Source organism: Acipenser ruthenus, chromosome 7 (genome assembly GCF_902713425.1).
Source record: "Acipenser ruthenus chromosome 7, fAciRut3.2 maternal haplotype, whole genome shotgun sequence".
Classification (NCBI taxonomy): Eukaryota; Metazoa; Chordata; class Actinopteri; order Acipenseriformes; family Acipenseridae; genus Acipenser; species Acipenser ruthenus.
Genome location: NC_081195.1, coordinates 36,718,716 through 36,783,134, shown reverse-complemented (window position 1 = coordinate 36,783,134; position 64,419 = coordinate 36,718,716). Strand labels below are relative to the sequence as shown.

General features: G+C 39.7%; 1 protein-coding gene across 5 annotated transcripts; it reads right to left on the bottom strand.

Moving 5' to 3' along the window:
- Positions 1-9,687: 9,687 nt before the first annotated feature.
- LOC117414940 (transcription factor ETV6-like) lies at positions 9,688-52,168 on the bottom strand. 5 transcript variants are annotated; one of them, XM_034024799.3, is made up of 9 exons: positions 51,692-52,161; positions 47,259-47,312; positions 46,248-46,374; positions 25,093-25,257; positions 23,042-23,176; positions 18,135-18,602; positions 14,907-15,049; positions 14,205-14,305; positions 9,688-12,888 (listed from the first exon to the last, which is right to left on the bottom strand). In XM_034024799.3, exons 3-9 carry the CDS (start codon positions 46,282-46,284, stop codon positions 12,786-12,788), a joined length of 1,152 nt encoding a protein of 383 aa, XP_033880690.2. In that variant the 5' UTR covers positions 46,285-46,374; positions 47,259-47,312; positions 51,692-52,161; the 3' UTR covers positions 9,688-12,785. The 5 variants fall into 5 exon arrangements, 4 of the variants coding, with proteins under 4 accessions (XP_033880690.2, XP_033880691.2, XP_058882840.1 ...); XM_034024800.3 differs by having other exon boundaries at positions 46,248-46,371; XR_009329148.1 differs by lacking the exon at positions 47,259-47,312 and having other exon boundaries at positions 14,129-14,305; positions 51,692-52,168.
- Positions 52,169-64,419: the final 12,251 nt, after the last annotated feature.

The window sequence follows — 64,419 nt, the reverse complement described above, 5'->3', positions numbered from 1 at the left end:
TCTGTATTCAACAAACTGCTTTACTTTATCAGAGCTGTTATATATTGTTATTGATACACCATTGTCATATATTTGAGCTTCACAAGTATTGGGATTCCCAAGTAATCTGAGACTACTGGACTCCTTTGGTCATATTTAGGGGATGATGGTTTTAAATAATTGAACAAGTCGAGTCTTCACAGCAAAGCTCTTTAGAAGGTGCAGAGCAGGAGCAAGCTTGCAAAGTTAACAGAAAGACCTCCACACCCTCCATAAGGTACATATGGTTGGATAATTCTGGAATTATTTATTAGACCTGTTGCTTCAAACCATTCTTTAGTCTAGCTAAGCACAGTCACAGTTACGTATTTTAACGCAAAAAAGCATCATGAGTTTGAGGCTATGTGGTCCAGCGGTTAAAGAAAAGGGCTTGTAACCAGAAGGTCATTAATACCCCAGGGAGACCCCGGCCCTCGTAGGTGAGAGTCAGGGAGCTGCCTTCAGGAACGGGGTTACTGTGTGCGGCTGCAGCTGGAGAGTAGAGACAGGAGTTAGAGACAAGTGCGACTCTGAAAGCAAAATGACAGTGACAATGACAGTGCAGATGTACTGGGTTCAACTTTTAAAAGTTCAACATGAAGAAACTCATCAGTGCAAGAGCTGTCATGCTCCTTCCTTCCTTCCTGCAGCTAACACAGGGTGAAATGTGAACTCCGGAGCCCCTGTCCTCGTGGCCTTACTGTAAACTATACTTAATCAGCGCTTAATCACAGCAGCCAGGGTAAACTTTAGGTAGCAGCATGGTTTCTCTCCCTCCTCCACCACACAGCTGTGTTTCTCTTCCCACAGTCCCTGAAATCCCCTCAGTGTCATTAAATGGGAAACACTGTGTGGTGAAGTCAAGCTGGAACAGCGTTCCAGTGTCTCTGGCAGTTCGGTATACAAATAAAATTGGTGTAATAATTCTTCTTTAAGAAAATCTATATTTTCATGGCGTTCCAGTCTCTTCAGACTTAGGATGACACCACTGTATTAAAGAAGAACAAACAGCTGGCATTAGCATGCATTATAGCATTGTGAGCTGCTTGGGTCTGCTACACTCGGGTCATCAGAAAACTTCAAACTATCAGCCAGCGATGAAAAGGGGCGCAGGTTAGCCCCACTAGCACCACACCGGCAGATTGAAATGTGCATTAATGTGGGAGTCACCTCAATTGCTTTCAGATTCAAACTGGGCAGCTGTGTGGAGTAGCGGTTAGGGCTCTGGACTCTTGACCGGAGGGTTGTGGGTTCAATCCCAGGTGGGGGACACTGCTGCTGTACCCTTGAGCAAAGTATTTTACCTAGATTGCTCCAGTAAAAATCCAACTGTATAAATTGGTAATTGTATGTAAAAATAATGTGATATCTTGTAACAATTGTAAGTTGCCCTGGATAAGGGTGTCTGCTAAGAAATAAATAATAATACCCTAAAGTCTGTTTGATCTGAGTTGATGCTGCTAGGATTTTTATATAATAAGAAGGGATGGGAGGATAGCCATAAATGGTTTGCTTGATATTTCATTGCACAGACTTCTGTATATATTTATTCCTTAAGGTTATGGATCACTTGGGAATTAGCGTTAACCCTAACCCTCAAATGTCTTCATGAAACTCAGCAGAGAAGATCAGTGCACATCCTCACCCCCCTGATGGTTGTGGTGAGCCGCAGGATGGACACACTGCCTAGTCATACTGTTCCAGCTTCCTGCTGCAATAGGAAGATGATGTCGGTGCTTTCCAGTCTGAGCATGTATTCCTTCCACTGCCAAGGGGGTGTAAAACACGGTAAGCACCATCAGAAGCTGATGGCATGACTCTCAAACTCACTATATATACCAGTTGCTGTCTGGTTGTCAGAATTCTGGAAATATTGAAATCAGACACCCTGCTAAATCTGGGATACCAACCTTATACCAAGGGATATATGTACACTTGAAGCGTTGATGGGTTCTTAATTCGAGGTGCAAATTATATGATTTTAGATGAACCAGTGTTGTTGTTTCCTTTTTCTTTTGTTGATTCAAAATGTCATTTTAATAATTTTGGTCAGATTAATAATTGTCCTCCCCCCCTATATAATATATAATCACACAGCTGCCCTTCATTTCCAGTTGCCTGCAATAGACATGTTATATCCAATAAGCCAGATCAGCCAAAATGTCTTTATACAGTATCAGTAAACGCCAGCGCTATCTAGTGCTCAGCTCTCTATTGCCAGCAATGCAATAGAAACTTAATGCAATAAAGCACATTGCTAGATGGCTTTGAGTCTTCTAAAAACACACCTTGGCTGATCTAAACCTCTGTCATGAATCGACCAGGATACAGAGATAGCAGCTGCCAGAATCCCTTTGAAAAATGAGATGTGTATCTCCAGGGTTCGATCCTAGTTAATAAATGCACATCACTGCTAAATCCTGTATGAGATGATCAGGACTCTGGAGACACCCAAGAACTCTGCAGAGGAAGTTTATTGTAACACTCAATACGTGTTATTTTGGTTTTTGTATGAAATCCCCCTTTCTCACGCGACTGTTGATTCATTCCCACCACCACCAAAGCTGACAGTAAACCTATTTAGTTTTATTTTCCTGGAAAGTCAGCAATAGATCAAGGAAGTGTATTAGGTTACATGCAAACAAGGTAGGTCTGCACAGCCTGCAGCAATGTCATGAAACAACAATGCTGTTCCAACCACAGCTGTGCCATGCTGGAGCTGACAAGTCCCTTGTAAAAGTTTCCCATAATAAAAGCACAGCAAAGTGGAAACAGTGAAAGCATGGTAAAGCAAGGGAAGTACTGTGAAGCACAGAGAGGTATGGTAAAGCAGATTTAAAAGCATGGCAAGCCAGGGTAAACTATGGTAAATGCAAAGTGAGGAAAGCATGGGGGGAAAGCAGTTAGCATTATCTGACAACTATACTGAGCACCTAGAAATCTTTGGAGTGCAGAGTAACAGGACTATTGAGTCCCTTTAAAGATTCAGAACCAAAGACTGTCAAAGTGTTTAAACTAAGCTCTTGGGTGAGCCGCTTCAGAACCAATGCAAAGGGCAGTGCGGTGCGATGTGCTGCCGTTACGGACCCCGCCGGTGAGATGAGAGGAGGTTAAAAGCTCTCTAACCACGAATGCAGCCCAGCCCGGCTCTTTTGCATAGTTGTTAAAACGCTTGCACACGCGGGGTCGCTGGTTCATAAACTTTCAATGACCGAATCATTTTGAATCAACTTTTTAAAATAAGACCTGGATTAAAACAAAAATATGGCACCGCCATAGCAACGATAAAGTATAGTTCAACTCAAGTACGTTGAGTTTTTCTAGGAACTGAATGACTGAGCAAGTTAGAATAATGCATTTTTAATAAAATACAATAAAAACAAGCACCACGTTTTCCTGGACGTTTAAATCTGTGTTGTTGCTACAGCTACAATTTCAATGGTAACTTAAAAGTAACTTTTTGCATTTATAGTACCGTTTTAAAGCCTTTCAACCCATAACACTATGAGTGTTGCATCACTGTGCTGTATCCTTGTATCATTCACCAGATTGAGGGTGTAGATAGCAGGTGTGCACATTTATCAAAACCATTGCAAACTCATTTTCAAAGTTACATACAGCCTCCATTCCCAAGGGGTTCGTAAGGTTGTACTGTGCTTTGACTGCTGTCAGTCACATCTCCATGTCGGCTTTTCCTGGGAGTAACTCGATTCTGAGGTGTGACTGCTTGAAAGCTGCAAACACGTGATCGCTGTGTATTGCACAATGCGGCAGGGGTTAAGGTGTTACACACACATGCACGTACACACATCCCCCCCCAGCCACACACGTGATCTTCCATTCTAAACAAGTCACATGCTTTCACTGTAATAGCGAAACCTATCTAATAAATAATTGTCGTTGTGACATTATTAAAAGCCCATTACTGCTTTTGATACGAGCCCTTTGTCTATTTTTCTTCCAAACAAACCTTATAGTTTATAATTAACTAAATAATGCCACCAGGAAGAAAAAAGTGTGCGTTTCTATTTTCAAATATTATTTATTTGAGCTGATTTGGGGAATAGGATTTTGTTCTGTGTTGGGATTTACCCCCTTGCCGTCTTTAAAAACAAAGGGCATGAGGGAGACAGCTAGAACGTATTATATATATCACATTACTGGTCAATAATGACAATATGCAGACCGACTTTGCACTGAAATGTTTTTTCTTGTGTGGGTATTATATTCGCTTATCTTAAATTTCTGTGGCTTTTTTTAAATTTATTTGAACTCTAAAAGAGTTTCTTTAAAATAAATTATTTAACTCTTTTCATAATTTACTCCTGTCTGCTTACTTTCATTTAGTTGAAATGGGTCTGCTAGCTGGGGATCCTGGCCTTACACATTTAGAAAGTGATTTAAAAGCTATTTCTTTGGGTGAAACTCCCAAGGTGGCGTAGCCATTAGTTACACCTACCCCGCCACTTTGTCACATTATGGTTGTTATAAATAGGATAACTTGTTGCTGCTTCAGACTGATTTACAGCCATGTTATGCCCCTCACTGCGGATGAATAAGTACATACCTCACACTTCCCATTTTTACACGTATCACATTCCAGAGATATAGGGGAAGTCTGGGGGTGTCTGTCTGTCTGTCTGTCCGTCCTCCTTTTCTTTAATATGCTCCACTTACATTTGTCACCTACCCTTTGAAAATATTCCCGGCATGTGGACATCAGACCACTACCTGTGTTTGCCAGCAGATGGCACCAGAGGCATATCTGCACTTCATGAATTTAAGAAAACAGAAAATCAACAGCAAAATTGAATTCGACGTGAAACAATTTTATTTAAAAAAAATACAGTATCTTAATTATGCCCAAAAAGTAGTCAAGAAAAATACCTCATATGGGGACAGATTAAAAAAAAAATCTCTTCTAGCCTCTATATGGGGACATATGGAAGACACAAATGCATGATAGCCTCATATGAGGATGCAATTTTCCCCAATATAAAGCAATGTGCAGTTTTGAAAGACACACGTTTTATAGCAACCATGTGTTTTCATTTTCAAGTTCTCTGTTTCCATCTTAGTCTCAGGACATCGTGTTACTGGCTGAAAGCGTGTCAGCTGACAGGGGAGGCACCTGATTGGTGAATGACAGGGACAGAAATCGTTGAAATGGGTGGGGACAGTTTTACTGTTCCGGTGAAATGACCTAGTAAGTACAACACTATCTGAGAGTTTTTTTTTTTTTTTTAATCCAGTGCCAGATATTAGGTTTTAAAATAGCAATATGATTACTATAACATGTGGTTCTTTCAAAACTGCACATTTGATACCTTATAAGCAACAGGTATGATGTATGGAACTGTATTGTTCGCTTCAATAACTTAAATGCCTTGCAGGCTAATAACTGCAAATCCTGGCCATCTTTTGCTGGTACTGCATCTTATTGACAATGTTATGGCGGGTGTCTCGTGTTGCCTGTAATCTTAGTTAGTGACGTTATCCTTAATTCTCTTTAAAAGACACAAAGCCACATCCGTCCGTCATGATGTTTTATTGGCTAAGCGTCAAAAAAGCCATTTATTAACTGAGCAATGTGACTTCCTGTACAGACATTTCCACCCAGTGAAAACAGCTTGGGAACTTGCAGTTAATTGACTTTATTTGATCATAAAAATCGAATGAGTTTGATCAAGATTAGACAAGGTGGGTGTGTTTAAAGAACTATGAGGACAGATTGAAATAATGAAACCTCTTCTGCCTAGAACAAAGAAACAGAAGAGGGGACTTGATTGAAGTCTTTAAAATCATAAATGGTACATGGCTAGTCCCTAAGGTTTTAAAATATATATTTTCTCCTAATGACTTTCACTGTTTCCCTTGTTCTGCAGATCAACTTTTCCATTTGGCCTTTATTGTCTTCACTTATCCAGAACCTGGTCTCTGTGGCAGCAACATTCCCAGTGACTATATTAAAATCTCTCTCTCTCTCTCTCTCTCTCTCTCTCTCTCTCTCTCTCTCTCTCTCTCTCTCTCTCTCTCTCTCTCTCTCTCTCTCTCTCTCTCTCTCTCTCTCTCTCTCTCTCTCTCTCTCTCTCTCTCTCTCTCTATCTCTCTCTCTCTCTCTCTCTCAGACTGACTCTCAAAGACAGAACCCACGCTGTAGCCCTGTGACTCAGAGCTCACAATTAGGAGACACTTCCATTAACTGAGGAGTCCTGGAAATACCTGACAGCCCACAATTTCAGATTTGTCTCACTTCGATTATTAGAAAAAGTCAAACACATTTCCAGAATACACAAACAAAGACATGAAAAAACTCTACAACCTACAGATATTTCAGTTTTAGAAAATGTTTTTATGATTGTTTTATGATTGTGTTTTTTTTGTCGTGTCTGAATGATTTGTTGTTGATTTTATAATGTGGTTATTTCTTGCTGTCTTCTCTTGCCAGGAACCCCTTGTAAATGAGATGTGTATCTCAAGGGCGCTATCCTGGTTAAATAAATACATTTGAAATTTGACACCTGGAAGTCTGATTTGAGAGCGGTTTTATTAAAGCCTCATTAGTAGCTTTAAATGATCTGACATTTGGTTTATGGTTACACAATACATGCATTTTATTGAAAGAATACCTTGTAAAAGTTTACCACTGAATTTGTGCACTTCCCAGGCTTTTCACATTATTATACTATGCATTTACCCAAGTTTTAACTATTTGCTATTCTTTACAATGCTTTCCCTGTGCTGTATTACACTTTGCTATGCTTTTCTAAAGGCATTTCAAGAAATTGATCCATTAAGTACAACACTAATTACAATAGTGATGCATTGTTGTACTCAATGTGCAATTACTTCCAGTTTTTTTTGTTTTTTTTTTAAATGGAGCGTTAACAAATGTTGTAAATGTCTCTCTATACTTTAAGTTGTACTTTTAAAGTCTGGATGTCTGCCATTAGTCATGATTAGTCAAGGCAGCAGTGTGGAGTAGTGGTTAGGGCTCTGGACTCTTGACCGGAGGGTTGTGGGTTCAATCCCCAGTGGGGGACACTGCTGTTGTACCCTTGAGCAAGGTACTTTACCTAGATTGCTCCAGTAAAAACCCAACTGTATAAATGGGTAATTGTATGTAAAAATAATGTGATATCTGTATAATGTGAAATAATGTATAATGTGATATCTTGTAACAATTGTAAGTCGCCCTGGATAAGGGCGTCTGCTAAGAAATGAATAATAATAATGATAGGTTCAGCAGGAAATGAAAAAAAAAAAAAAAAAAAAAGTGAGCAAGACCTAACTCCTATCAGCCAATTCTGCTAAGAAAAAACCTCTAAAACCACATACCAATCCTCTTTGGCCGAGTACCTTTGTCTCATAATCATTTACAGACACAGTTTTCTTCTTAACTTTTTGCAGTAAGGTGCACGCAACAGGGTTTAAATTGTACTGACAGGTTGGATCCGGTTTTCTCCTCGTGATCGAGTCCCTCTCAGATGTATTTTAAGAAGTAACCACTTGAACAAGCTCAAGGCACTGTACAGGACATCAGAAGGACTGGAGCTGGTGCAAAATCTCCGGACGGCTGCCTGTTTGGGGGCTTCTATTACCAGTACAAACTCTACTGCCAGCAAGAAGCCCCAAAAAGACTGCTGCCAGCAGTTTAACATCAGGGCCACAGAAGATAAATATTTTACGAAATAAGAATTTGTTTTGTGCAGCTACTGACAGCAGCAGAATCAGCTGCCTTAGTGCCAGTACAAATCCTACTGGTAGTAACGTCTGCCTTGTAGATATTGTATGGGCTAGAACTTGTTGTCCATCCAACTTGGTGTTTGTCCCTGGCTAGTGAACTGCTAGCCCATGACCATGGTGTAACTATTTTTGTGAATGGTCCTGGTCTTCTAGCCGTTAACCTCTCCTGGTTAATTTCTGCTCGACGAGATTTCATTCTTTTAACTTGCCCTCCTGGTATATCTCATAAACCTCATGGTCCATCTCAGCCATTCAGGTTACTCGTCATTATCTCGCAGGTAGATGCCCTCTAAAAGCTAATGGCACTTTAGAATCTTGAAACTCGATTTAAAGGGTGATATAAATGTCAAGGGGACTAAGCGACCCAGTCCAAAATATAACCTCAAAACACATTTTTAAAAAAAAATGTCTTTAGCAGTCAATAACTGACCTTTGTAATAACTTGGAACAGCGAAGTACAAATGATGAAAACTACAGGTAATAATTGCTACCAAGTAACGATGCTACAGGTAACGACGCTACAGATAATTATAACTACAGGTAATGACTGCTACAGGTAACGACGCTACAGAGAATTATAACTACAGGTAATGACTGCTACAGGTAACGACGCTACAGAGAATTATAACTACAGGTAATGATCGCTACAGGTAACGACGCTACAGAGAATTATAACTACAGGTAATGATCGCTACAGGTAACGACGCTACAGAGAATTATAACTACAGGTAATGATCGCTACAGGTAACGACGCTACAGATAATGGCTGCTACTATTTAGTTTAGGGATTAGACTACTGTCCTTTTTGTTTGTAGGGGCTGGTATCCTAATTCTGTTTTAATAACACACATTGGTCTATTCTTTTTTTCCCCATAAACAAAAGGTCCCATACCTCCAGCCCAGAAACTAGTTCATAACTGTTGCCTGTGTGGTCTGTCTAGAAGCCGTTTCATGACATTCTCTTCTTCCTTCAACAAGAGGGAATCTGCAACTCTTCTGGGTCACTTACAGTGTATGATAAATTATTTTTGCATTACATGAGCCTCTTTCACACTGGCACTCGTAACCGGGTTCTGACCCAGGTCCTGGGTCACAATCCCACGTAGTGTGAAACCATGTACCTGGGTCATACCCGGGTTGACACGACCCACCTCAGGATGTGGGTTGACACGCTTTGACCCGGGTCGAGTGAGACAAAATGCATGCTGGCCGTTCGTAAGTGGACGAAGTAACAAACAGCCAAACAGGTCAAAAAGCAGTGTGACATCACAAAGCCGACCTGCATGACACTGGGTTGTGACCTGGGTAAAGTATGCCAGCGTGAAAGGGGCTATAGATGATATCTGGAGTAGGCTTATGCTCACATTTGCCACAGAAAGAAGGTCAAACATGTACCCTCCTGTGTTCACAGCATGTTTACAGGCTATACTGTATTTAAAGCTTTGGGAGACAATGTTAAAAGGTTCAGCTAATGCAACATCCAGCAGAGATTCTTACAACACTTACTGTACTTCTGCTGTATCAGTTGTTGCGTATATTGTAGTATGAATTGGCTGCTGGAAACAAACCCCACATATGAATAAAGATTCTCTGCTGGTGGCTGCGCCAAGCTGTTATTCTTGCGTCGCCTCACATCGCTACAGCGACCCCTGCTGGCTAGGCACCCTAAAGGTGAGCTCAGACACCTGCAGGGCTGGCCTTTGTCCTCCAGGGGGCGGTGGCTCACATCCGCTGTGGAGCTCCTGAGTGTAAAGAGGCGATTGGCTTGGGGATCGGAGGACGCCTGCTGACCACCTGCTCTCCTGAGCTGTGGTGGGGGGTTTCATGCAGTGAGGATAATGGGGGTAAAATAATTAGGCACACTAACCCCACCCCCCAGAAAAACAATTATGAAAAAAACCACAGAAGCCAAGTCTAAATAAATAAATGAAAAATAGGCATTTTATGCTTTTTTATTGTTTTGTATTACTGAGATGATTGAATGACATTTTTACAATTTTTTTATTATTATTTTTGTATAATTTTTTTTACAAATGATTTAGCCCTGAGAAAAGGCACCTTTGTTACATTAACATTCCCTTCACCAGAACGCTCGCACGCACTCACACATTCATACCAAAAACTTTAACAAAATCAACACATTGCTTTTAAAAACAACGCGATTCTGAACCGCAGACTGCTCCCATCTTCACCATGCACGATAGTCTGCAATCAAGTGTGCTTCTCACTGGAAATGAAAAGTAATGCAGTCTAGGCTTCCTGAATATTTGAACCAATTTAATCTCCTACTATGTATGTTTTTGTACAATTTTCTATTGCTGTTTCTACTCATGTATGTCCTTTTTCAACCACAAAGGCTGCTTCTGAAAAGACTCCCAAAAGCTGCATTTCCAAAGTTGTCTTTGAACTGACTGTGAGTGGTCTGTCATTTCCGTCCCCTATGCAACTGTGATTTTGACTCAATGAGCAGAAATTACAGTCTTTTCAGAAGGAACTCCTTGTGGGTGAATTTCAGTTAGTACGCCTTGCAAAATAATGCTCCAAGCTGAAACAGCAACAGAGAATTATATAAAAACATGCATTACAGAACACAGGTACCAAATGAAGTATGTAGCTGGCATGCTCATCCCTTTAAACTGAAGAGTGCTAAACAGAAATAAAAGCCCTTCACCAAAAATAAATCCCGTTTTTGCATTCAAAATGCATTCATTTGGCAGTTTATCTTAGTTTTCTGTTAGTAAAAGCCTCCAGAAATTCAGCAGAGGTTGTCAGACACAAAGTGCCATGGGTCAGTCTCCCATCAGGTCCTGTTACTTCTTGTTGGTTTCTATCCTTGTAGTTTTGTTTGAAAATGAAACTGTGTTTGGTGGATATTTAGTATTGGGTGGTTTCATTGCAGTTTGAGCCAGTCTATGCGCTACATTAGAAATCCTCTACAGGAAATAACCTAATCACCTAAGTCCTGTACATCTTCTCTTATCCTTGGGGCTTCTGTTTTTCGGTTTTTATTAATTACATTTTTTTTTTCAGGGCTTTCGATTTTTATATACTGTATGAAATTATTGTTTTCCACAATTTGTAATTCTGTTTTATAGTCTCCCTATAACTGTAATATAGCTTTAAATCCTGCAAACAAGCCTTCGAATTGTAATCTTGTTTTAAATCTTGTAAGCAGAGTCTCCAATAGAAAGGTAGGAATTTGCTGCCACTCAGTAGTTGGGGGCGGGTTTAAAGTATTCAGAACGAATCAGTGATCGATACAAGTCAGGAAAGAGGGACCTTGCTCAACTGCACGTACTTTTTTTTTTTAAATGGGAAAGTGGTGAAGTCAACATGAATTGAGTAACCATTTCCATTTCCACAGTTTTTCCGGTGTTTATTGGCTATACACCAATTTCATTTTTTTTTTGTATTGGGAGGGAGGGGGCGGGGGGCAGGGGGCGGGGGGCGGGGGAGGGGGGGTATTGTTTTTTTATCAGTTAAAACCGAAAATCAGATGCCCTACTTATCCTTTACAATAAGTCATGTGAAATGTGTTTCTTATTAAACAAATCATTTTGCACAGAGCAATAACCACTCAGCTTTGCAGTGCTCTTGCCCACACAAGAATACCTCGTTTCCGTGAGCAGGGATTGATTGTCAATCTGAGCCAATCCGGGCTCTCCCACATTCCTCCTCAACCCCCATTGCTAGTCTACCCGAGCTGGGTGAAAAGACTCAATTTCCACGCAAAGTGAGTTTCATGGATGTTGGAGGTTCACAATTTGTTTGTTTACAAAACCGAAATGGGCATTATTGCTTTGCTTCTGACAATCCTAACAATTTGTTGAGCTTTTAGTTACTAAAAAAACAACAAAAAAAAAAAAAAATCTGAAAATATTAAAGCACAGAGAAAACTGCTCACCTCTGATGTGGAGTCAGTGTTAACTCCCACAAGTCACTTGATTGCACTTCCACTTTGGGAAGGGGTCAGAAAAGGGGTCAGCTCAGCTTGGCAGCCAATGCGAGTCGGCTGAATGAACATGGACACGCAGGATCAGGTGCAGCAGGGTTTTGAACCCGGGTTGAGGGGTGCATGGAAATGAAGTATATGAGACACTAGTGTACATAAGAGGTATTCCTTTAGATCAGGCTCAGCAGCTGATAAACTGTGGTGCTCTTGTGCAAAAGTGTATCCAAGTCACCTAACACAGTAGTCATGTGTTATTTCCCAACCCTACTACTCAATTCCTAAAAGAAAGTCTTCTACAAACCTTGTACCAGAGCGGTGTTCTTCAATGTTCTATCGAACGCAGTTCTGTGACATCTGTCCCAGGCACTCACAGCAATAGTACCTCAATGAGTGCTTCATAGTTATGGAGAAATTACCTCAGGCTTTAGAATTAGAGTGTTTGAAGTGATAAAAATACAAATTTTATATTACATTTTTTTTAATTCCCTTGCAGTTGCACCCCGATTACAAACTATCCTGTTCTGATTTTTTATTTAACAAAAAAACATTTAATAAAGACTCTCATTTGAGGTGGGTACGGACCCAATGCAGCTGACCAGATGAGGCTGGAACAAGGCACAAGGAGACTTGCCCACAGTTGGACACAGAAACAGTAGACTGTAGCAGATGTGTACCAGTAAACACCTCCAAATCCCAGTGGAAGTATGTTGGGATCTTCAAGAATTCCCAGTTCTCCAAAAAGTAAGTGTTTTTTTTTTTAAACCGAATATAATTCCTCAAATCAATCACAATTCCTGTAATTTTAAAAATGAAATAAAAAACTGAAAATCATGACATTCCTTAAAAAAACCACGTTGACAAAAACATAAAAATGAGGAGCATCCCAAAAGTTTAGCCGGATTGTATCAGGAAATTGAAAGTTGTCACTCTTCTGTATAAAACCCGGACATTGCCCAAGGCAGTCGGTAGACCCTCAGTCTCTTCGGTGCTTGTTTAGGTTCTGCATGGCTAGAGGACAATTGCTGCAGCTGTTTGTGCTTTCTGTAGATTGCTGCCAGTCTCCTGCTCCTCAGCACTCCTCCTCTACATACAACTGGTCATCCAGATCAGACTCCAAGTGCTCCAGCCGGTCAGTCCGGCCACTCATGATCTCATCAGGGGTCTTCATAAACCTGACCAATCAAAAGAGAGAGGAGCATGTTAGAAATCTATACCTAACCTTGCTGAAGCGCTGCACCGTGTCACGCAACTTGTTTAAATTACTGACTCTAAAAGGTTTGCTTGTACTGTACCCACAATCACAGAACAGTGTGCCGAATATGAAGTCAGCATCTCAAATCCAATGCTGTATTTGTGTCGGGGCTTTTCGGGTGAAAGTTAAAAATCTTGTACTATGTTTTGCTCACAAATGCATGTGGTCTGATAATTTTGCATTTTCAGTTATGCAAGGCAAGCCTAGGCAGAGGTGTACGTGTCTTGTAGCTGGAAAATATATCCAGAGGCTAAAAAAGAAACTAAGTTACTGGCACATTTTCCTTTCTTTTTTTTTGTCTAGCTTTTTATTTATTGTTCTGTGCAAGCTGCTACTTGGTATATGATGTGGGATACAGGATTGTAAACATGTAACACTAGTATAGTACTCTTTCAGAGAAACTTGTTATGGATTTTGAATGTGCGGTTCTTAAGAATGCTATGATTGTCACTGCTTGCGCCCTGGCACCTCTCTCTGTACAAATGAAGCAATGCTCACAGTGTTGGAAACTAAACAGTTACGTTAGGTCTAACCCAAAAGAAACAATGGCATTCAACTCACAGGTCACAGGTGAATGGTTAGATTTTAAAAAGGAACTGGAATCAAAATCAGTAATTGACCCCAACCCTGTTGACATTGCTACTGGTGGTTATATATATATAATTTTATGTTACCGATGTGCGATAACAAAATGACTGACAAAGTGAATCTGTTTTTTTTTTATTTTAGAATTATTTTACTCTGGGTTTTCTTCCCAATTTAGAATGTCCAATCAATCATTTTTTCCCCTCATCGCAGCAAATCCCCACACAGCTCAGTAGAATTTTAGGTTCAGTGGGCGTCCTCCGATCCCATGACCGTGCCAGCTTCCTTTTCTACACCCAGGAACTTGAGAGTGGATGTCAGCGACCTAGCGCCCTCTGGAGGACAAGCCCTGCAGGTGTCTGCCTGAGCTCACTAGGCGCCTGTCCTGACTCCTCTCTCATTACCTGAACAGCAGTCTCTGGCTCCTCTCTCATTACCTGAACAGCAGTCTCTGGCTCCTCTCTCATTACCTGAACAGCAGTCTCTGGCTCCTTTCTCATTACCTGAACAGCAGTCTCGGCTCCTCTCTCATTACCTGAACAGCAGCCTCTGTCCTGGCTCCTCTCTCTCATTACCTGAACAGCAGTCTCTGTCCTGGCTCCTCTCTCATTACTTGAACAGCAGTCTCTGTCCTGGCTCCTCTCTCATTACCTGAACAGCAGTCTCTGTCCTGGCTCCTTCCTGATGATGTTCAGCTTGTAGTAGTGCCGCAGTGCTCGGGACATCTTCTCATAGGTCATGTTCGTTCTGTTCTGTAGTTTTAAAGAAACAACATAGAAACAAATGGATCATGAACGCACACATTGAGCAGTGAGTCCAATGCACAGTGCTGGATTCCAGTGGAACACTCACATTGAGCAGTGAGTCGAATGCACAGCGCTGGATTCGGGAGGAACGCACACATTGAGCAGTGAGTCCAATGCACAGTGCTGGATTCCAGTGGAACGCTCACATTGAGCAGCGAGTCCAATGCACAGTGCTGGATTCCAGTGGAATGCTCACATTGAGCAGCGAGTCCAATGCACAGCACTGGATTCCAGTGGAACGCTCACATTAAGCAGTGAGTCCAATGCACAGCACTGGATTCGGGAGGAACGCACACACTGAGCAGTGAGTCCAATGCACAGTGCTGGATTCCAGTGGAATGCTCACATTGAGCAGTGAGTCCAATGCGCAGTGCTGGGTTGCAGCTACGCTCGCATTGCTGCTGAGGACAGTGGACTGAGATGGACCTTGTGAAGCACAGGAACCAACGTCAGATCTTGAACCACTTTCATTTTGACACAACTTGTTGTAAGAAGTAGTTTTTCTACCATTAAAATAATTGTACTCTCCTTGAAATAAATGGGTTACCTTGTGGTTTCCCCAGAGCCGGGCCAGCCCGTTGGGGTCCACTATCCGGAACACCTTGGTCTCTGTGTCTTCCCAGCGGATGTAGTTGTCGTACCGGCTGTCAGAGAGGAGCTGATATACGTAATCCCACAGCAACCGACAGTCTGAGAAGAGGAAACATCATCATTGACAACAGCACCTTTTAGATCCTTCTATACTTCCTCTCTTAAAGGAGGGACAACCGGGGCTACAGGCAATTGGGTTGTAAGGATGAGTGGGCTTTGAATTGTTGCCAAGAGTCACACGTGCAAATTTGATGTACAGTAAGAGGGTCTCCTCAAAAGAACAAAACAGTCCCGGTTTTCTGTGTAGAACCATGCTTGTTGTGCATTTCTGTTAGACATACAGCACAGCAGCACACTGCCCATAGTTAATGTTCCTACAGCAAGTGACTTGGTAAGGGAATCATGAACACATTAATGCTTGAACCAGGGTTCCAAAAAAAAATAATAATGTAAATCAGCAGGCGTGACAAAGATGACGTGTGTGGTAACATCAGGCCAGGAAGTAGACAGGACACATACAGGACTGGTGAGTGACTTGCGCTGGGTTCTTATAAAATCAAAGGTTTAAAACAGAAAACAAAAACACTTTGACAAAAAAAAACGGCGTGTTGGTCAAAATAAATAGACAAACAAAACACTGACCCAAACAAGTACCAGGCTGAGGTGGTTTTGCACCAGTAGCAATTGTTATTATTATTAAACTTCTCTCTCCTTTCACTCTCTCCTCACTGAGCACAACCCTGTGTGCGTGAAAACTGACTCTCTTTATGCAGCTGTACCGAGACTGGATTGCTAATCAATCATTCAATTGGAATCTCAGTACATCTGCACGTGAACTAATTGTGCTCCCCATGCTTCCATCCTCATACCCATTTTAATCTGCACATGAAGTGATTGTGCAATCCCCGTGCCTAAATAAAATTACACACTTTACATCACCTGTGCTACACACTGTGTACCAATACCTACACCAACAATAACATGCCACATACAACACATAACACAAAATACACACAGGGGCGGGGCCACCCTGCCACAGCAGGTCAGTGTCATTCATTCCACATGCAGCTATAACATGAAAAAGTAGATTGCCATGACCTATAGCCACTGTATTAAAAAATGTAAGTTTGACACACAGACAGATGCCTACATTTAACCCCAGATTCTGAAGCTCACAATAGATTGGGCTAAAGTACGTTCGAATCAACTTACTGGGTAGCGCTAGATGTATGTTAAAATACGACTGTGAAATACAGACAGTCTCCATATGCCAAAATATTATGATGCAATAATTTGTGCCAAAGAAGGTCTTTACCAGTATTGCACAGGCAGTTCTCAAGAAAAAGACATTTTTACACCACTAGATTATGAAAGGACAAGGAATATTGTGCCACCGCACATATGGGATGTCTTGTTTATTAAAATCATTTGAATGCATTTCAAGAACCAATGGTTACCTCTCTTCAGGGGGAAACCAAGACATTCAGTCGACAAGCAGTGTAGGGAGGTAGAAGGGGCACCATGAGTTCCATCCCCAAGCACAGCACCTGGGGAGCTGGGTTACTCTGAGTCACTGCACAGCAACGTATTCACTATTCTCTACCGCAGTGCCCGTCTGGCTGAACTTGCCTGTGGTTTTGTTTTACATTCCACCAGCCAGACTGGATCTGCGCCAAGTTGATCGCCCGCGTAATTTCCAGCAAGTCTGTGGGTCTCGACCAATCGCTGCCTATTCGCAAAGGTGGGGGGGGTGGATCTTCTGCTTCTGCCTTCCTGGTACTGTGCAAGAGCTGCCAAGTCAGGAATTTCAAGTGCAGTGGAAGCTGCAATTAGTTTCTTTGTCAATGCCATTGTGTCAGCTTACTCGGGGGATCGCACACAGGAGACATCAGGTTGAAGAACAAGAATGTTTCGTGCCTCTTAACAGGCAGCTTTCCAACAGAAACTGCTTCTGTAGGGGTTTCATTGAAACAGTGTAGATACTTTATTTAGGTATTTAGGTTCACTGTACTGTTTCAATGTAGGAATGTGTGAAAATATGGATCTATCAAGACCACCAAAAAGGATCAAGAAGAATCCTAAAAAGTAGATTTATTTTTTTTTTATTTTTATTTTTTAAAAGGGTTCCCATTTATTTTTCTCTCCGATTTAGACTGTCCAAATACATTCCCACACAGCTGCTCAGGAGAACTGAAGGTTCAGCGGGCATCCTCCGATCCCACGACTGAACCAGCTTCCTCTTTTACATCCAGGAACTCCAGAGCGGATGTCAGCGAGCTACCGGCCTCTGGAAAACAAAGGCTAGCCCTGCAGGTCTCCGCCTGACCTCGCAAGGCGCCTGGCCGGTAGGGTGCGCTGTGGCGAGATTTTTCAAGTACTTCAATCAAATTTCCTCGAACTTTTCATTATTTTGGGTACACAGATTCAGTTGCCTCAACGGTCAGAATTACTTTTAGCTCTGAGACTAGAGAAGTTGCTCTTCACTGGACACCATAACTGAACACAGTATTCGAAGTGCAGCGTCATCAGACAGGATATAACCTCATCAAAACAGGAAGAGCCAGAAGAAGGGGAACCGTTATTACAATAACAAAAACACACGGAACAAGAAGAAGAAGAAGAACACTATATACTAGACAAGGAACAAGAAAACAAAAGGAGGAACAAAAAACAAACACGTTTGGGAAATACAGTTCTGGCCAAAAGTTTTGCATCACCCGACAGAATTAACTCATTTTACTTCACAAAGTCGAATGAAACCTGCTGAATAATGTTACGTTAACATAGTGAATTCCATGTGATATTTTTGAAATCTAACATGAAATACTGTACTACTATTATGGCTTCCGGTAAACTTTCGTGAATTTTGTAGTTTCTTTGATTACATGATGTTAAATATTTTGTTAAATTATGTCTCAATCCTAAAATTCTAGGCGATGCAAAACTCTTGGCCAAAGCGGTATCTGAGTACAGTGCCAGTTGGGGTGGGTATAAAATGACCCCCAACAGCCCACCTGGGGAATGAACTGCTTCATTCCTGTCATAGCCAACCAGCTGCTTCCCATAATGACCGGCATGCTTTGTAGACAGAAAGCAGAAGTTGAACCTACCAGAGCTCTTAACAACCAATTTACATTTTAAACCTGGATCCAGGCGCCTGGGCGGATGGGAAGTGTTCACCTACCTGCTATCCTGCCGATGGGCATCCCCTGCTCCTCCGGAGGGGAGACAGGTAGGATGCCGTGGTTCCTGTACAGCAGCTCCTCTCGCTGGGACAGGTTCCTGGGCCGGCCATCCCGCGGGGGGGCGTTGAGGAGGAGCGGGTGCAGGAGCTGGATGACGCGGGGGCTGCCCTCGGAGGGCGTGGGGCAGCGGTGGTTGTTGTTCTCGACTGGCGGGGAGACCGAGAGGTGGTAGGGCTCCTCGGAGGCTGGGGAGGGGTGGTGGGCGTGGCCGTGGGGGTGCAGTCTCTCCTCCGGGGACATTCTGCGGGTGGCGCCGTTGAGGGAGGGGTGCTGCCTGTGCAGTTCGGGGTCCGGAGAGGGGCCCTGGTTGTTTAGTCGGGGGGAGCGGGGGTGATGCCGGAGCTCGATGGTGGGGGGGTTATGATGGATCTGGCTCTCTGTTGCTCTGGCGGTTCTGCGGACTGTTTCTGTAAGGAGCAGATACAAATAGATACAATAAGGATTGAGTTATGTATGCATGATCTGAGCAGTCCTGGGGACAATTACAATGCTGTTTTGATCAATTACAGTTACAATTATTATTATTATTATTATTATTATTATTATTATTATTATTATTATTATTTATTTCTTAGCAGACGTCCTTATCCAGGGCGACTTACAGTCGTAAACAAAAATACATTTCAAGAATCACAGTACAAGTAATAATACAATTAGGAGCAAGATAAAAATACAATGACTTTGGTTCTAGCAAGTACAAGTATAACAAAATACCATTCAATAACGGAGCAGATAACAGTGTCAGTGATAGTTACATCAGGATATAATTAAATATAAAATACTACAGATTAAATAACACTTGTGACAGATTACAGTACTCTAAAGTACAGGATTAAATGCAGTAAAATAGGGGGCAGATAAGAGCAAGTAAAGCGCATTTAAGGAAGAGTGATATGATAAGTGTACAGAGGGAAAAAAGAGGAGTTCTACAGGTGCTGCCTGAAGAGGTGAGTCTTGAGGAGGCGCCGGAAGGTGGTCAGGGACTGGGCAGTCCTGACATCTGTAGGAATTATGCTGCAGTAATTACACTTATAATTGCAATTATACTAAAAAGTTACATAAACCACTACCCACATTACCATGGTTACTCTATTTGTTCTAAATAACCCAGCATTAATCACAGGTGCAAATACAGAAACATGATATGTAACTTTTTTTTTGTTGTTTTTCAAACAGATGGGGGGTCACCAAAAGTGGTTAAAAATAAAAGAATAATGATCGGAATTGAACTATTATATGGTATAATTGCAATTACAATAACGCAGGCGTGCCAAGATTCCACTGCAATGAATTCCGAACTGCACAATCACAAGTCCTGATCTTTTAACTTTGTTCTTTTTAAATAATAAAGAATGGAAATTTAATCTACAATCTATTATTATGGTGTTGCACGTCTACTTGCATGAAATCGTGAACTACAACTATAAGCATTTTTAAGCACAGCATTCCATTTATGGCTCAGAAAAGGTTAAAAGGAGGCGACAATTGGCACAGATTCAGTGTTTGGGTTAGTAGACATTTTCTTTGTAAACACATTTCTTTAACCTGGGAGTAGGAAAACCTGTCGGCTATAAACTGCCCATCGGAGACCTGGACAGAGAATGGAAATGCCCTGCAGATCAATGCAATGATTCTGTTAACTAGAACCCTGTCAACTTCTACCTCTCCAACTTTTTTGGCAACAGCGCTGGCAGCAACTAAGGGACTCACGTCATAAAAAGAGCCATTTCCTATTGGAAATATGGCAGCCCTCCTCTTACTGTTAGATAAATTATTAACTAGTCAGTTTAGTCTACAGCGCCTTCCGCCCAGAATAAACAAGTGCACTGATCCGCAGTACTTCACCTGACAAGAAAGAAAGAATGAAATAAAAAAAACAAATGAGACGAAAAAAGAAAGAAACAAAAAGAATGAAAAAAGAAATGAAAAGAAAAAAGATTTTGCAAAACAAAAACCGTGACAAGTACTTCAAACTCTATTTAAACAGGCTTTTTTTTTTCGTCCACAATTTGTAATTCTGTTTTAAATTCCACAAGCGTGTAAATCCTCCCTATCGAACTGTGATATAGCTTTAAATCCCTGTCTGTGGAGTCTCCAATAGAAATGTAGAATTTGCTGCCAGTCAGTAGTTGGGGTGGGTTTAAAGTATTCAGAACGAATCAGTGATCGATACAAGTCAGGAAGGAGGGACATTGCATAACTACTGCACGGGGAAAGGGGTAAAGCCAACGTGAATTGATTAACCATTTCCACAGTTTTTCCAGTGTTTTCCAGTGTTTACTGGCTATCCACCGATTTCATTTTTTTTCATCGGGGTGTTTTATTGGTTAAAACTGAAAATCAGAAGCCCTAATTATACCTTAGTTTGTACTGCAGAACACTATAGAAGATTACAGTGCAGGTTTTCCATTAGTTTTAAGGTATTTGGCACTTAGGTAGTAGGGGGCACCAATCTCATAGTGGCGTGTAGGGCCGATTTGAAAAAAGGGATTACAATGGTGCATGTACTTTTGGATCATCAAGGCCCCTGCAACACAAGGCTGGCTGAAAATGTGTGTGGAATTGGTGACCGCACCTTTAATTGTGTCCAGTTGTAAAATGAGAAACCGCATGCTGCAGCTCCCATGCTCAGCATTAGTCAAGTCCTGATTTAAGACGTAACACAGACGTCATGATTACATGTTACCATTTATTTTTCAGTAAAAATACGTTTAAAAATGGCAGCGTGTTCCTTCTGCTATTTTCGATATTAAATACACCACAGCAAGCACATTGTCATATATTTGAGATATTTTCATGATTTAATTCCCTATATATATATATAGATAGATATATAGATATATATATTGTGAGACAGCAGGGAGGGGGTTAAAACCTCCCTGCACAGAAAACATGTGAAAATGCACACTGGTTTTAGTTTAATTGTATTTGTTTATTATTTAACTTAAATTGGTTAATTGTTTTATTGTTAAATTATCCCCTGCACCTGGTGGTTGTTGTTAAATTAGGACCAGGTGCAGGGTATTTAAGGAGTGCAGCCAGTGTGCTCCCGGGCTGCTGAATAGAAGGAAGCAGGAGAGGTGCTCTGCTTCTGAGCAGTCCGGAGAAAAAAAAGGTACAGTTTGAACCTGTTAAGGTTTGGGGCAGGTAAATGGCTTAGCCGTCCTGCGAGTGAGTCAGGTTCCAGTGTGTATAGTAAGCGGAGGTAGGAGTTTGTTTGTGTTTTGTTTGGTTTGTAATTAAAAAGAGCGCAGCCGCGCATTTAAAATCCATTTCTGTTGTGCTGGGTCAGTTATTAAAGGGGCAACGAACCTGAGTGAGTGGCAAGCTCGCTCACAATATATAGATATATATATACATATATATATATTTTAAAATCAGCAGTACCTCTCCTAATTACAGTCCCAAGTATTTCTATGCATTCTGTTTTCACCTTTCTGGTCAGTTTGAGAAATAAACTTCATTTTCCCCGCAACAGCTGACCCTGCTTTAGTACAAAACTCCCACTACATTACTGTTTTTTTTTTTTTTTTTATTGTAACAACATCTTAAATGACTGTCTGTTTCTTTGGCTGAAGTGATATTATCAGCTCATCATCTAACTAGGGAATCTGCTGCGCGATTAAATCATCCTTAGACATCGGACGGTAAACAGCTTGGTACGGTAACCTTTTCACTTCCTTTTTTGTTTAATTACTGAGCTTTATACTGCATTGCAGCCTTTCATTCAAATGATTTACTTTATGTTAAGTTTTCAGGGCATTTTGTTAATGCAAGCGTAGATAGAAGGCACCAGACAGATGCACAGCGCCATCTAGAAACACTGACATGCCAAGAAGCGTCAGCAGTAAGATGTGCAAGGTCATTTTTTTCTTCTGAACCTTCTCATGCCCCCCCCCCCCCCAGGATACATTCTGTGCCCCTGGAAGGGGTGTGCCCCCCACCCCGTTTGAGAACCACTGAGCTAAAGAATACTGAGAAACTATAGGAACTCCCTTAAATACAACATTAAGCTATCAGCAACACGAGAAATTAAAATCACCTACATCCACCACATGCCAAGTAAAAATGCAAGTTTCACACACACAGATACAGTCACCTCCATACACCCCCGTCTTGAGACTCTCGGACTAACTTGTGAAGGAATGTCCTAACCTAAGTTTCATCTCAGCTGGATAAGCACTTCTCTAGACAAAATGTAAAATTCCAAATGTTTTCATGGGCTGTACAGATGGCGATAAAGCAAAATATTTCACCACCCCTTTGCATTTACCTTTTCAACGTTTGTATTAGTCAGACTAGGAAATAGTTCCACAGGAAGATTGTGTAAGCACTGTGCAAAAACTGCTGGTTAATAAAACGATCAAACAAGTTCAATTCCGCAGTTGAGTAACAGCCCAATAACTCACAAAAAACAAACGCCCCCAAAACTACAAAATGTCAAGTCTCTGGAGTCTAATAATAAGTAACGCACTAGGTCACTTATATCATCCTGTGAGCTTTAACCCAGAGCAGCATTTTCCTACTTTGGCTGAGCAGAACAAACCTGTCCCATTATGAGACGATAACCCAGTCAAGTGATCTCACTTCCTGCCAGAACTCAATTTTCCAATAAAAAAGTTCCATAAACAAATGAATACAGGGTGTACTTTTACTGCTACAAAATTCAGATTTTCCTACTAAAAAACAGCATCAAGTTATTGGCAGACTAAAGAATATTCTATGTGCCAGATTAAGTTTTTAATTACAGCTCGACTCTGTGGGCTCTCTTTCCAGGGCAATGGTGAGGTTCCACCCATTACAGCAATATGACTCTCTACCAGTAGAGGGAGCTAGTCGCTCTTACCTTCCAGCTGGTGGTGCTGCAGAGTTACCTCTTGTGGAGGCTGCAGGGAGTTTCCTAGGAAGCAGTTGGACGGGAGCAGGGTGTTTCTGTTCCTCTGCTTCAGGATGTGCTGGAGAAGCTCGTAGAGGACATCCCCTGGATCACGACAGAGAAAGACAGGACAAGTAAGAAGCACGCTCCGCATCTATAAAATCACATGCATCTATTCTGTATTATATGAAATCTCTCTGCCATTGGGAATCCAGATCCTGCTACAACATGGTACAGTTTCCATAAATACAGGTGATACCCGTCTCCTCACTATTACAAAAACCTTGACTTCATCTCACATTTAATCCACTTGACTTTCATCTCCCTGTACACTCCATGTGCCCAGTAGTTATTGCTCAATATTGATTTTGATTAAATAACAGGGATGGCAAGAAGACTCCTATTGCATCACAGTTTCACCCATTCCACATTTTACTATGAGCTTGATTAGCCATAGTGTATAGGTCACAAGCTCAGGTGTGCCTTTTAAAACTCATAGTAAACCATGAATGGATGACATCGCTATGCAATAGGAGTCTTACTTCCATCTCTGATTAAATATGTACTGGAAAACCTTGAGGTTCTTTGTTCGTAGCCCAGCCCACATCTTTTATTACTGTTCACTTTTATTTTGGTCTCATGGTAGTTGGGTATTTAACAATAGCAATCAGACAGCGTGATAACTGATTTGTAGTAGTACCACTATATACAAGATGCATCTCCCTGGTGAGTCAAATCACAATTGGCCAGACAGCAGATCTGACAGACTGCAATACAGGGCTGGTAGCAGGTGCTCAGTTGGCAGATGTTTCCTGCCCCCAGAGGCACGCATATCATTGAGGAACAGACACTTATTCCTCAAGAAAAACAGTTTTGTCACATGCTGTGTGGTGGAACAACTTGAAAATGCATCCCATTATTCTGGACACACCCAGACCAACTTCCCTTTCGAACAGTCTTGCCACATGAGAAGATATTTTTGGCCCTCACTCTAAAGGATTGGCCACTCTGGGGCTGGATTTAACCCTATTTTAAAGGTTGTGCCGTGTCTAATAGAATCCCAGACACAAAACTGAACTAATCTTTTAGGACTTGGTAAGAATTTTCATAAACTATATTTTATTTCAAATAAAACCATTGATGTCCAACTTCTAAACTGTGAACCTGGCTCTGTTTCTATCTATCTATCTTTTTTTTTTTTTAACAAGACTAGCACTCGCGTCCTCCGAAACGAGTGCCGTCATCCGTCCGCTTTTTTTCACTCTGCAAGCCCGCTGTGCAGCCATCTCCAGAACTTGCAGTGTTGGAGGACCACACAGTTCTGAACTGCGTACAGGCTGGCCTGCCACAGGGGTCGCTGGTGTGCGGTGAGCCAAGGACTCCCCAGCCGACCTAACCCCTACCCCGTCCTTTACAGGAGGCGCCACTCAGGAGTCCTCACTCTGTTTCTATCGTACAATTGCTTCTTACTTAGTCGTTTTACTGATTAAAAACAATTCTGAAACATCACAGGTATCTTAACTACTGTATTCTTCTTGTTGTTTAGATTCCCTCTGTAGATCAGTTTCATTCATCAGATTCTGGTGACTGTTTACCCCCTCAAACATGTCTTCTCTGCAAGTGCAGCTGGTACACCAGAGTGTAACCATTAACCTGTCCCCCCTGCCTCCAGTGGGGTGCAGTAAGTGTTCTTTTTTTTTTACTTAGGTAATTGTGTTGCAGGGGGGGACAGGCTAATGGTAACACTCTGGTGTACCAGCTGTATTAAATAAGACATGTTTCAGAGCTGTATTGAGGCCACTGGGGTAAACTTAGTCACCAGGATGCATTGAATGAAACAGAAAATGCTACGCATCAGTAATCAGCGTACAATGCAGTTGAGTGTGCATGTCTGTGTCTTTTATGAGAGAATTCCACCAGTATGCGACTGCACGTACTGCAAAGCAGACTATTCAGTTCGTATGGATTTCATATTCTAATTGGGAGTTTAAATGTCGTGCCGTGGTCCTGCCAGCGCTTACCGGAATGAGGGCACCGGTAACGGAAGTCTTCCTTGGTGAGGAGCAGGAGAGCTTTGCCGTTCATTTCGAAGGTGTTGCTGTCGATGGGGTGTAGGGAGAATTCCTTCTCAGCCCATTGCAGCCACTGTGCCACATCCTCCCGCCTCCAGTATAGCGGCTGCAAGCCTGTGGAGGAGAGATGGAGCCCACAGTCAAAACACACCAGCCAGGGAGGGAGGAGGAGAGGACCCCCAGACAACCAGGGCCCACACACGGTTTCATCCAGGTTTGCACATACTCTCGTTACCATATGTTGTACTTCCTAGAGAAATAAAACACTGCTGTGGTCAATTTACTGAAGAGGATGACTCTCAACTCCTCGCGAGTGGATTAACTACAGTACTCCACTAATGTTGAGAATGCATTTGTGTTTAACTTTGTATATAGCTTTCTTTTTCAAATCATGATATCCAGCTGTAAAATCATCCCTGTGCACTCTATAGAGCTCTCAAACACTGCTACACTTACCGGAGTTCAGCTGGCACACCAGAGTGTAACCAATAACCTGCCCCCCTACAACACCTGGATGCAAAAAATGCCCCATTTGCTGTTCTTTCTTACTCCTGTAATTGTGTTGCAGGGGGACAGGTTAATGGTTACACTCTGGTGTACCAGCTGTAGTCAGATTGAAGACATTTCTGAGAGCCGTTTGTATTTGAGTTGCGAACCTTTAATGTAAAATACTTTAGTAAGAGGATAAAACAAATGTGGTGTTTCTTAAATCCACTGAGGCAGAGTGTGGCACCACCGGCATTATGACGTGTCTGTTTATGATCCAGCTCATACCAATCCTTTTAAAAGCACACTTGCTGATTCGGTCCCTCGTTTATCAGTAGAGGGGAGATGCAGAAGGCATTGCAGACTGAGACTCTGTATTGCTACTGTCTGGATGCAAAGTGATATTTAAGAAATGGTTGGATTGCATAGGGCTGCAAGGAAGAAGCTGTCCTATCACAAGCGAAACCCAAGCAATGCTGATAAAGAGCTCCCCGTTTTGAACCACTCTTCTATTAGAAAACTGACAGCCATCGATTAGGACCCCATTAACGCAATACAATGAGCAGTCACTCGGTCTATTGCAAATAACTGCATTTTCCGTCTTCCATCAGTTCTGTATACTCTCGGAATTTGCATTGTATATTTGCATGTTTTATTATCCCATCATTTTTTTTTTAAACCACATTTAATAAAGTCACCAGTAGATTTGATATCTTTGAGGCTCAGAAAACCTGAGGAAGGTTAAGATCTGTTTAATGAGACCTGGATAAAAATGAACACTGTTTATTACTATCCGTTAATATGTACAGTCGAGTCTCTTATGGTAGAAGACTGCCTTTGTGAGTAAGCAAGAGGACTGTGAAGCAAGGCTGAGCGAAAGGAGAAGGCGCTTCTCGCTTTGAAGCTTCTCTATTCCCTTCCCTGCACTATAAACCACTGCAGTCTGGCAACTGTTTTGCAATAACAACAAAGTCAGGACGGGAATCCCCTGCTCTTAATGGGAGTGTGAAGCAGTTCCTTTAATTGTAGCGACTCCAGCCAGCTTGGAAGAAAACAAACATCCAAAACTACAGTGACTGCACAGGAGAAAGCTCAGGCAAACTCAGGGTACTGGAACAGCTGATCCTAACGTTGGAACAACGTTCTTATATTTCAGAACACAGTGGAAACACAAGAAAGTAACATACGTACCCCAAGAGGTTCTCCAAATATTATTATTATTATTATTTATTAGCAGATGCTAATAAATAACAATTGTTAAAAGATATCACATTATACATTATTTCACATTATACATTATACAGATAACACATTATTTATTTATTTTTTTATATAATTACCCATTTATACAGGGGTTTTTACTGGAGCAATCTAGGTAAAGTACCTTGCTCAAGGGTACTGCAGCAGTGTCCCCCATCCTGGGATTGAACCCCCAACCCTCCGGTTAAGAGTCCAGAGCCCTAACCACTACTCCACATTGCTGCCCTGTGGAGGAAATATATGGAGGAACCCATGTACCGACGCCTACCTCCACTACAATCCCAGTCGAAAGGGATTTTACCCCCAGCGGGGTAGAAGAGGAATGGAAATAAGACACCCACTGCACAGAAGTTTGGTCCAGTCCTGGTTTTACTATGAATTTGACACACCTGAGCTTGTTACCTATACACTGGGGTTAATCAAGCTTATAGTAAAACCTTGAATGGATGAAACTGCTCTGTAATAGGAGTCTGATTTCCATGCCTGTATAATAAGGAAAAGTATATTTTTCTTGTTCATTTCATCCAGCATGAAGTTTGCAGCAATTTTTTGTATAAGGAAAAACAGAACCATCAACAACAACAAAAAAAGCTAAGATGCATGTCAAATGTTAAATGAATTAACTTATTTGAACTTATATAAGCTTGTGTGCATTTTATTTTTTTAGAAAATACAAACCCTTATCCAATGAGAAACCGAATTTACATTTATTTTTTCCCTCCCAGAGAAATCAATGGGCCTGTCTTCTTTCTTCAGCTTGGCTGATGGGAGCCTCTCTTTATTTTTGACTCTGCCTGTTGCACTTAGATAAATCGAGGGCCGGAAAAGAATCTTTAAAAACAGAAGCGCTGACGTCACTGAATGAGTTGTCAGCTGAACAAAGCGCTCCCTCGCGCAGCAGTGTTCCTGCGTTGACTCAGTTATGAGTCAGGTGTGCAGCTTGAAAACAGCACCACAGTGACAGTCAGCTCGAATGTGGTCTCGCCGCAGCGCTGCGCTTTCTGTTATCTTCCCCACAGGGGACCTGCCTGACAAGAAGTCTCCCCAGAAAGTCCGTCACAGGAAATTTCCTGTGGGGAACAGCACTCTCGATATGAGTGTGATCAGAGTTCCTCTTCAGAAGAGACAAAAACAAAACCAGCATCTGAGTGGAGCTGCTGCTGACGAACCTGGAAGTCAGCATAGGGGAAAATGAACTAGAAACTGCATTCCTCCATTAACCTTTTTTATTAAACCTGTTCTATTAAACAAAATAAATCTCAACATAAAAAGCATTACAAAAAATGAACCCGACGATTTTTTTTTCTTCTAACGAGGTGATCATTAATTTATTAGAACGAATGTCAATGCATTGTTTTATCAAATTGAGCAAGAAAAAACAGAACCAGAATTAATAAATAGCTCACCTAGTTTTTGAGAACTAGTGTCATTTTTTTAGGAACAAAATTAAACAAGCATGTCAAAACAGTCTTGCACAGAAAACCTGAGTCGTCAAACAAGCGCTTCTCTTAATGTGTGTACAGTGTTCAGTATGACAAACGTACTACAATGTCCTGTGCAAGTTTCATCACATGCGGGTCGCTAGATACACGTAAAACTTGGAAGACCTATGTTCAGACATGTGACCTATGAACAGCAGTTCCCGCAACAAGACTGGATTACAAGCACACGTTCATAATAACCAATATTAGACCGATTACTAAAGGAATGGTTACTAAATTTCAACATTGTTTTAACCATCATTGCGAATTCACAATGTATTAAATGGGTGTTGTGATTCATGCTGTAACACACGGTCGGCTACAAGAAGCCGTTTAATACAAGCAAACAGAGCTCTCTTTGTTTAGTTTTTGGGAACCCCTGATGCATACAAGTGCTGGGAACTGTAACAAAGTTCAACGCTCTGAACTAAAAACAGCTCCGTCCTTTCTGTCTTCCAATAACAATGCATGTTCCACAAAAATATTCAGTCAGGGGGACCCGTTGTAGACTAATCGGATAAAAACGAAACCTGTGTTCAGTTTTCTGTTGCAGTTTGATAAGGTTTCATCACAACCAGGCAGACGGTTCTGTAAGGAAACAATATTATTTCTGGATTTGTGTCTGAAGGAGCACACGCAATAAGGATTTAAGCAGAATTTAACATGTTTCCTGTATTGACCCCAATAATAAAAGTTACACACATATTGCTTAAACATTATCAAGGGACACAATAACGAAGCATCTAGTTAGAGTTATAAACCAAAATGGAAGCAGCATGGGTATGGGATGGTCAGTCAGCAGAAGAAGACTCAGGTGAGCGTTTCCAAGTCAGTCTCTACAACGCTTTGCATGCAAAGCTTAGCTGCTGGCTTATCTCTGTGTGTCACCGAAATTGCGTCTTGACAACTCTTACCTGCACCAGGTCTGGTGAGGTCAGTTCAGTTCCTTTTACTGCCTCTTTCCCAGGCAATCAAACAAGCATTCTCCCCCCGATAGCAGCAACACAGCTGTATCTCAATCACAGTTTTTTTTTGTACTTACAATCTTTTAATTAACTCTTTCCTTCCAGTTCTACAGATATATAGACACACAAGGGGCCGGTTTTTCAAAACTTTGATAATTGGATTTCCGCGTTTGATCTGGATTACATTGTGCAATTGGGTTTTTCAAAACATCAAAATGCGACCGGGATGACTGTGATCAGGATTTCGTTTTGGTAATCCGATCGCACTTTTAATCAGAATTTAAAGAGGAGATCAGGATTACTTTGATCCAAAATACCAGGATAATTGTGATCCTACTGCAGCGGTGGATTTAGCTTTTAAATGATCATAGAACATCGATATTTTGTTTGAAATGTCATAGCAAACACACGCTATCTGTCAAAATCGAATGTTATAATATCATATTTACATATTTATTTAAGTTTTGTATATATGCCAGAAAAAAGGAAAACACGTATTTAGTGGTATAGCTTTAATTAAAAAAAAAAAAAAAAGCATACGGTCTGAGATGGTGGACTCCCGACCGACGATGAAGACGATGATAATGTCTAAAAACACATATACTTTTTTCAAAAGTTGTATTTTTATTCAATTTAGATTTAATTAATTAATTAATTTCTGTTAAGTAGGCATAAATAAAATAATTGTTTGCATGCATTATAATATGTGCACTAACATTAAAAGGGATTTGTGTGATTTAAAAATAATAATATAAAACATCATAAATAAAGTTGTGTATTAATCATTATTACCACAATCTTATTTCTTTTGTTAAATTAGGCTATATCATAAATCATGGCCTCTTAAAACAACAACAACAACAATACACTATTAAGAACTAGCCCACTTCAAAAAACTAGATTTCACAATCGTGATTCTTTGTTATCTGCATAAATGTAATCCAGCAGTGACATTTTCTGAAAAACCGGATCAAAATGATCCAGATAAAAGTAATCTCGATCACAAAATATAGGATTACAAAATCCGGATCAGTTACCCAGATTAAAAATTTTGAAAAACCGGCCCCAGGGGAGTATGTGTTTTTTTTTGTTAATGTCTTATGTAGTTATCCAGTGACAGTTTAAAAGGGTTTTTACAGACATAAAGCCCTTCCCATAATGCTCTCTGCCCAGCAGATTTGTATGAATGGTAGCCAACCTTGCCACAGTGCACCCCTCAACAGGAAGTTCCACAAAGTCTTCCTTAGCACGGAATTTCCCGTGGCCAAACAGACCGTTGGCATTGCCTTATCAGCCTGCCACAGCAAGCTGCATTCGTTTGAGAGCATGAGCAGAAGGCACATCAGACAAGCATGACAGCTGAGGACTGGCTTCTATCAATACACTGTATCTATGCTTAGCGTATAGAGTATATTCTACATTCATGTTGATCTATACAGTATGAACAATAACCCGTTCTTCAGAAGCTTCCTGTACACTGTTGTTATCTGCAGCGTTCCTCAAAGCTTTTTAGATACAGATAAACTTGCCGTTTTGACTGAGAAAGGGTAAATTATCAGTGAGAAACCTTCGGCCATGCATTAACCCTTTTAATACAGACGTGCTCAAATTTGTTGGTACCCTTACAGCTCATTGAAATAATGCTTCATTCCTCCTGAAAAGTGATGAAATTAAAAGCTATTTTATCATGTATACTTGCATGCCTTTGGTATGTCATAGAATAAAGCAAAGAAGCTGTGAAAAGAGATGAATTATTGCTTATTCTACAAAGATATTCTAAAATGGCCTGGACACATTTGTTGGTACCCCTTAGAAAAGATAATAAAGAATTGGATTATAGTGATATTTCAAACTAATTAGTTTCTTTAATTAGTATCACCCATGTCTCCAATCTTGTAATCAGTCATTCAGCCTATTTAAATGGAGAAAAGTAGTCACTGTGCTGTTTGGTATCATTGTGTGCACCACACTGAACATGGACCAGAGAAAGCAAAGGAGAGAGTTGTCTGAGGAGATCAGGAAGAAAATAATAGACCATCTCCAAGCAGCTTGATGTTCCTGTGACAACAGTTGCAAATATTAAGAAGTTTAAGGTCCATGGAACTGTAGCCAACCTCCCTGGGCGTGGCCGCAAGAGGAAAATCGACCCCAGAGTGAAAAGAAGGATAGTGCGAATGGTAGAAAAAGAACCAAAGATAACTGCCAAAGAGATATAAGCTGAACTCCAAGGTGAAGGTACATCAGTTTCTGATCGCACCATCCGTCGCTTTTTGAGCGAAAGTGGGCTCCATGGAAGAAGACCCAGGAGGACTCCACTTTTGAAAGAAAAACATAAAAAAGCCAGACTGGAATTTGCTAAAATGCATATTGACAAGCCACAATCCTTCTGGGAGAATGTCCTTTGGACAGATGAGTCAAAACTGGAGCTTTTTGGCAAGTCACATCAGCTCTATGTTCACAGACGAAAAAATGAAGCTTTCAAAGAAAAGAACACCATACCTACAGTGAAACATGGAGGAGGCTCGGTTATGTTTTGGGGCTGCTTTGCTGCACCTGGCACAGGGTGCCTTGCATCTGTGCAGGGCACAATGAAATCTCAAGACTATCAAGGCATTCTGGAGCGAAACGTACTGCCCAGTGTCAGAAAGCTCTGTCTCAGTCGCAGGTCATGGGTCCTCCAACAGGATAATGACCCAAAACACACAGCTAAAAGCACCCAAGAATGGATAAGAACAAAACATTGGACAATTCTAAAGTGGCCTTCTATGAGTCCTGATCTGAATCCTATCGAACATCTATGGAAAGAGCTGAAACTTGCAGTCTGGAGAAGGCACCCATCAAACCTGAGACAGCTGGAGAAGTTTGCTCAGGAAGAGTGGGCCAAACTACCTGTTAACAGGTGCAGAAGTCTCATTGAGAGCTACAGAAAACGTTTGATTGCAGTGATTGCCTCTAAAGGTTGTGCAACAAAATATTAGGTTAGGGGTCCCATCATTTTTGTCCATGCCATTTTCATTTGTTTTATTATTTACAATATTATGTTGAATAAAAAATCAAAAGCAAAGTCTGATTTCTATTAAGTATGGAATAAACAATGGTGGATGCCAATTACTTTTATCAGTTTCAAGTTATTTCAGAGAAAATTGTGCATTCTTAATTTTTTGTGGAGGGGTACCAACAAATTTTAGCACGTCTGTATATTTTTGTTGCATAATACAAATTTGAAACAATATTCCAACACAAGTATCTCAACAATTTTACAATTTACTTAAAATTTAAACAAGACATTTATTGTGGCTCTGCCTCTGATTCTGAATTATCCTCTGATATTATATATATATATATATATATATATATATATATATATATATATATATATATATATATATATATATATATATATTGTGAGATGGCAGGGAGGGGGTTAAAACCTCTCTGCTGGAAAAACATGTGCGGAAGGCACACTTTTGTTTTGTTTAATTGTTTAATTGTTTTTGTTAATTGTTTTATTAATCATTACCTGCACCTGGCTACTATTGAAAATTAGAGCCAGGTGCAGGGTTTAAAAAGAGAGCAGTCAGTCTGCTCTGGGTGGCTGCTGAAGAGGGCAGGAGCCCGACTGTGCTGGTGTGTGGGTACAGCTGTAATTAAAAGAAAAAGGTAGAGTGAAGCCTTTGTTTTGTGTGTGCTGTTTTGTTTTGTTTTTGTACAGGTAAACAGCTTAGCTGTCCTGTTTTAGTTTAGGTTCCTGTTTTGTTTTAGTTATTGCTCAAAGAGAGCTAGGTGTTTGTTTTGTTTATTTTTGTTTTTGTGTTCATTAAAAATAGCGCAACCGCGCTTTCAAAAATCCATTTGCGTGTGTTGGGTCAGTGTTTTTAAAGGGGCAACGAACCGCGGTGAGGGTGATTCTTTTACAATATATATATATATATATGTAGCACTTTTATGAAGTGTATATTTACCTTAATGAAGCCTGTCTGAGATCCTATCATCAATGCAGCCCTGTCACTTGTTATCATAGATATAGACTGCATGCTTAACTGGTGGCCTGCATATACTTGCTTTATTCTACTGTATAAAACACTGGCGTCTGCACTGCCTTCAATTACAACCATCTTTAGGGCTACTCATTTTTCCATTCTTGGGAATACCAAATTCTTCAAAAATTCCAATTCCATTTTTCCCCCCACTTTTTATCAACATATTAATAACTAAATATGGCATCTGACAATATAATGTTAAAATATGTAAAGGAATCGATATTCTTTTATTTATTTTTTAATTAGACTCTTGTTGCTGTAATAATAAGTAAAGCACCTGAAGACGCTTCAAACCTGTCAAAAACATCATGGCTCATTGCTGGCACGAAAACCTAAGAATTATATTATAACAGTTCAGAAAACAAACATGTCCAGCACTGTTGTGAGAATCACAGCCAGATTAAAGGGCGTGGAGGCCTTACACTAACCCTTATTTTGGTGGTCCTATGCATATTTCTGTGAATGGTGTTATTGGCATATTGGTTAACCGGCCCTGCGTTTGGGACAGAGAACGCGAGCGCAGCGGGGAGCGGAGCGAGCCAATTGTATATGGAACAGAGTAGTTGCTGAAGCAGAGCACTGAGCACGGGTTTATTTTTCTTAAATACTTGTTCGGCCATGGAGTTTGCACAAAAAAAAAAAAAAAAAAAAAACGAGGTGATAAATACACGTGTTCGTGGGTTGCTTTGAGCTCCCTATGAGATATTCAGATACAAACAAGCCCAGCATAAAGTTAATTTGATACGAATTGTATGCACAGTTTGAAATAGGTAAGTGCACCATACACGACATCGTAGGAACCTGTTCATTGATGATATTTCCGAACTTTTTTTCAGCACCAATCAATGAGGAAACATCTTCGAATTGAAGTAGATTATCTGAACACTATGTAGGCTTTTCTCTTTGCTGAGGCTTGTTAAACTGTGTATGCCTTTATTGCCTTGTACCATACAACAGAAATCACATGAGCGTGATAATAATTAAATCTCACTGTTGGTAATGATCATTTTAATTAACATTCAAACATCCGTGGGAACATAGAACACAAGTTTTTTATTTTTTTCCAAACCTGTTTGTAGATTCCTTCTAAGGACCAGCAGTAGCATTGCATTCAATAGAACAAAACAATGTAGTTCAACAAAAAAAGGGAATAACCTTCACGTCCTTTACTTCTTTTGGGGTTTTTTTGTAGTGAGAGAAACAAACACTATGGATTTAAACTATTCTTGCCGTCTGCAGACATCCACATCGGAATTTCCTGCAGCCTCCCGCATTGTACACGTTTATCTTTACACAACTTTGTTTCTAAAATTCCAACCAGCAAATGAAAAAGGAAAATTGGCATACTGTGCACATTTGAGACAGGACAGGTTTTTAAATTGGCCCTAAAACTGAAATGAATGAATATGTAAATTGAGTCTGACTCATACATTTTATCCTGCAGACTGATGCCTCTGATGTAGTAGGACCAGGGACGGATCTCTCCCAAGAGGTACAGGGCATGGGGCATTTGCTATTGTACATTACTAGCAGGAAGCTGCTTGCATGAGACTCAGAGACCAGGTATGCTGTAATCAAGAAAGAAATACCTAGCCTTCAGAAAAGAACAAAATTAACCAAAAGCAAGCTTCTGTGCGCCTCTCTTCCTGTGTGTGTGTGCGTGAGTAATCCTATGTACAGTACTCCACAAATTAAGTTTGGCGTTTTACTGACATTATAATAATAACCAGGATAAAATATGAAACACTGATAAAGGTGCTGCTCTAATTTAAGTAGTGCCTCTTTTAATGTCAATGCATAATTAATCCTCCCAATTGTTTCTTTGCTAATTCTAGGAGGCTGTGTGGTCCAGTGGTTAAAGAAAAGGGCTTGTAACCAGAAGGTCCCCGGTTCAAATCCCGGTTCAGCCACTGACTCATTGTGTGACCCTGAGCAAGCCACTTAACCTCCTTGTGCTCCGTCTTTCGGGTGAGACGTAGTTGTAAGTGACTCTGCAGCTGATGCATAGTTCACACACCTGAGTCTCTGTAAGTTGCCTTGGATAAAGGCGTCTGCTTAATAAACAAATAATAATAATTCTTTGTGAAGCAAACAGTATGTAGTGCAGTGACACAGTAAAGCGATCAGGAAGGTATAGCTAGAAAAAATAAAACATAAATAAAAATCCCAATCCAAAACAGCTTTGAGCTGATTTCTTCATCATTAGAAAATATAATTTAAGAAACGGTGATGGTTTAATAATTCTAATTATAGCTTTATTAAAAAGACAGGTAGCGTGGAAAGAAATAAACTAAACTAAAATGAAATACAAAAGCCCTGCTTAAGTGCTGTAACTTAGTTCTTAGTTTTTCAGCATAGCAGAATGCAGTGCTTTGCCATTGTTGCCGTCTTGCGCTTTCTTATTCTCTACGTGTTTACGACTGGCATTATGATATATAATGGTATCAACTCGTGCACGATCAAGCGAATTACAGCAAAACTAAAAATAGCATCCGCCGCATCTTCTTTAATTACTCTATACATCAATGTGGATTTTAGACTAATATTCTGATTACATGTTTACCACTTTCAAAACTTTTGAGATGATGATATTTCTGAAATGGTCGTTTTTTAAAAAGTAAATAAAACAAAAACTGTAAAAGTGAGTACTGGGATTTTCATTTATGTTTACCAGAGTATTTATACTTCTAAATAATGCAGAAAGACTGTGCTTCACTGATTAGTATTCAATTATACGACAAGTTCAAAACTGCAGCACCGAGCAGCACTCTCCATCGAGGCAGAATCGCCAGACGCCTGCTTCGCACACCCTGTACTGTACTCGATTCACTGGCACATTTTTACAGAGGGAAATCAGAGCATCAGCTGCAAGACAGACACGAATATGCTTAATGCTTTGCAAGAAAGCTCTAAAAATGATAAGTTTACCTTGAGAGGCTGGAGTCTCGATTGAGGTTGATATTTATGATAATAACTTGTGAAAGTTAGTAAACTGAGTGCGAACGTTGTTGCCAGTTATTGCAAAAAATGTGTGCATTCACCTAGAGGGAACGCTGCTCATCAGTCAAACAAAACCCACTTTTATTATATTTCTGTTTGGTATCCTGAGCTATAAGATAACTGAACAGGCAACCTCATAACCTCATAGGCCAGAACTCAGGGGGGGAATGTAAACAAACTGCACAGCCAACGGGTTATGGTTTCTGAGAAAGTTTGGAACAATGTGGAAATATTGAAGTATAAAATGAATAACATACCATACAAGCCTATTGCTACACTTGTTTTCTAATACTGTGGCACCACATTTAGGGGAAGAGTCTTGATCTTCTCATTATTCAAGCATTATTAATAAAGTCCAGAGCTCCAGAGTAAATGCCGATACCTGTATTCCCAGTTGATTTATGATCACCATGATGTGAGATCAAAAAATGATAAATACAGTCAAATACAGTAATATGTATAAAATATAAAGTGGACAGCACGGGGCACAGCAAAGGTAACGTAGTGTGTTTCTTATAATCTTTGCAGGGTGCTCCGTTCTGTGACACTTTCATTCGTTGGCAGAGGGCAAGATTCTGCCAGATATCAGAGTGGAGCACTGGTACACCAGAGTGTAACAATCAACCTGTCCCCCCTGCAACACTCCCCTGCCTCCAGGGGTTACAAATGATATCCGCAATAGGGGTGCAACGATTTATTGTGTACTGATGAATAGTGATACTTCTTTACATGATACATGGGGTCATAATAGAGGTTTGTCTCGTTTGTATCGTACTACAAGACCAAACGCACAACACAGCTCACTTCAGTTCACCAAATGAATACATACTCTTTAAATGATCTTACAAGTAGCCCATCAAGACCATCACATGTATTATGATAAATATCCTACAGCTACTAGCACATCGTAGCGTGACATTAGGGTACCAATACAGCCGTAATCAGTAAGAAACACTGCAGTACATAGAACATCCAGTGGGGGCAGTGTTGCAGGGGGACGGGTTAATGGCTACACTGGTGTACCAGCTGAACTTAGAGAGAAGACATGTTTGAGAGGCCCTTTTAAATCAACGGGATTACAAACAACAACAACATGTTATTTTAGTGACTCTCAATCTCGCAGCAAAATAACTGCCATTCAAATTCATCAACAACCTTCTCCCTGAAGTTTTTTTTTTTTTTTTGTTACAGTCACAGACAGAACTAAACTACAGCAAATTCCTTAACATTTTTTTTTTTTGTTAAAGATTCAAGTAGTATACAGACTCCATTTAGATTAACTGATAACACTCCTATGAGGGCCGTAAGCAAGTCCTAACTGTGCACTGCTGCTCATTTGCATCCTAGTTCCCTGCTGTACGTCACAGCTTGCTGGGATGAGCAGGAGCCAGGACCACAGACCCCCCTCCCCAGGGTGGAACAAGCTATAGCCTGCCATGCCGGGGGTTGTAGTGGGATGTGAACTCACTACTCCGCAGAGGAGGAGGAGGAGGAGGAGGAGAAAAGGGGTTGATTACAGATTAGAAAAAAAAAGAGGTGACGTTGAAATAAAAGAAAAAGAGTAGATTTAAAAGCCCTGGATTGTAACAAAGGAGTGATTTATTAAAATCAGAGATCAAAACAATACATGCGATTCCCAAGCAACTCCCACCTGCTTACCCCGTTACTGTTATCGTCTGTGGCGAAAGAGGGAACCAGTCCATTATGAGAGGGTCCGACCCGTTCATTTCTATACTCTTTTGTCCGCTATAAAAGCTATTTATTTACAGATGCATGGATACGAGGATGTCATTCATAAACGCATATGAACAGAAACTGGGGGCCACTGATGAGAGGTTTGTCATGCACTCCTAATGTCTCATTTCTATATTGTAAAACAAAGATTGGTAGTGTGCCACCTAGTCTTAAAAATGTTTTAATATTGTTAGGAAGTTAATCTAGTAGGATTATATCAATGTTTATTTGTAAATAAGTAATGTAAATGCATTCCACAGTACCTGGAAGTGGAACTATATTTCTGAAAGAACTCAAGAGTATCAGATTATAACCACATCCAATCACAGACATCTATAAGAGGCTAGGACTGTGTGATCAGTTTGGTGAATATCAATGAAAAGTCAATGGCGGTTATCGTGTTCACCATGTAGTGTGACGGACAGATGGACGCGATCGGCACAGAAGGTCCCTAATTTGTTTCCGATATGGAAATCAATTAACCATTTCAGCAATAACAGTTTGTGCTTTCATTCCCCAATCTACATGAAACAGCAGCACCCAGTCAACTGCAGAATCAATCCAGACTCAGCCAAATGTGGTTGAGATACAGAAGCTCTCAATACCACTTCACTCTACAGTACAGAAATAGCAGAGTGGAGAATAATGCTCTTTTTTCGTTTTCTTTTTTTTCTTTTTAATAAACAAACCGCCGAGGGAGGGAGTATGTGGGGAACAAAAATATGTCCACATTGTTTGCCCAGTGGTGTGTGAAAACAGCTTCCCTTTCAGAAACGGTTCATTCAGGAAGGCACCATCTGCCCACTCAGGAAATTCCTTTATCAAAGCCAGCTTCCAGGGTGAGAATTTCCCTCAGAAACACAGAGCACAACACACTCCTTTGAGCAGGGTCATTGGGCCAGACTGACACCCCCTCAGCACAGCACAGCACAGCACAGCTTCTTAACCCTTTGCGGTCCTATGTCGGACCAGGTCTGACATTAAAATTTTCCCTTTCCAGTCCAATGTCGGACCCTGTCCGATATCATCAAAAAGACGTAAAAAACAAGTCTGCAGTCGTTTTTTCTCCGGAAAAAGCCAAAAAAAAAACCATTCAATGGCCGAGTAAGACAGATAGGAGCCGAAAGAAAAAAAAAAAACAAGGGGCGGATCTGAGCAATACACATAGCCCCGACACCACAGAGATAACACGGACATAAACAAACAAGAGAGCTGCTTCTGCATCCAGCACTCAAAGAATATCAGACATTTGCAGAGATTTTTGAGATGTTATAGTAATAAAATAATGACTTGGATCGCATTATTGAGGAGTTTGATGATAAAATGAGTGATCAGGAGATGATTTATCTGTATGCACAACTATGAAGAGGTATGTGAAAAATACAGCGAACAAGGGGTGGGGCGGGGCTGGAGATGCAGTACTGAGTATCCTGTTGATATGCAGTGCCTTTTAAAGCCTGTTAGACAGTTTCAGCTTTTCAATTAATTTCTTAAAGAGAGTGTGGGGACAAATACTCAAACAAACATTGCTTGAAAAATAACACCAAGATCCATCCACCCCCCCCCCCCCCCCCCTCCAACTACCACCCACAAAACACCTGCTTTGCTTAGCAGCAATGCTGTTCCTTTTAAGCTCTGTATGACTTTCAGAAACACAATTATCTGTAAAAAGGTTTCAGTACAGTAATTGATCAAGGCTAAATAAATGAAAGACACTAAATGAAATATCACGATAATCAATCTCAACCACAGCACCAGCACACTTGGTGTTGCAAAACTACGATGGACAAAAACTGTCAATGGTTAACTGCAGAACCCAATTCCTTTTGCTAAGCTTGATTCCTAGTTCTGAAAGAAGCACTCATGAAAGTATCCTTTTATTGTACATATTACTCAATCCTTTTTCAACCAGAACCACAAAGCTCCAACCAGTAGCAGCTTGTCTGGAGAATCCTGGCATTTATGGTTCTTCAGACAAGCTCAAAGCAAGTTCAGTGCCAGGTAAAGGTTTAGAGAAAACTCTGTATTGCAGCCAAGGAACCAAGAACCACACAGAATGAATGCAAACCCCAGAATGCAGTAAGAGAATTGTTCAATACCACTTGACGTGATCAACTCTTTAATTGATGGATTATTGAAAACACCACTGCTTTCCTCTTGCGTACTTGCAACATCTCTGCATTCCTTAATGCAACGACTTCAGTGGAGACGACACAAGCCATCTGTATATTGTGATCTAACTCTTATGCATGGCAACCTCATATAGAGACTAAAATACTTTTGGTCTTTATATTGCAGACGCAAATACATGATAAAGAAAAACTGAAAAAAATGTCAATTAAAAATATATGTATTATGTGTCCAAAACTTCAATATTCCAGGCACGACAGGGTTAATAGCTTTACGAAAAAAGACCATTAACAAAAACAAATGCAGGTTTACCATAACGCGTACGTCTTCTTTTTCTGCAGGAAAACGCGTGACTTACGAAATAATTTACTGGCAATGTTTTGTTTGCCCCATGAACTTAGGAGACACATGTCTGAAAATATTTAGCCTTTCTAAGAGCCAAGCTGACAAAGGGAGTCTCTAATTAAGCCTGTGCATGGTTTTAATTTCTTTTAAACTCATGAGTCTGTGCATTCACATATTTCTTAGCCTTCAGCTTCCAGTGTTGGGTCACACACCCTCATAGCTAGATGAAAATTATAACGAAATGCCAAGTTAAAGAGTCATGCAAGGAACAAGCCTACAGCATCAGGGTGGATACTTGCCCAGTAAAACCTGACTCATGTCTCCTTCCAGTCAGTGAAACGTTTGCACTAAAAATTAAGAAAAGAAAAAAAAAAAAACACATTCTCCACCCATTCATTTCAGCAAAAGCAATGAATCGGTTACAGATTTTAAGCATCAAAAAAACAAGGTTTCAATATTTTCTTAAAAGTACGTTTTATCCATAACTTCAAAAACACTCAAAAAGAAATTGAACTTAAAACTAGAAGTCATGAAAATGAACGTTTTGGCTCGTGCCTTCTTCAGTGCAAACACTAGTTCGTTTCTTATTGTTTTTTATACTGAAGTCAATATATCTTGGCCACTGCTATCGGTATCACCTTCTGAAAATACAGCACAGAAACCAAGACCAGAGGACACAACTGAAAAGTAGATGGGAACAAACTTAGGACAGAGAATTGGAGGCACGTCTTTACACAGAACAGCATCTTATTGGCAGCAAAGCATGTCAGTCACTAGAGGAAGCAGCTGGTTGGACACTGACAGAAAAGGGGACCATTTCAATCTCCAGGTGAAACTACTAAGGAAATGCAAGACTTCTTTCTTTAATCTAGTGTAGTACCAGATATCAGGCTTTAAAAAGTAGATATGTTTGCTAAAAATACAGTTTTCTTTTGAGATCTATATAGTGAAAGGATATGTATTAGCATGGAGATTCTAAGGATTTTTCTTGTTAACTACAATCAATTTACCAAGCATTTTCTCCAAAATTATATTAAAAAAAATAATGATAATTGACGTCAGAACCCTTTCTAAAAAGCATCCTGAGCTGGTTACTGCTGGGTTAAAACACTAATAGATGTTTTATTATATATTTCCACTTGGAAACTTTATTATCCAAAACTGTACAATACACAGCATGTGAACAAGGCCAGCAATCATTTCAGAATGCAGCAGCAGCAGCAACAGTGCAGCGTCACTCGCTGATAACAGCAGAATCCAATCCCGGCAATTCCCTTTTCCAGACGTTGTAAAAAAAAAAGTAAAAGACCCGATAAACTCCGAAAATTAGGCCAACTACAAGAAGCATGAACATTTCTACACAGAAGAGGGGAAAAATAAAGAGCTAAGAGCTTATAGATACTAAAAGCAACTTCATAAACAATGACAAATGTAACTTGAAGGCACTGAACAAGACTTCCAGTCAAAACATTTGCCATTGAATTTAACCCATTAAATACCAAATTACTTTTACTTTTGGAGAAAAAAAAATTAAAAATCAGAACACAAAACAGCATTTTTGTAATTTGATACATTCTAAACCAATATTTCTTCAACGAAAAAATGTGAATCCTATGTTTTGTCTACAAACTGCTGCGTCCTATTCTGAGGAAAGTCAAGCTAGACGTGATCCTGTAATCAGAGCAGTGACATTTCACACCGGCTGTGAAGCTCAACACATAGAAAATTGAGCTTTATCATCACTGCGAGGAAAAAACACCAAGAAATTGATTATTGTTTGGCTACAGTTTCTTATTCTATATCAAGGTGTCATAAAAGCAGAATTAAGTGTTACATTTAGACATAACTTTTTGCATTTCTCATACCAATATAGTTATAGAATGTAAATAACAGGTAGATGCCAGTTAAAAATGCTCCAAAAAATTACAAAGTAGCCTTAATAGGTTAAGTTTATTTTATATAATAATACAAATAAAAAAGGGGAAAGTTCTATTCTTTTAATATTTGCCATTGCCCCTGCCAATCTAAAAGCCTTTCAAATCAGCAGAAGCTGCAGACCCCTAGTCCCTTTTCGCAGCACAGTGACTCACAGAGGGTTAAATCCGAACAGCATTCCTCTCGTCTCAAACATGAATAATTGAAGCCGGTTACAAGCAGCTTCCTTTCCAGGAAATCTTGAAGCAGGAAGTTTGCCATCTGCTCACTCAGGAAATTATTTTTGGGAAGCTTCCCACCAGCAGAATGCAGCGTCTCTGCAAAACTGAACACTGACCAGACGTTGCAACACAGGGCAAAGTCGAGCAAAAAAAAAACACGACTGTCTGTTTATAACCACAAAATTAAAACAAATAATAATGATCAACATTACTGCACACAAGCCTCTAAACTCAGACAGGGCTGCTCAGTGCACTTCAGAGCTACAGTTTGCAACTTTGAAATAAATAAATAAATAAATACCGTATCACAAATCCTTCTAACTGATCAAACAACCACATGGTTTTATTAAAAGGTGCAGCGATACCATTTTAATATAATGTTGCACATCTTTTAAAAATGCACCATTATGAAAATATTCCGGGTTCCATGTTCTGTTTTGCGGGCCTAAGCTAAAACAGAACACGCAGTGCATGCAACAGTCACACCCCCAGGGCAGAAAGCTTCAAGGAGGGAGGAGACTTGTTATTCAGTGCATTCCAAATGTGGGACAATGCTACAGAAGAATAGACAATCAAAGGAGTATTTATGACAGGCATTATTATACATATATTGACAGCTTTCAAGCCAGCCTTGGGACATCACACAGAGGAAATCGTTTTCCTGTGAACTGTCATGAAGTTACTTTTGGAGAGAGAAACGTATTGAAAGGTTTGCCTACTGTATGCCCCGTCTCCATTGAATTGTGTCCCTATGTGTTCCCTATCTAAAACACAGTAAGAGAGAGCCCTCTGTCCTTCCTGAAGAATTTGCATTGAATTTCCTACTGTAAGCAAACTTCATGCAAAGCAATTCAACAAAACTGGGCTGTTTTTTAAACTTGCTTCCTAGAGCTACAGTGCAGACCCTGCAGTAGGTTTTACTGCTCCAACTCTGACCAGAAAATACCAAGAAAGTATACACCGGGCCACGGCTGTGAATATCACATAGAACTAGACCACCATCATCATACAGGTCATTTAATACAGAATTTGTATTATTTACATACAGTAAATGAAAAAAAGGTTTGCTCTATATTTCTTCCTACAATGCCAGATTAGACTATGCCCAGCACTGCATTTTTCACTGCAATCAGGAACAATGTTCTGTAGGTTACTGACTCATCCATTGAAAAAGGCTTGGGGAGTCTCTACACAGCCTTCATTTATAAAACCCTGCAATGCACCGAGTGTGCTGTATGAAGCCGGCTGAAGTTGTGATTTATCACTGTATTTTGGGCACTCCTAAAAATAAAGGATCACCGCACAATTCAAACCCTTTGTGTGGTTCGTGTGTGGATGAGCTTGGAGTGACGGACATTCACGGATGAATCAGTACCCTCCCTGCTTGCTTTGCAAGGGATTTCCAATTGAGCCTGGCTGTCCTGTCCCTGCCGCCTTGGACTGTACACCTGCAGAAGATCCTTTCAGTGGTTCACACTCCTGAGAAAACTCTTCAAAAGGAGGACCTGAGGACTGGGCAGCTGAAACTTAAAGGGAAACTTTCCAAGCTGCCCATAATCAGAATTATTAGTGTTGGGACAAATATTAGAATATACCAACTAACACTGCTTGAAATGAAGTCAAAATTATACCATCCAAAACTATTAAACACTCTATAGAGCTGAATTTAGAAATGCTAAAAGAAACTTAATAAATTCAACGAGAAATGTTTTAACAAGAAGACAGTGAAAAAGACTTTGACAAAACATTCATCCTTGAATTTATTTAACTTTCTTTTCGCATTTCTGAAATTAGGCACACAAAAAAACACGATTGTGTTTGTTCCTTTAACAGAACTTATAAATGACAGTATCAAAACAGAAATCACAAATAAATCAAAGGACGCCCCTTCTACTGTACAAGAGTGTGTGTTCTTAACCCTGACTCCCTGCATAGATTAAATACTCCTCAAATACATGCAAAATCATACAAAGAACAGAAAAGAGATTTGTTTCTGAACAGCTGTCAACCAATGCATCAAAACAGGGAACTTTTTCTGTGTTTCATTTTAATAAACTGCTTTATAACGCTCAAGTTTTAAATACTTTTCTGTTAAGTCCGGCATACAAATGCTTCATGCCAAATGCTACTTTCTGTCTGCAGTGGATTTCGAAGGACAATTGGAGCAAGCCTGAACTTCAATAGAGTCTTGGTAAAAGATGACGTATATGAATTATGCCAATAACTTACACACCCCACCACGGCTGTGAATACCAGTACATTATGCCAATGAGCAAGTCACATCACAAGCGCTGTAGTACTCAAAAATATGAAGATTTTGAAAGAACGATGGAAGACTGGGGGTGTGGCTTTTATTTCCCATTTAACCCAATCAGAATCCTCGGAAGACAGTTCATTTCAAAGCACACTTAATCAGCTCTGAAGCTGGTGTTGATGGTCGGCACTGAGCGTGTGCAGAGATGCCTCTAGATTACACACACGTCAGCTGTGGTGGCAGTGCAGGATTGTGGGTTAAAGGTTAATCAAAAAAGATTCACGCACATCACTAAATGCATGAGTCAGTTTATATAATAATATCGGCTTTAACCCTTGGTGTAGCCAGGATTTGCTTATCTCAGGAGAGTAGGAGTGAGTTAAGCTCAGTTTACCTGTGTATACCCTTGGATCATGAATCTAAACTTTTATCAGTATAACTTAAAACACCAGTCCTCTAAATGTCTCGGTTTTGCTTTCTGAGCTATAGGTTAAAGGGTTAACTATTGTATGATGTTAGCAATCATTGTTTTTCTACCGATCACTTCTTTTTTAATATATAATCTGCGTTTTCCTGGCTTTGAGCTTAATCTGATCTTGTCTGGAAAATCCTAAATGCCAGGACTGAACAGCCTTCCATCCAAATCATGTGACAACAAGACTCTGCTAGCTCAAACGTATGTACATGTAAAGCATGTGGGACTGGCAGAGTTTAGAGGTCAAACTGTCATGGAATCAAAGACTCTTCAGTCCTGGTACCTAGGGCACTCCAGGCAAAGGCAGGTTCAGAGAATAACAGCTCAACACAGTAGCAGAGCATTGAACAAAACCCAGAACTACTCCAAATGACTGCAAACCCCATAAAAAAGAAAGGAAAAGCAATTCAAATGACACTGAAGCTACTGACTCTAAGGAAAGTAGTCTCTTTTTGTTAGCTACTTAAAGTCTTTTTAATGAATGAAATGCAGCCCCCTCACCTGAACACCAGGTAAAATTAAATACACCATAAAAAAAAACAACAAACAAAGCGTCCCTATGAACTTTAAAATCAACTTCTCTCTCGTCACTGAAAGCAGTCAAACAGGTATTGCATGGCTCCTTTCTCCTTCCGATCCCCGAGGCAGCGTGTGTGGCTGTGTGTGTGTGTGTGTGTGTGTGTGTGTGTGCATATGAGTCTCTATGTATGGCTGTGTCTGCGTGCGTGTGTGTGGCTGTGTCTATGTCTCTCTGTGTGTGGCTGTGTGTTTTACTCACGCAGGTGTGCAGGCAGTCTAACAGGCTCTTCCTCCATCCTGCTGGCCCACAGTGTTGGAACATGTACAGGAGAGGAAGTGGCGCTTGGCAGAGGGCTGCTCGGAGGTGTGTACGAGTTTCTTTCCTGCTGTGGAGAAACAGACAAGCTCTCCTTAACAGCATACCCAAAATCACAGCCCAGAAATGAGCACAGGTTATTATTTATACAGTACATAGGCTATTAGTTATGGAGTTTATTATGTTTTCAATTTTTGGAGTTTGTAAAGGACAAGGGTCTATAAATGGATAAATTATTCTTACAAGTGACACCCAAAAATGAAATATTTACTAAGAAAGTTAAAGGTGATACAACTTCCATAGGAAATATGTTATTTCCATCCATCACTCGAAGGCACAATTCTTATCTTCTAGACCAGCGGTTCTCATAATGGGGGTCGCAGAAAGGTTTCACGGTTACCCTTTATATTACAGAGTTTGTTAGATAAAGTGTATTTAAACACTGTCAGATTAAGAATTCTATAGTCTCTTTGCTTTATGATTCATGTCCAAGTTTATTGAATCTGAATTCATATATTTCTAACATATATTAATGAATGTCTTTTTTAATAGACTGAGACCACTGCGAGGCCCAGCACTGAATATATTCAGGTCAGGATTATAGGACTTGAGAGGGGAAAGCGTACTGCCGTCCACCCTTGTGTCAAAAGTCCCAAAACAAAATACAATAAAAAATAAAATACGGTAGAAATCAATTTTATAAACACCTGCTGTTGTGGGAAATAAACCCTACAATAAAATTCACAAACCACAGAAAGTGTAATAAGGAAACGACTGTTTGATTAGCTGATAATAAACACTTCTAAAAGGTGTTGCCCTTGTTATCTTGCAGTTAAGTCTCGTAAGAATTCACAACTTCAAGGCATCTTACAAACAACACAGCAAAGTCAGACAAATGCAGGCAAACCGGTCAAACACTGACAGATGAAAACCACAATGGAGTCTATTACTCACCTTACTGCATTTCAAATGAGCAGTTTCCTTTACTCAAACTGATGCTTTTCTTTGCTGTTTAAAATAAATAATAAATAATCATTTTAAATGATCTTTTATTACACATTTATTGATATAAAGTGGGTCATGATATAAACCAAGTCTCACATTTGCCTATGACAGCACATTACGGGTGTGTGAAACAGTGAATTTAAGAGCAGTGTTTTAATACTGTACATTATGTGATTCTTTACATTTACAAATGCATATAGTTTACTACAGGACAAACACGTTTTGCATCATTAACTGGAACAAAACAGTTTGTGTCATTATCTAAAAAGGCATGAATTGTTGACTGATGACAGCTGTCAAAACTTGGTGTTATTTTTGTGTGCATTTGTTTAAGACTGACTTAAAATTTGGTTGGGTAGGTGTTTTGTAACTGAACTGCACCCCACGCTGCCGTTACCGTTACTGTTACTGCCGCTAATGAGAAATGGTGGTAACTAAATCATTTATCTGTGTGAGGTCTGTTTATGTAAAAATGTTAAAGAAAAAAGCAGATTATATTTAATAAAAAAAATGTATGCAGTTTAAACATGATGTATACTATACTATTATTTATATAGACAGAGATAGATTATATATATATATATATATATATATATATATATATATATATATATATATATATATATATATGTTTGAGCTGTTTTCTTAATGTGTATCTGAAATAAAATGATGTTTGTGAAAAATAAAATGAAATATTATAAAAAATAAATACTCACGGCTCTATTTATACGCCCTGCTGGGGGTTGAGTAATGATAGTGTAGAGACTGTGAGAGTAAAACGACTAGAAATGAAACCAGCATATAAGATTTGTGAGCTAGTTTTTTCCTCTAGTTTAAGTCTGTATTTCAAAGAGATTTATTTGTACCTTTTATTGTTGTTATGGACTATTCGGCTGTCAGTGTAGTTGCTGTTCTGTCTCGATGGCGCTGTGTCTATTCATTTTTAGAAAGGGAAACGGTGATGCAATTTAATTGCAGTTTTCTAATGTAGTGTAGGTGCTGTGAAACTCAGGAAAGAGCAGAAATGCAGCACTCTGATTGGCTGAAATGCTTTACAGCATGGCGATGCAGAGTCGTCATCGGGACGAGAAGGGGCATTGGGTGTAGCTCAGTTGTGCACATCATGTGAAGATTTGTGGGGGTGCTCCTGGCTATCCACTTTGCAACAGCACTGGTTATAGTAGTGCTGCACTTGATTCATGGGTTTGTAGCGATCCTGCATTTTTAAAAGAGTACTCTGTCCATCATCTTTACAGACATCTCGAGGAGCGTGATGTGTTAATTAAGCTATACTGTGGCACAAAGGGCGTGCGTCGTTGTGAAACTACACATGCAACTTTGTACGATACCATGTATTATGTAAAGAACTTTCCCTACTCATCGGTACACAATAAATCGTTGCACCCCTACTGCAGATATCATTTGTAACCCCTGGAGGCAGGGGAGTGTTGCAGGGGGGACAGGTTGATTGTTACACTCTGGTGTACCAGTGCTCCACTCTGATATTTGGCAGAATCTGCCACCGAATGAAAGTGTCACAGAACAGAACACCCTGCAAAGTTTATGAGAAACACACTACATAAGTGGTCTTTCCTGGGCAAGGGTAGGGCTGACTGCACAGCAGCCCCTAGGGAACGGCCCAGCATCCTATTCTTGGTTCACAAGGAACCAGGCAGCAAGCCTAAAAGCCCGCTCAATAAGAGTTAAAAACAGTAAAACAAGCTCTTGGGTATATTGCAGATGTAAGCCTTTTTCCATGAAAGAGATGCTTAATAGCATCTACTGTACATTTTCATCATCACAACATTTAATTTCTCCTCTGTTTAAGGCTCCTTTATGGGGGTCCTCTATCATTCTCGGAGATCGCTGACCAGGCCGGCGGGGACACACAACTGTACCCGGGCCCAGCCCCCAGCTCATTTCTGAGCCCACTTTAATGACAAAACATAAAAAATATATATGCACCTACTGGGATTAGAAAAATAAACCTTAACAAGGTTGTATTGGCAGACTGTCAATCAAAACACAAATTCGCAAATCAGAGCCAACAGATTGTCTATCTTGGGGCGGGACACAGAGCAAGCCCTCTGGCAATAGGTCAGTGTTGTTATGGTCATGTGATTGCTCTGCTGGCAGATGTGATACAAAAATGACATGCTTTTGGGATATTCATTTGTTAAGTGTGTTCATAGAATGTTTTTTGTTTTGCTCAGGAGTTGTACTGAATGAATTTGTACTATGGGTTGAGTTGAGATGCAGACGTGTGGTTTTTTTTTTTTATAGAAATGTTTTCATACTAACTTTTGTACTTGACAACATTTAGAAATCCAATTGATGCCTATGAGTAATATGTTTTTGTGACTCATTTGAAGCTATTAATATGTGTCACTATTAACTAAATCGTGTTATAAATGAAACTGATTAATCTTGTTACATGCAGTAGTCCAGCACATTTTCCAGTTTCATACAACACACATGATGACCTTAAACCTACCAAGGTTCATTACAGTACAGCGGTCATTTTACCCTGATCACCCATCCTTACCAGGGCACAGTAGAATTTCAATGTTTCATTAAGAACTCGCTCTTAAGATGAGGGAACACAAAGTCACTTTTTCAGGAAGAGTGGTTTGAAACCTGGTTCCAGGAGACCTAGTTTAAGACAGCCTTGCTGTATCAAACCCCAAGTCTCCCCTGGTGTGCCAGGCAGTGGCCTGAAACCTAGTCTCCTGAAACCAAGTCCCAAACCACTTTGTGTTCTCTCATCTTAAGAGGGATTATTACACAGTGGTAAAAGTTTTCTTGACCTTGATATACGTTTTCTCCATGTGTGATAACATTTGTATCATTTGAAATCTTGTGTCAAGGGCTTTGCAACATGGAGTCATCCTAAATGCAACTGGAGTTCTATTTGGAAAGAAACTTTTTATGTTTCCAGCAAAAACAGCATGGATGCAGACAAACATGGAGCAGAGGGTTGTATAATCTGGTACCTTTTAGTTTAAAAACAAAGGCTTTTGAAATGAAGACTTCTACTACCCAATGATAAGAGCAGTAGAGTAGTGTACAGTGAATTAAAAGAAACTGAAATCGGACCAAGGGAATTTATTGTACTGTTTTCTGTTTTTAAAAAAAATCAAATAAATACGACTGGTAATTCGCATGAAAATGGGCTATTTTATTTCCTAATTTTGGCATACCAACTGTAACTCTAGAAAACACCGACTTTTCTTGCGCAAGTACGTTTCTTAAAGCGATTTTATTAGACTTTTTTGTTAGATGAAGTTTTGTATATTTAAAGTGTTGTTGATGAAGAAATTGCCAAAACATTCTACAATCTAATAGTTTTCGGGTAATCGAATATCGTGTTCGTTTAATAACTTGGTGTTAAAACATGCATAGACGGGTCATTTTCAAGCGTGGTGTATTTCCCTAATCAATCAAGTGTGCCTTTTTTGTTATCAATTGAAATAATAAGCAGTCTGAAAAACCGAGCCATTACAAAAACGATACAAATGTCTAAGAATGCATTTTGTCCAAATAAATTGCGTTGGTAGCCCAAACATGGACAAGTACGATTATTTTTAGTAAAATACATAAATAACTTCTCGTTCGTTTTAATTTACAGAATACGATGAAACACAGGTGACTGTATACAGGTGTTACGCAGATTTTTGTATCCCCATAGAATTCTGTATCCCGCATGATTCCATGCCTGTGCAGATTCCTGTGTCGGAGTCCCGCTGTGTTCTCAAGCCCTGCCATGGGTTCTGCTGCAGTTTGCAACAAATATTGAAAACAAGACCAAACTAATTCTGTAGCGAAACAAAACAGCACATTAACACCACTGATTCTCTACAGTGCGCTCAGCCTCCTGCGTCGCTCAATACACGAAACCCTTGATTAAAAGTAACCTTATAAAAAACGGTATTTTCCTTTTAAAACACATTTTAATTTTATTACATGTGAATACCGTTCAGAAACATCAAGCGTTCACTTACAGTGATCTTAATCTACGCAGGCGTCAAATCTAAGGGGATACAGAAATCTATGTAACACAGGAGTTCGGATTGAACTGGACTGTGGTTGCCAAATACACCGAACGGTAATGTTAAGACAAAACCGTGAACTAAACCAATCGTGCGCAAATTCTTCAGTCAAGGTAAAAAAATATATCCGTATTTGCTTTCATGATTGGAAACCATGCCACTTGCGGCTCGTCCAGCTTTGTGTACATTATTACTTAAGTCTCCAAACCTACAACAGATGACACCTAAAAAAAACATCACGACAGCAAGCAATAATCAAACTAAGTGTTTATCCAAAGCAGAAAATGTATACTCAAAAGAAAAAGTGAATCGGGTTTAGGAACCCGTCAATACCTTTATTATAAGTTGGAGATGATTTTCAGACATGTCTCGTAACGCAGTTTCAGGAAGTTCTCCGGTTTTATTTTCTCCCACTTTCTTCTTCCTTTCCCTTTTTTTCCTTTGAAATATACCAGAAATTCATTTACATCCGTCTTTCCGTGGCAGTAACGTTACTGCTCGCAGAATGGGCGCTCACATATAAACACGGGTGCGACTACGTTTTGATAATTTGCTGCTTTGTAATATGCAGCAGCATCCTCACTGCGCTGTTTCCCTGTCAAATGTGTTACATTTTGCGATCTGTCGCTTTGTCGCTTGCTGTGTCTTCCTGGAAGACACACACAGACTGACAGGCAGAAAGCGGTTCACGCACTTAACCGTGGTAGAAGTGCCGAGTTGGCGTGTGTTCCCAGCACTGTGCACTCTCTCTTAAAGGGGAAGGCTATCCAGGAAATGACCTCTCGAGTTACAGCCAGGCTGGAGGAAATGGGGAACTGAAGATCGCTTTAAGCTGACTCGCGAGTCCCTCTGCACACACCGGCGACGGTTTGAGAAAAACAATCCAGCGCCATGAAAATGCAAATCTATCGGTCAACGGTTGTTGAACGCTGCTCAATTGGTAGGCTGTGATTCTCGGGAGACATTGCATTTGGGAAGCATAAGGGAAGCATATTTACATAATTTAAAGAGAAGCAGCATTTATTTATATATATATATATATATATATATATATATATATATATATATATATATATATATATATATATATATATATATATATATATATATATATGTATATATATATATATATATATATATATATATATATATATATATATATATATATATATACAGAGAGAGAGTGAGAGAGAGAGAGTGAGAGAGAGAGAGAGAATTGTAATTATACAAAAATTCTGTGGATGGTGTCATGATTATTGGAATAGTATGTTCATTCCCAGAGGTTCCAAAGTTCCCAGTTTGTAAGCGCTTTTTAACATAAAGTTGCTTAGTTTCTTTATAGTTTTAACGAAAATAAACTCGCGTCCCTTTTGTGCCACTGCACTGATTGATCGCACAGACTGTGATGTCTTCAGCAGTGTGATCATCACTGTTGAAGTGACGGGCTACTGGAAATGCTTCTTAAGTGTTCTACAAACCGGTCTGCTAAACGCTATACAATATACAATTTGTTGCATTTCCATTAGAGGTACATGTGAAATGTTCATGAATGTTGAATGAAGATTTAATACCTCTATTCTCTGTTTCAAAATCAATGTATTTACAGGTATTACATCGAGGTCTATTACATGGATATGGGCCTTTCAAAGGTTCCGCAGAAGGACGAATAGTACTGTGTACCACATATATTCTTGTCTCTTCTATATGATATCAAGGGGGGAGTCTTGAAAATAGGCGCTGTAGATGTGTCTTGTAAAATGTTAAAGTTTCTTTGCACATTTGTTTGTATCTTAGGCACTGTCCACACTAGAATTTTTATTATTATTATTTATTTTTTAGCAGACGCCCTTATCCAGGGCGACTTACAATTGTTACAAGATATCACATTATTTTTTACATACAATTATATTATTTTTTACATACAATTACCCATTTAAACAGTTGGGTTTTTACTGGAGCAATCTAGGCAAAGTACCTTGCTCAAGGGTACAGCAGCAGTGTCCCCCACCTGGGATTGAACCCACGACCCTCTAATCAAGTGCCTGTCCAGACGAGTTCTTATGGGCGTTGTATAGGTCAGGTAACCCGACACGAGTGAAATCAATATTCTGATGCACGTGTACGTCTTGCTTTACAGTTTAAATACTTTAAACAGTTTTACATTTTACGTTGAGCTGCGCCTTTATCATTGCTACAACAAAAATACAAAAATAAGTGACACAATTAGTGATGATGACTATGAGGTAAAGCGTACTGTAGAGCAGTGCCGCTCTAAAATAAAATCCCTTGTGAGGGAATATCAAAATACAAAACAAAAAAAACAAAAAAAAACATGCAACTCTTAAAGACGGCTAATTGTTTTTGCCCTTTTGTTTGTCTCATCCTTTAACGTTTTCGCGAAGAAATTTTGATCGTCGCTGCAAATACGTCTGAGTCTGAACAGTTGTGAATAGAGAATCGAGTCACGGCAAGCCTTAGGCTGTGAGGAGACATACTGCAGATATGAATGAGAATCAGTTGGTTTGTAGTAGACGGTGGTGTTAATGGTGGAATTCAAAACAGTGATGGAAATGTCTAAGAAAGGTATACTATTGCCCGTTTCTGGATCTGGTGGAAATTCCAAAGATGTCGTCAGTGTACCTAACATGTAGTTTAGGTGTGTTTTCATTGTTTTGCTGTAAAAATTTGTTTTCAAACCATCCCACAAAAAGGCAAGCATATGATGGTCCCATTTTAGTTCCTATGCTAACACCCCTTACTTGAGTGTAAAAATGACCATCAAAGGAAAAACAATTCAATGCGAGCACAAGTTCAGCCAGTCTCAGAAAATCTGTTGGAGGTAATTTCAGTATCCTTTCATCAATAAAGTGCTTTATTGCAAGTAACCCTTCATTATTTGGTACAACAGTGTAGAGGCTTTTAATGGCCATTGTAAAAAGAATAATATTATCACAAGAGTACTGTTCTTTGAAATTATCCAATCGTTTTAGAAAATGTGTAGTCTTTAACATAGGAAGGCAGCGATTCAACAAGGGGTTTGAAGATTTCATCAAGAAACTTGGAGATCAGTTCTGTGGGACAGGAACAGGCTGGATTGTTTGGTTTGTGGATTTTTGGAAGTAAGTAAAAACAAGGGGGTTTCCACTATTAGATTACGTGAAGATGTGGGTAACAAATTGTTTGAGATAGCATCATTAATAGTGGCAAAAACAGTGGCCTGTAAACAGTGAGATCTTTGCAGTTCTTAGTGTCGGAAAGTTGTTTTTGAACTTCTCTTGTCTAGAGGTCTTTACTCCAGACTACTGCTCCTCCTTTGTCAGCAGGTTTTATTACAATGTCATCTCGGTTTTGTATGTTCCGCAGTGCAATGTGTTCCTCTTTAGATAAGTTATGCTCTTTCATAGGTTGGTTAAAATCTATTTGTTGAATTTCTGTTTCACATTTGTTGATGAAAAAAAACTAGTGCTTGAAATTCACCTGAAGGGTGTGTCCAGGTTGATTTAGTTTTTGTTTGTATTGATGAAAAATATCAGGATGCATGGAATTAGTAAGGGGAGTAGATGAGATATAAGGATCAGTTTCTGTGAAGTGGGAATGTAGACGCAGGCGTCGGAAAAAAATGTTGCATATCATTGATGGTTGTGAATTCATCAGCTATTTTTTTTGTTGGTACAAATCTTAGTCCCTTTGACAAAACTGATTGTTCAGCGCTGGTGAGTGGCAGGTTTTCAGGAATAGTAACTACTTTCTTTAGTTGTGTTCTAGTTGTGATGTTCTGATCAGAGTTATCATAAATATCAGCATTCAGTTCATGAATAAGGCGACATGCGTTGTAATACATGTTGATATTGTTGCTAAGAGCATTTTTTAAACATGTTCTAAAGTCTACTAAAGACTAGAATGTTAATTCCCAGAGGTTCCAAAGTTCCCAGTTTGAAGATAAACTCTTGTTCCTTTTTGTTTCCGAGCAACAGTTGTTCCATTGCACTGATTGATCGCACAGACTGTGATGTCTTCAGCAGTGTGATCATCACTGTTGAAGTGACAGGCTACTGGAAATGCAGTGGTGTTATGCGAATGCTTCTGAAGTGTTCTACAAACCGGTCTGCTAAACGCCTTTTAGTTTCCCCAATATACAATTTGTTGCATTTCTTGCAGATAATGCAGTAGACTATTCCTTTAGAGATACATGTAAAATGTTCATGAATGTTGAATGAAGATTTAATGCCTCGAATCTCTGTTTCAGAATGACTGTATTTACAGGCATTACATCGTGGTCTATTACATGGATATGTGCCTTTCAAAGGTTTCAAAGAAACTTTACAATTTTACAACAAGACCCATCTATGGCGCATATTTTCAAGACTCCCCCCTTGATGTCATATAGAAGAGACAATAATATAAGAGAATATGTGGTACACAGTGCTATTCGTCCTTCTGGGGAACCTTTGAAAGGCACATATATCCGATTCAAAGCAATACATTTTTTATGTACACATAAAGTTTAAATTATTACACTATATATATATATATATATATATATATATATATATATATATATATATATATATATATCTAAAACCATCTGAGACATATGCTCAAAAACAATAGTTTCAACATCCTAAAATAAATTATTTTTTATATATACACACACACACATAATCTGAGACATATGGTCAAAAACATAACAAACATAACTGTTTCTCATAGCAAGTATTTAATAAGACAGTTAAATACTATCTCACTTTGAAGACAGCAGCTGTTTTCATTTACAGCCCACATAAAATATTAAATATAGTGCAGCTATTCAGTGCTGTAATAGTTCCACATTTATGTAGGGTTACCATGTGGCTCCAGATTAACCGGACGCTGTGAGACAGAACGGGATTTCAAACTTGCCCCTAAATTGAAATAAATGAATGTGTAAATGAACCATCCTTAGCTACAATTAATAATAGTGCTTAAATACCCGCATGCGCGTCAAATAATTGTATTATACTAAGAATGAATTGCAGCCAGTTGCTATTTTTTTCTGTTTGTTAAAATTCAATCGCCCGTATTATTCTGCAAATACAATCAAAGCATCGTCATCTCGTTGCTCTATTGATAGATTAGCTATTCGTTCATTAAGATCTGATCAGAAGCAGCTGATCAGTGTGACTTGTTTGCTGTGCCCAAGCAATTCCACCACAGCAGGATTAATCTCAGCAAAGGTGGAGCTCATTTATACGTGAATTACTTTCAATTTAGGGGGAATTTTGAAATCCTGGTCTGTCTCAAAGCGTCCGGTTAATCTGGAGTCATATGGTAACCCTAATTTATAGGCTATCATCATCCATCTTTTATAAAAAGTAGGTTATGCATGTAGCTTCCTAGCTGTGCGACTTCCTATGCTTTCCCTCACTGAAGCACTTCCACTTCCTGTCCAACCCTATCTATCCTCCCCCCTTTTTTACAGCTACTTTTTTGTAGTTGTGTGTTTTCCTGAAAAGGAAGTTGACATTTTTCTCAAATCTTTCCTTGCATTATCTTAATCACAGCTTGCAGGATCCGCAGCCAAACCTGCTCAATATGTCACTCTTATTAACACCACGTTGAAATGACCCGGCCTGAATGGAATGGATGTCAATAGGCAGGTGGCACTAGCTACATTTTTTTTTTAAGATAGACATGGTCCAGGAAGTTAAACAGAATATTAATTATTAAACACATAATCATAATTAATAAAAACACAATCCATAAACTGGATTTATGTAGTAGGACACAGGCTATGTCTTGGGATACAGGCTACATGAGCTGCAATTAAAATAAGTATATATTAACATGATTATTATTCAGCATTGGGTGTATATATGTATATATTTTAAATGAGTTATGAACATGGTTGTGTTATTCAAAACAAAATTGGGACTAACTTAAGACTAACTTGGCTGCTGGCACTTCCAAGATTTAAAAAAAAACAAAAAACAAAAAAAAAAACTGAGCCATGGTCCAGGAAGTTAAACAGAATATTAATTATTACACACATAATCACAATTATTCAACTAGTAATCCATAGTTTCTTTATTTTATTTATGTATAATAAATGACTGTGCTGTCAACTTGCTGAGCACGCTGCTACAGTTTTGTGCTTATAAAAAATTTAAATCTAAAATAGCAAAAACCAGGACGATTTTCAATTTTACTGTTTCTGACCGGGTGTAACAGGGATGTTACCTGCGTGGGTCGTTGCTGAATAATAATGAGTCCGACACATTGGGTTCTTACAGGGCATGGTGATTTAATAAACACAAGTGCTGACACTAGGGTAACAGCAATGGCAGCCCTAGTGTCAAATGTAATAAAGGAAACAAAACAAAAGCTAAAAATAAAAGTTTGCCACGCTCAAGGCGAGCAGATGCTTTCTGAGCTTCGTGCAGGTTTCTCGGGCACGCCCCCTAGCCAATCTAGACCATCAGTTTAGTGCCAGGCAAGCCTACCTGCTCAATTAGTTGCCTAGCACTTATCCACTCAAGAACCAACGACAGGGTCCTCCCTGTCACATACCCTCCCCCTCAGAATGGCACCGCCGAAATATTCGATATTCCTCGGCTGGTTCCTCGTCTGTTTGGGGTTGAGTGAGCAGGAGGGTTGCCTTCGTCTCCGGCGCCACCTCAAAGGTACTGAGAAACGGCGACGGGAAAAACACAGGTGGTGACACACATTTTAATTTTCTTGGGCTAGCGGATCACCCTTGACCCTTAACCTGAACTCTAGGAATTGTGGTAAGCAGATGTTCATTATCATACTCTGGCTAATAAATCGTTTAAGAGATAACTACAGAGTGGAGTGTGTGTCACAGTCAGGGCGTCTGATGATGTTAAAAGCTTTATAATAATACCAATTATATGCTTGATGCATTCTCTTGTTTGAGCTATTATATGACAAATGGTTCATCTTTTCATATACAATTTGGGTGGGACTTGTGATTATAGCAGTTCCACGGTAGCAGGCCATGCCATGTGTTACTGTTTCAGGACCACAGTGCAATATTTCGAACACACCTATTGTGTTGCCATTGCTGGTAATGCTAGGGTCTGCTTTTGGTTCTACTAGGGTTATTTTAAGAGATATAATTTCCTGCAGACACACCCCGTACGCTTATAAAAGTCTCCCATCTAAAAGCATGTCAAAGTGTAATTAAGCACAGTGAAAGCATGGTAAAGCATAGGTAAGCATTGTACAGCACAGAGAGGTATGGTAAAGCATAAGGAAGCATTGTACAGTACAGAGAGGTGTGGTAAAGCATAGGTAAGCATTGTACAGCACAGAGAGGTGTGGTAAAGCATAAGGAAGCATTGTACAGTACAGAGAGGTGTGGTAAAGCATAGGTAAGCATTGTACAGCACAGAGAGGTGTGGTAAAGCATAATGAAGCATTGTACAGTACAGAGAGGTGTGGTAAAGCATATTAAAAAAAAAACATGGTAAACTAACCATTAGAAAAGCTTCCCATAGTAAAAGCAAAGTGTAATAAAGCACAGTGAAATTACGGCATCACGCTGAGCCTCCTTCCTTCTCTTCACACAACAAAGCAAAAAGGCGGACAAACCCGCATGTGGATCTCCTGGACAGTGATTTTGTGACGTAACAGAAAAGGAATTACAAAATATACTACAAACCAAAAATGCTGCAAACACTAAAATGGTCATAAAAACTAAACAGACTCCTCAGAGAATTCAATGACGCAGTGAGAAAGTCAGACGGACAGTTTAAAAAAACTTGATTTACTATGCACTATGGACTTCAAAAACATGACTTTCTTGACTGATTCATAAAACAAATATGGACTGCAGACCTCGGCTCATAGCGGGAAACTAAAGCCCCCTCGGGAAGAACTATAGTTACCTCCAGGGGACAGTGACCTCAGCCAGCGGCTTCGGGCATTATAGCCCCAGTTGGCAACTATAGTTCTTCCACCGGGGGCCATAGTTTCCCACTATTACCCTTCTCTCCAGTCCATATTTTCTATATATTGCCCCCTAGAGGTCAGCTGTTTACATTACATTACATTCCAATGAGATTTTCAGTCTATATTTATATTATGCCAGTTTAGAAGTCTCACCTGCACCCTTTGTCCACAAGGTCTTCTTGTCAGATTGGCCTTTTGTAATTCCAGTAATGCTGTAAATCATCTTCATCGATCTCCACTGCATTTGGCACACCAGCATCTCTTTTTTGAAAATCTGAAGTTCTGCAAAACCAATAGCTTGATTTGAGTAAGCAGGGTATATTTGAACTGTTAAAAAGAGAAGGCAGGAGTTGCAGGATGGCTGCACTGTGTTACATCAGAGGGCACAGGTTTCTTTTTTTTCTTTAAACTTGACCAATTATTTTGAAGCATTAAGGTTTACATTGCTGTTTCATCTAATTTGGGTGCGAAAGTCATCTGTCTGAAAGTCAGACTTAATTTATCAAAATGCAACTGCACGAATATTGACTGGTACAAAAACAACTGAGAATATTACACCTGTTTTGGAAAATTTGCACAGGCTACCCGTCAAGTTTCATATTACATTTATGATCTTACCCTTGACTTAAAAGGCTGGTCGGGGAATATTTCTCTGAATTGCTGCATCCCTGTATCCCTTGACGTCAACTACACTCTTCAAGTTTGAAGTTGCTGACCATTCTCTTATTTAGGTGTGTCACTCTGGGAGGTCGGAGTTTTTCTCCTTGCACTCCCTCCCTCTGGAATTCCCTGCCTTCAGTTGTCAGAAACTCAGACACTGGAGGAATTTAAGTCTCTGTTTTTTTTTTTTAATTGTTAGTATTTTTGTTGTAATGAATGTTTGATATTATAGTTACATTTTTGCTTGCTTTGTAAAGCGCTTTGGGATGGCTTGCCATGAAAGGCGCTATATGAAAATAAACTGATGGATTGATCTAGAGCAGGGCTTCTCAAACCCGGTCCTGGGGACCCCCTGTGTCTTCTGGGGTAACTGAGCTCTCAATTACTTAACTAAACCCTTTAATTGAACTAATAATTTGCTTAATTAGACCCTTTTAATTGGTCTCAGCTCTGAAAAAGATTTAAAATGTTCCAGCTAACTTCAAATCTGCAACTGTTTAAGAGCTGAAGTAAAAGGTCTAATTAAGCAAATCATTAGTTCAGTTAAAGGTTTAGTTAAGTAATTAAGAGCTCAGCTGGAATGAAAACCAGGTCCAGCATTGAGATTAATGCCGATGAATCTTGAAAACGACATTCTCTAGCACAATGTATACAGAGTATCACAATCTGGGGTGTGTATAGGGACCCAGTCTGTATGTCTGTGTCTGTAACGAAGTGCTTGTTCAGTTGAGATAAAACCTCGTCTGGACATACTTCAGCACAAGCTACAGTACGAAGGCAACGGTTCCTCTGTCTGTCTGTCAAACTAATATTTTTACATGAGCTTACAGTGGATATGCAGTACCGGCACAAATCATGGAAACAGCTAATGCTTTACAGCAAGACTAGGGCTGGGGATTGTATTGCCCATGTTTCCTCATTCAAACCCTTAACTTACTAAATATACAGAATAGATAATCATCTCCTCTTTAAAAATGTGCTAAATATTTTAATGTGCAAGACATCTCACAAGTAAACGGTCCTCTGAAATGTTCTCCTTTTTCTAGGAAAGCAGCACAGCTGGGGATGGGGAGTTTGTTGCTGGATAGCTTCACTCAGACTACTTGCTCACTAAATATCTTGTTATGCCTCAATAGAAAATGGTCTCCTCTTTAAAATAAGCTATTGATTTTAATGAGCAATCTGTCTCACAAGTTCAGTGGTTCTCTAAATAGGATTCATTTATTAACAATGCTGAATGACTGGGTGGAGCATTTGTTCTCTATTTTACCCAGAAAATGTTTTTCCTAAGTGGTGATTGCCAAGACTGGTACAGTATTCAATGTAGTGCTGTCCTCGGCAGTCCTTATCCAGGATTCAGTGAAGGTGAATGCCCAGGCTGAATAGTGGGAGAAAGTTTGAGTTGGGTTTTGATTTGTTTTAGTGTCTCTGAGAACACAATCCAAATAAATGAGTTAACACTGCCCCCTAGTGAGAACTTTTTAAAATGTGGACAAAACTCCAATAACATAAAAGGTGTCATAACCCAGGCTTCAAAAAAAAAAATTCTACTTTATTATTTTTTTATTTGTTTATTTATCACGTGCAGTAAAATTTGGGGGCACAGACCGTATCTATCTGATATACCGTATCTATCTATCTATCTATCTATCTATCTATCTATCTATCTATCTATCTATCTATCTATCTATCTATCTATCTATCTATCTATCTATCTATATATATATATATATATATATATATATGTATATAGGAATGCAATTTTTTGTAGCTGTTGACAGTATATGCAATACGTTATGGTCGACAGGCCTCAACTTTTAGTACAACCTCAGCTGGTATCAGACAACTGAATGAAAATAATATTAATGATGCGTCCCCACTTACATACTTATATTTAAATGTTCCACATATACATATATATTATTAAGAGAGAGGACAAAGCGAGCACAGGGAAGTTTACAGTACAAGTTTACAAACAAGTAGCTTACCCACGTTATTCTGCTTATTTATTTGTTTGTGGGGCAAGACATGGCACTGCAAGAAATAAATAATTTTTATTAATTAAAAAAAAAAAACACCTTTGTAATTGGAGACAGTATTGCAAGTAAAACTTGTCACAGTTAGTATCACAATGTTCATGTGGAATGGAATGCTTCATATACATCAATAAAGGTTTTAGTGATACATTTACAATTAATATTTCACTCATTTACTTTTATAGATAATTATATCCATTACATTCAATTGAATTACCGCTAGTTGGGAAATACATGCTGCTTTGCTGCTCATGACAGTTCTAAACTTAGTCTGAAGAACTGCTGGAACACCTCTAGGGGGCAGACTACTGTTACACTGTGTTCACTGCAATTGAGATCATCTTTAACACCCACTTGCAGACTACCTGCAGTGTTAGTTAATTGCAGTTGGTACTGTCTTGCAGACTGTATTTGTTTATATACTAACATAGCCCCTGTGTCAATTAGTACATGCGTTTATATACTGAGAGCTTCTGTGTCAATGAGTACATGTGATTATATACTGACACAGCCTCTGTGTCAATGAGTACAGGTCATGTTAAGGTGACACGGCAACTGTGTCAACAGGGACAGGTGTCCTTAATGCATGGAAAAAATTATATATGACATATATATGACATGACATAAATGATGTAAAGTTTGTAGTATTAGAACAACTAAAATGAGACAATGCGAAATATAGAAGAATAAAAGAAAGTAAATGGATAAATAGACTGAACACGATTATGCCAGCGGGACTCAACAGAAAAGAATGAACTAATTAACTCCAATAAATATATAACATTTAAGTAAATAAATAAACAAAATTCATTCAAAAGCTGTGCATGCTGGTGCGGTGGGGAGGCCAAATCAAGACTGATCCTCAGAGCCAGCATGATAATATAAATCTAAGTTTATATAAAATAATGTTAATTAGAATAAATACAGATTTAAAGATAGAAGTAAAAATGATGTCACAATATATAGAACACCATTACATCATGTAAGAATAAATCATGGATTTGAACATAAACAATAACAAGTAGTTGTCATGCTGTCAGACACCTATAAATACCTCCAATGTTTTGATTCAAACACAGGCTCTCTTGAGAAAGATACAACATATACATACAACATATCAAAATGGTGGGCAGCTGGCTCTTTGAGTTTATATATATATATATATCTATATCTATATATATATATCTATATCTATATCTATATATATATATATATATATATATATATATATATATATATATATATACATATAGATAGATAGATAGATAGATAATGTATTTTATTATTTATTTTATTTATTGATTTTTGTATTTCTTTCTTTCTTTATTATTTTATTTTGATTTCCATTACATGAGAGTAGGTGTTCATGGTGATATTGGACTCGGCTCTCACCAAGATAAGCACCAACTAAGACATAGCTTATTTTACTGTAAATGCGTTTCCTTCCATATGATGATGTAGATATCCTTCTGCCTGGTGTTGATGGCTGAAGTGTAATGCTGGCTTCAGAGATCAGCTCATTTTGCCTCCCCAGTGCATCAGCACACACAATGGCTGCGATGCTGGCTCCGGGGATCAACCACAGTGCTTTCTTCCCAGCGCATCAGCATGACAACTGTCTGGATTGAGCTAAGTAGGGTACATCTCTGGGGTCTTCAAGTGGGCGCTTTCCCACTAGCCCAAGACACCTCAAGAGGGCTTGACAGTGATTCTGGCATCCCAGCATCACCCCCCTCCGTCCCCCACTCAACTCAGCCCAGCTTACTTACCCGTACATCAGGGTTTCTTTCTTTCTATTGTGCTTAAGATCCCCAGCCAGAATCTTTCCGTCTCAACCACAGCCAGTCGCTGCTGCTCTCTGCTGCTTCAGATAAGTTATTCGCTGTGAGATGTAACTCTTGGCCACTGAATCCGACGTCTCTGAGCAACCGGGTTGTAGAGTGTGCCACGAATCCTTGACAACCCATCTCCACTGGGTAAACCCAGACTCTCCATCCTCGCCTGTTCCACTTCAGCAGCTAGTTGAGCATACCGCAGTTTCATTCTCTCATGCGCCTCATCTACAGCATCCTCCCATGGCACTGTTAAATCTACCAGGTGAACAAGGTGTGCTGATCCAGACCAGCAGTTGATGAACATCTGCCAGCATTTTCCAGTCTCTATAGCTTCCAGTTGTCCTGGGTGAGGCTTGGTTTTAACACCTTTTCTTGGCGGTTGCTCTCCTGGGCGGAGGAATGTTGTCTTTTGTGTGTAATGTTTTGATGGAACTGGTGGCAACTTATTGGTCATGTTACGCTTGTCTTCCAATGCTAAGGCCAAACATCGCAGCACCTGGTCATGGCGCCAAATAAACCGTCCTTGGCTAAGACCCACCTTACATCCTGTCAAAATGTGTCTTAATGTTGCAGGTGATGA

Excerpts from the sequence above, each read along its gene's own strand:
- LOC117414940 (XM_034024798.3), bottom strand. The coding sequence starts at position 51,724 with ATGTCTGAAAATCATCTCCAACTTATAATAAAG. Across the intron at positions 25,258-46,247 it reads TAGACTGCCTGCACACCTGC|GCTTGCAGCCGCTATACTGG; the intron begins GTGAGTAAAACA and ends TCTCCTCCACAG. Across the intron at positions 14,306-14,906 it reads GGCTCTGGGGAAACCACAAG|AACAGAACGAACATGACCTA; the intron begins GTAACCCATTTA and ends TTAAAACTACAG.